The sequence below is a fragment of the Strongylocentrotus purpuratus genome, unplaced genomic scaffold (assembly GCF_000002235.5).
Source record: "Strongylocentrotus purpuratus isolate Spur 01 unplaced genomic scaffold, Spur_5.0 spur5_scaffold_21, whole genome shotgun sequence".
Taxonomy (NCBI): Eukaryota; Metazoa; Echinodermata; class Echinoidea; order Camarodonta; family Strongylocentrotidae; genus Strongylocentrotus; species Strongylocentrotus purpuratus.
In genome coordinates this window covers 19,250,871-19,322,959 of record NW_022145607.1, presented here as the reverse complement: position 1 = coordinate 19,322,959, position 72,089 = coordinate 19,250,871, and the positions used below count along the sequence as shown (strand labels likewise).

The window sequence follows — 72,089 nt, the reverse complement described above, 5'->3', positions numbered from 1 at the left end:
CAGTCAGATCAGCGGTTGAGCTGGACTAGGAGGTGGCGGTGGACTGGACGGACCACTGCAGGGAAGACTCAGCATCACCGCCAATCACGACGGGACAAGTTCCGACGTCGGCGTCGTTCGTCAAAATACAAGCCAGTAGGCTACATCATCGGGGAAAGGGGTGGCCGGCTTCGGTTCACGAATATCGAGGACGACGACGCCAGCACCCAAGCGGTCAGGTCAGCGGTTGAGCTGGACTAGGAGGTGGCGTCAGGTCGACGCGGTCGATCGTCGATATGCAAGCCAGTATCCGGGCCAGTATATCATCGGGGAGAGTGGCGGCCGACTTCGATATGCGAGTATCGTGGTTAGAAATCTCGCCGATGCGGAGTCGGGCGGCGATAGATCGTGGTGGCTTTTCCTGTAATGGTGGACCCTTGTTATTGTCTAAGATTTTACTCATTCAAATTTATGCAGTCCAGATAATTCTATCAGGCTTCCCGACAAGGAAAGATTCTGTCTCCTGTTCGTATATGGATACGCCGCTGGTTATCAGGGAAAGTCCAAGGTATATGGTCACTAAATAAATTTTGTTGTCCCATACGATACTAAGTATTGGTGTTCTGAACCACATTGACCCAACGTGTATAATTTTCCTACATTATGGCCCCATGGCCCGAATTCACGAAGGAGGTTTGTCGACACACCTAGGTTTATGTGCGTCATAAGGACTCGTTTCGACGCGTTTTTACAAAACAAAGATTTAAAACGCGTCATAATGACGCACATAAACCTAGGTTTGTCGACATACCTCCTTTGTGAATTTGAGCCATTAGGTCTGATCTAAGCTCTAATTAGCTATTAATAAAATAGTCAGATATAAACACAATAGCAACTACAATGTACTTTCGAAAAATCAACCTAAGGGGTAATTATAATAACCTAGTGTGTCACCTATTAAATGTGTGAACTTGGCAATGAAGTATTTCAAATCCGAATACTGGTATGATTTCTATGGGAAAAACAAAAGCTTTGTCTGAACCAGAAGAGACTTAATACAGTCATCAGATATAGGTAAATCTTTATGTTTGTTAATGGGACAACAATATGCTTGGACTTGCCCACTATTGATTGACTTATATTCTAGGATAACCATCCAACAGACGGACAAACTTTTAAAAAGTCAAAAATTATACCGGTATTCTGTAATCTGTTTTTTCAACATGCCATTAGTCATCATTAATAATGACAAATTAAACTTTCAGATGATTGAAATTCACAATCAAATAATGCTTAGCACAACGTTGAAAGTGGTAATATGTGTAATGTTTTGTTGTTTAATGTTTTTCAAGCAATGTCAATGGTCATTTGACTTTGACTGTAAGTGTTATATTTATCTGTATACGTTCGAATTTTCAGTGTTGTATGATAACTGCACAGTTTAAATAATGGTAAAGAATCTCAGGTCTCTCGCCCCATATAGAGCCAGGGTTTGCTTTTATCTAGCATGACTGTTGTAGAAAGAGGCCTATATTCTTCAAAATAAGTTTTTGGCTGGCAAGAACGTTTTAATGACTCCTTTAGTATTTTTTCATCCAACTTCTACTTTTCTAACCGGTCCTATAAAAAAATATTTTCAATAGAAGTGGAAAATAAATTCGATTCAAGCCTAACAAGGTCGAGTAAAGTCAGACAACTAATAAGAAACTAACGCACCTTTTAGAGACATGAACATTGATGGACAAAATGAAAATCAGTTGACAAATTGGCAACTGATGCAGTCGTCTGTTCGTGACTTCGTTCCCTCACTATATAGCTTTTTCATAAATTTACCTTTTTTTTCTTTTATCATGCTCATAATTGATGATATAAATTGCCACTGTCTCCCATAAACATGAGCCTTGACTGTTTTATTGACAGTAACACATTTTTGTATACTACTATCAGGTAAATGTTTTCTCTGTTAAATACGTACATTTCTAAAAAGAAGTCATGTAAAAACTATGTAAATGAAATAGGAGGTCATTTCGAAGGGGATACAACTTAATATTGACAATAACGATCTAAACATGCAAGGGAACGGCATCACAAAGTCATAACTAAGTTGCAAATTTTCCGTGAAACTGTCTTAATGAGAAAGTTGAATTCTAATCATGCGATTGCATTGTGAAAGAAACGGCGTGTGGGATCAATCAGAAAAAGTTGATCATCTAGCATATAAGTATTGGTGTGTACTGCAAGGTTTTGGAATTATCAAAATCATAAAAAATTTGGCCCAGTCTTGGTAAAAGTAACAAGCACTGTGCACAGAAAGATTTTTCAATGGGACTACACAAACAAGTGGCATGAAAAACGAGGCCCACATTTTTTAAACTGTTACAAAGCCATGTCAGTTTTAGAATATAAAAGGTATTTGAAAAGCATGCTTTTCAGGGAACATTTTTATCTCTGATGTTCTTCCACACTTGCATGATAACAATGAAAACGCTAACAAATTATTTTCACCTCTCCCCAGAACTCAACCTTCTCTTTAAGTAGAAATTTACCGACATCCATGTCAATGGGACGTTGGTAAACTTTATGTTTTTATGAAACGTTACCCATCCATATGTAATTTGTTCTAATTATCAGTTGTTAGTAAATTTTCTTTGTGTAGCTCCTTTAAGTTTTACGATTAGAATAACTATTTCTTGTAGGTTGATGCACTGAAGCATGCATACATGGCATAGGCTTAAAGGGATCGTTTAACAATGTAAAATCTGAGATTCATGGCCCTACGTGTTATCAATGTCTGTGACATGGTGTAAAATTGAAGCCCTAAAAAAAAGTTGCGCTTCAAAATGATCATGAAGTGCCTCAAAAAAAGAAAAAAATATATGAAAACCATTAGGAAACGCAAAATTCGATTGCGATTTCCAATCATAAATATCTTGATAATCAGACAGGCGATCGGCTTGTGAATTCACGGGGTTCCTGAATGACCTAAAGGTTTATAATTATCATTGTAGCATGAGCTATTAAAATCCAGGATTTTGTTTCAGAATCTGAGACAAAGTTACCCAATCTCTTTAAAAGTGAGATTGATTGCACTTTCAAATCAGTAGATGGACTATTCACTTGAAAATCTAATGAGATTCGAGATTTAAAAAAATATTTTGCAACTATTTCTATCCTTCCCTCTTCGTGGAAGTAAATGCACAACTGTAAAAAAAGGTTCAACCCAAAATTCAAGGAGTAGAGAAAAACAACAATTTTCAGCATTGATTGCAAATATGACGCCGTCCGATTTCTAAAATAATTTGGGCGATGAATAATGTAATTTGTTTAATGTTTTGAAATATTTTTGCAATACAGCATGAACATATAAGTATGTGTATATTTATGTGCATCGCTCTACAAAATTGCTATATGTTTAAATAAGAGTATAACATACATGGTATTATGAATCTTAGCGAACTCATTCATTTTACCTTTGTCACTTTTGTGGATGATAATATGTTTATAAGTCAGGTCCTATACTTGTGAAAAATGATTCTATCCACTATTTTTGTGTCTATGGATTTTAGTCTAGTCAAAATAAGGAATTTAGGCATACCCAAAACTAATTGCAAAAGAATTTATTTTACAGCAACCCACTTTAAAATAATCCTAACAACATAGGGAAATTGGGACAATTTAGGAAATTCTAAGTAGTGGAAAGTAGTCAAACTTGCATGATATGCAAATTAGCTATTATAATTTTTAGAAAATTCACAGCTCGCTGTAAATTTGATGGTATTCATATGTATATTCTGCAAACATTAACGGCAATTAGATTCTTGAATGTGTCCACCTTGTTCAATGACCTTGAAAACCTTGCTTCAATCGGACACTTAGGTCAAATTTCAAGGACAAGTGAAACCTTTATTCATTGATGACCGACATTTATTTGCATATTATTCAAAGTCATTCAAAAAAAAATTCGTCATATTTATCAATATTATTAACATGTGAAATATGTGAATTAATTGTTAGGTACTGAATCAGATATAAAAAATTATGAAAACAAATAAATTTCTTTTCCTGGCGAATGATAATTTACATAACAGGACAATCATATCTATATTATTATGAAAATGTCATTGTGTTTACTGACATTGAAAAAAAAAATCAGTTTAAGCACTAAAATCCCTTAAGTATGATACTCGGGTGGAAGTTTATGGGGAAACTATGGATATTCTAATATGACAATAGCTATATGCATATTATGCAAAATTAAATACTAAAGTCTTTCCTAACTTCTTAGATCTACCGAAGGTTTTAGTGAGTTTAGCGGAATATTTTGAAGTGCACTTCAGTGCAATAAATTCTTTTGCAATTAGTTTACTCCCTAAGATTCATTTTTTTTGACTGGGCTATTTCTATTAAATGACATTGTTTTTTTCCTTTTTTTGGCTACTTGTCTTTATTTTGTTGTTCTTGTTACTTAAAATGTAGCTACCCTCCTTTCCCCCTCTGTTCTCCCCCCTTTTTTTTAACCAACTTCCCCCACTCCATTTATCATTCTCTTGCACCACTTGTTTGCCAATTTGTACCCCACTCTCTCTCTCTCTCTCTCTCTTTCTCCCAAATTTTCATTTATAATCTCTATATTGTTCTTTGTACATTTAGCACCCCCCTTAAAGATAATACAAAGTTTGGGGAAATATTGAAAATTGGGTGGGTATAGTGATTCTATACCATTTTTGATATATTTGGATGCCCCTATTTGGATGCCCCTATGATGTATAAGCACCAGAAAAATTATCCCCTAAAATACTTCTGCGTTTGAGAAAAATTGAATATAAAAAATTACCGGTGCTCCCGGTAAATTTTGATAAATTTCAAATGGCTCCTACAATGGTAGATGCGACCATGAACATCTCGGAATATGTAGTTGTGATATATAATATCCAAACGGTAATAGCTAATCGGTCAATTTTAGTCAAACATCGTTTCATAGCTTAATTAATATCTTGACCTTGAGAGGGAGCTATACAACATCAAGAGTTTATTATTTCAACCGCTTCCAATTAATGTTCATTTGAACCAAATTAATGACCCCATAAAAAAACTTTGTATTACCTTTAAACTCTTGTTAATCATTATATTGTTCGTTATTCATTTAGCAACCCATTCCCCTCATTCTCTCTATCTTACCCCCCCCCCCCCCCCCCCCCCTCCACTCCACTCCATTCAGCATCCTCTTGCATCCTTTCTCGCGTATCTCTCTAGTTTCTTCATTTTTCTTTTTATCTCATTCATTATTAAACCTCCCCTACTCCCTACTCCCTTCCCCCTCTCCCGTTTTTTTAAATTATACATTTAGCATTTCATCACCCCCCCCCCCAATTTCTCTCGATCATTTTTTAAACCTCCCCACTCCGTTTTTTGTCATCTGTTCGCATCCCTTACTTTTTTTTTCTCTCTCTCTCTCTCGTGCATTCTACATTTCGTCCCCTATTTTTCTCTCATTCCTCCTTTCGCAAATCTCCCCCAATCAACTCGTCATCTTTTTGCACCCATTTTCTATCTTTTCGTTATCACGCATTTAGCATTTACCCCCCCCCCCTTCTCTCGTTCATTCTCTCTCTCTCTCTCTCTCTCTCTCGTGCATTGTACATTTCGTCCCCTATTTTTCTCTCATTCCTCCTTTCGCAAACCTCCCCCAATCAACTCGTCATCTTTTTGCACCCATTTTCTCTCTTTTCGTTATCACGCATTTAGCATTTACCCCCCCCCCCCCTCCTTCTCTCGTTCATTCGTTAACGCCCCCCCCCCCCCCACCCCCCCATGGCCATTTGTCATTTCTCCATTTCTCCTCTTTCCTCTTACGCCTCTTTGGTCATGTCATCTAACCACCCCCTCCCCTCCACTCTCTCTGTTCACTGACACTTTAGGCATAAGATGAACTACATAAGATTTTAAAAAGTATGATAAGATTTTATTTTTAAAAAATGCAAAAACCTTGCAGAATGACTTCTTCACAACATAAACCAAAAGATATTAACACTAAAAACTTTGCAGAACTTTATTCTCTTTAGTCTTTTTTTTTTTAAGTGCCAGAACAACCGACCTCTTTGGTCAATGAGGGAGGTCCCTGGGCCTTGCAAAAATGAATTGCTGATCGGTCTGAGCTGTGGTCTTCTTGCTAAAATTACACAACTTGTGACATCACTACCGAAAGACCTATTTTTGATCATGAACAGAGAGGGGCACATGATACCATCAAACATGACATGTCCCCTCCCTAATGGAAGTGTTTGAATTGCGATTTTAATGAAGCTTTGTCTAGCCTAGAGTAAACAAGACGGCACAATGATTTTGCCGGCGATGGTGTCACTAATGAAGACAATATGGCTTTTTTTTGCCTCAGCGACAGATTCAACTATTTGTAATTCTTCTAAATACTTTTTTTTTGCAATTTTAAGCAAGTTGTATCATATATGTAACTTGATACATGTCATATTTATCTCTATCCTTCTCTCTTAATCCATTGATCTCTGTTGCGGTCACTGTGTCCCTCCTCATACTACATCTCTCTCTCTCTCTCTCACTCATTACCCCAACCCCCTCTTTTTGTTGTTACCTATACCCCCCCCCCCCCCCCTCCCCCATGCTCTTTCTCTATATGTCTCAATCCATTTTTGCAATCTCTCTATTCATCCTCGTACTACACTACTCCCTCCTCTTATTACCCTCATCCCCCTCTCATTACCTCATCCCCATTTTCTCTCTATCTCTCTCTCTCTCTATCCATTCTACATGTGTATCTGTTGATCCATTGATTGCAATCTCTCTATACCACTCCTCATTGTCACTCGCTTTATCTGTCTTCCTTTCATACCCTTTGAACATACATCATGACTGATTTCTAATATTACAATGTTCCAAGTAATCAGATTTTTCATTCTACCAAGAGCTTTTTTGTTTTTTTGTTTTCACTTCAAAGCAGTCAATCGGAAGAGTAGTATCAACTATTCTGCTTATTTAATACACTTTATTTCTCTGTACAAATACAATTATGTTTTTTTTTATGAATTTCCAATGAACATTGTGTTTTGGTTAAAATTTGAAATTAAACCAAATAAAACAAAAAATTGTGCTACCGGGTTTTCTTTTGTTGTTGTTCTCAATTAAACATTCGTCATCATAAAGAAAAATGAATGTTTGTGTTTGCGTAACCTTCATTTCACCTCACAACTCTGAAAGATAAGGAAGAAGCATCGGAACAATAATACATTTATGTGAATAGGGTAGGCTCTCAACATAGGCCAGTCCCTGAGCAATTGTTACTTCATATTCCCCAATTGTTATAATGCTTTATCGATCATTACAATACATGTACGAAGAGGTAGAGCGCAATGTCATATTTTGTGGATAGCATGGGATATTTCTTTAGATAATCACTGACAGGACTTTCATGACTCCAAGCGTCTTCTTGATGCTGGAGGTCCCGGGTTCGAAACCAACTTAATGCACTTGTGCCCTTTGGTAAGGCATTAATCCTCATTACCAAGTCCTTTGGAAAGGGCTTAAATCCTCCAGGTCCCCTGGTTGCTTTCTTAGCATTCAGGTAAAACAATTATCGATCATTATCGATCATCCTGTTTCTTTACACAAAGTATGGTCAAGCCGAAAGGATGAAAACCACGGAAGGAACTTTTTGAAAAGAATGTAAAAGAAAAAAGGGACAACCAAATTGAATATGATCTGTTGAGTACCCTCTCATGTCATCATGAAGAGGCCGATACACTCACAGCTTTCCATGCAAGCAAGATTTGAGATAGCAATATCCTTGAAAGGTCAAGTGATACAAATGTTGTCATCATGGTTTGGTTCCGTATGAGGTCAACAGGGATAAAGGATAATGGGTCAGACAATAACGAAATGTAAAAACTTGTGTAACAGAAGCACTGATTGGTCTCTATGCCCAGACTGGGAGTGACTTAATTAGCATCGTTTTCTAGAGGAGTACAATCCAGCTCAAAGAACCACTGGGGTATGGACAAAACGGATGGACATTTCCCAGCTACGACCAACATTAATATGATCTGCTGAGCTCCCTCTCATATCTTCACGATGAGGCCAATACTCTCATAGCGTTTCAGGCAACAACTATTGCCCTAATTTTTGTAAGGTCAAGTGAAAGAGAGGTCTTTATCCTGGTTTGGTTCCTTGGGAGGTCAACAAGGATACCGGTAAACATCCTTAAGGACAATGGCTCATATTCACAAAGGAGGTTTGTCGACGCACCTAGGTTTATGTGCGTCATATGACACGTTCCGATGCGTTTCAGACCAAGGTTTGTCTGAACCTTGGTCTAAAACGTATCAAAACGCGTCATATGACGCACATAAACCTAGGTTTGTCTACAGACCTCCTTTGTGAATTCAGGCCAGTGGGTCTGGCAAAAACAGGAGATACGTTGACGTCTCAGATGTAACTGCCCTTCTAGAAAAGAATTGACTAATGTAACGGATGCACAGGATGGTTTTCATGGCTTCGACTCGCATGGTGAATCCCTTTAGGTCAAGCCAAATGAATTGAGAACAATCGGATGGATAAATAAAAGGGACAATCAACTAGAAGTAGATCTGCAGAGTTCTTTCTGATAACATTACAACAGAATCAGAGACTCTCATAGCAGCATATCATGCCAAGAAGATTGCAGATGACATTATCTTTGTAAAGTCCACAGCATGGAAACCACAGCGACACACATTGAAGTGCTCTAATCAGCAGTGATCACTATCACTAACAAGCATGGAAGTAGATATACCCGCTATCATACCATTCGCCTTGGTTGTGGATGAATAAGCACATTTGTTGAGGTGAGAAGTGCTGTCTCGCAAAATTGAAGCAAATACTGGTAAAGTATCCTCTCTTCCCTCGTTTACAAAGACATGATGGGTAATCAGATGAAATGAGCACACTAAGCTACGTTGCCTAGGTAGAAGAGGGCCGATCAGAAAGACCAAACTAGTGGGGCTAGAGACTATGGCTGGAAATCAACTGACCACTGCCTCGATCCAGAGTGGTACACAGCCAGAGATGCAGTCCCAGAGTCACTCAGAAGTTCACCTATCACAGAGGACTGTGACAGCATCCAGGTTGAAAAGGGATCAGATGATGCTTGGAGTGAAGAAAGTCATGACAGCGATGCCAGAATCAATGATGAAGAAGACTCGTAATATTGCATGCTATCTGCGAATTATGACATTGCGCTTTACTTTCTTGATATTTGCACTGAGATAATCGATTAAGCATTTTTTTTTCACATTAGAGAATAAACCTTTAAGCACACAATGCTCATAAAAACTGGGTAAAAAGTAATAACCGGAATTGATTATACAAATCTTGGCGGACTTGCCCATATATATTGAGCATCGACCCTATACACGAGGAGTATTTATCGTTCCAATGCTTTCAATATTTTCCTTATCCTTACGCATTCTGAAGTTACATGACGGATACGCAATCACAAACGTTAGGTTTCCCATTATGGCGAATGAGTAGAGAACCAAGATTTTTTTAAATTTACCCAAAGTAGCCTGTTCAGTAGGAAATTCATAGAAACATAACCATAATTGTACATAAAACAGAGTATATTGATATAGCAAATCAGTTGATATTGCTCATCCACAAGGCTCTGCATTCAATTTGTAAAATAATCGAAACTCAAAATACTTAGAAGAATATTCATAAAAATCTCTGGTAGAACACAATTTTTGGTGACTTCTTAGAACATTATCATATCAGTCATAATGGAGGTATATTCAACGGGTATGAAAGGAAGATAGAGAAAGTGAGTGACAATGAGGAGTGGTATAGAGAGACCGCACTCAATGGATCAACAGATAAACATGTAGAAAGGATTAAGAGAGAGAGGGAGAGAACATGAGGGAGAGGGGGTGAGGTAAAGAGAGGGGGATGAGGGTAATAAGAGGAGGGGGTGGTGTAGTACGAGGAGGACTAGAAAGACTGCAAAATAGATCAATGGATTGAGACATATGGAGAAAGAGCGTGGGGGGGGGGGGGGGGGGGGGGGGGTTAAGGTTACAAGAAAGAGAGGGGATTGGCGTAATGAGTAAGAGAGAGAGAGATGAAGTATGAGGAGGGAAACAGTGACCGCAAAAGAGATCAATAGAGAAAGAGAGAAGAGGGGGGTACATAAATATGACATATCAATAAGTTACATATATGATATTTCTTACAACTTGCTGAAAATTGCAAATAAAAAGCTATTTAGAAGAATTACCAAATGGTTGAATCTGTCACTGAGGCAAAAAGCCATTAATTGTTTCCATCAGTGACACCATCGCCAGGAAAACTCATTGTGCTGCCTCGTTTACTCTAGGCTAGACAAAGTTTCATTAAAATCGCAATTCAAATACTTCCATTAGGGAGGGGACATGTCATGTGTGATGGTATCATGTGCCCCTCTCCATATATCATCAAAAAACGGTTATTTCGGAAGCGATGCCACAAATTGTGTGATTTTGGCAAGAAGACCACAGCTCAGACCGGGCAGCAATACATTTTTGCAAGGTCCAGGGACCTCCCTCATTGACCATAGTGGTCATTTGTTCTGGCACTTTGCACTTAAATAAATCTTCTGGGCTGGCGGTCTAACAATGTTTAACAAAGAATAAATGGGGTTACAAAATCATGAATACAATACATGTATATCGAGGAGTCAGTGACACAAAGTTACAAAGACGTAACTCCATTTTGGCCATTTTGAGAAAAAGTGGTTTTGTGTCACTGAACACTTGGGCATTTAGTCTATGTTTCACTAGCCATTGACTTCAATGGGGTGTTGGGTGGAGTTTAAACTTTGTGTTTCCCTGAATGCCCACATTTTTCTGAACATTTTGATATCAAATACTCATTTTGGCAATATATGGTTACGTCTTTGTGTCACTGAACCCTCAATATGGTCTTCATATAGTGTACTATGGGGCAGGTCCAAGCTACTTAACATGTGACATACAGGACATATCAGAACTTACACATTATAAGCAATTGTCATGATGTCATAATGAAATATACAAATTATTAAAAAAATGCACTGATAGTATAGCTTTTTGTGAGATTTTCACAAAATTTTGTTTTTAACAAAGACCTTTTTAACAAGGTCTTGAATGCATATGTGGCATGAAGTATATTGACCGGAGAAAAGATAATATTTTCTAAACCGAAATATCAGTTACCATCAAAATGATCTTCTGAAGTTTAAAGGACATATTTGTCTTTAAAAATAAGGATACACTTCATTATTTCATCCAGAAAATTTTGTAATGGCACTCAACATTTATTTTTCTAAGGTATTACAAATCTAACTGCTTTGAAAATTATAAGGGACTATCTGATCTATTCTTAAACAGTATTATTAGTTTTTGGCAGACTGTACATGCCATTACTAGTATCCAACAAAAGTGAGTACATGCACACACCTATCATTATGCTGGATATTTCTATTTCAAAACTTTTTACAAATTGTATTAAAAACCCAAGCCTTAAATCCCCACTGCACTACTTGTTGCTACTTGCACCCTCTATATAGCAAACAATGCCTATTTGGTGACCATTGGTACCCCATGATCCCCTTTTTCTTATGTTAATTGAGAGCTGATTTGATGAGATAACCACCTGTCAGGTACCATGCATGGAGGTCTAATCCCTCCTGGCCAAACGAGTGCAGTGGGGCTTTAACAAAAAGGTTGTGTTCTGGTAAAGGTGAGAAATAAATTGGAAGCTTTCTCATTCTTTTTGTCAGTGCAGAAGAATATCATAGAAGAAATGTCTACTGGAAGGGATTACTATTGATATACCCTCATATAAAAAGGTGATATGTCCCATACATACATTTTTGTGTGCCGTGCATGAGACTGTCAGGATTCAGGAAGATTCAATTTGTTATCATTTCGATTTGCATCAAATCTCATGTCCTACATTATCAACCTTTCCTAAATTGCTTCCAGTTTCTTTTTTAAAAAAATCGCAGAACCAGAACCCAACTTATCTTTAATACTTTCTTGTAATGCAAAAAAACTCACTTAATTAGCATAATCAACAATTTTCAAGCTCAATTTTTCACAATGTTCATATATATTTATACCCACCCCCCCCCCCCCCCCCCCCCAAGCATGAAAGAAATCTAAATTCAACTTGAATAAGTCACACATAAAAAAATACTATGTCCTGTATGTCACACTACAACATTTTCACTATAAATAATAAGCCCAGAATTCAGTAATTACATGTCGTAATTTAGGAACATATATATAATAAAATATTTTCACTTCATAGGTAAAGTCCACCCTGGTGTTAAAACATAAAGATTATAGAAAATGAAAATGAATAAGTGTCCAATTTCTTCGTTATGGTATTTTTTTCATACACATGATACAGGGGTCTTGTAAAAGCATACAGTATATCAGTGGTGCATACTGTATGTTTAGAAACTTTCAGAAAAAAAAAGAATTTATGATTTTATTGGTGCAGAGCAAATGGAATAAGGGTCTATAGGACCTCGTAAAATATTCCACAGATTTGCCAATTTGAGTTTGATTGATTACAATTTTTAAAAATTCAAATCTTTCTTATCTTTTATCAGATTCAGCTCAAACTTTCAATTACATGTATCATTATGTCTCTATTTTTTTCTGCTACTGTTCAAACAAATTTTAAACCAGGGTGGACTTCCCCTTCAAATAGCAAACACTGTCCATTTTTTACATTCAAATAAGTTTGAAATATCGACACTTGAGGAAAATAAAGCTTGGACCCGCCCCTAAGAAATAGGGGTATTTATTACTCCTAAATAACATTTCATATGAAAACACAGGGATAGTTGAGTTTTGTTGCAGAGGGCGATACCTAATGAAAAACTGAGTGTCAAAGTTGAAAGAATGTACAATTTAAATGACAAAATCATCTTTGTTTGATCTAAATCGGTTCAAAGACAGCTGAAATATCCATAAATATAACGATTTCTAATATTTCTGGTGTCCCACAAATATTTGATAATCTAAACCAGCCGTTTTATACGTTTTATTACAGCCAATGCTGATTACGTTGGCTTTTTGTTGGCTTTTTTGTGTTGATATGATTGTATTGGCTAAATTTCACACATTTTGGGGTCTAAATTACTGTCATAGCAAGTTTAGGTCCTACATGTAAAAGGGCAATAGAAATGTCATAAATAAGAATAAGAGCAATAACCATGTACTTTGAAGGCACTTGCAGTCTGAAACAAGAACTCAACTATCCCTATAAACTCCTGAGAATTTGCAATATAAACTCCTAGGTCAGTACTCAATTCAATACTTATGTCTGAAATGGTATAGACCATGCATAAAATATTATATATATATGGATTCTGCTGCAGCAAACACTGATCTTGAACAAGCGTAGGGCTCGTGTTCATATCCTCACCACATGGAGCCAGTTCTGGAGGGCTGTCCTCGAGTCTGATGCTGGGAACTTTGAGAGAGCTTGGAAAGCATGGTCAGAGTACTTACAGAGGCAAAGACAACCATCTTGGTCAGGTGTAGGGCTCTTGTTCATATCATCACTGCATGGACCATATCTTGGAGATCTGTTCTGGAGTCCGGATGCTGGTAATGATGGGAACTTTCAGAGGACACAACTGAAAGAGCTTGGGCGGCTATGGCAAAGACACAGTCCTAACCTTGATCAAGCATAGGGTTCTTGTCCATATCCTCTCTGCATGGACCATGTTCTGGAGGGCTGTCCTCAAGTCTGATGCTGGGAAAGCTGAGAGACCTTGGAGAGCAGTGTGAGAGTAGCTCAAACAGAGACTCTTGTCTTTATCAAGGGTGGGGCTTTGACGAATCTCAGGTATCAGCTGTAAAAAAAAAAAAAGTAGAAAATGGAGGTTAAACGATGGATTTTTAATTTTTCGCCAGCTTTTCAGCAATTAATAGTAAATTGTTCTACTTGATTTGAAGTATACGAATGACCCTAAGAAAACAAGACACAAAAGCAGTGAGCACTTAATAAGCTTCCAAAAGCAATGTGGTAAATAAAAAACGAGCTCTGGTAAAAAACAAAAAAAATTGTTAAAATTGCATTAAAACAACAACAAATCGTGAAACAGTTCTGGCGAACAAAAAAGTATTGTTTAAACTGATACTATCTATATCAGGGTTTCTCAATCTTTTTTGCTGATGTGTTTCCCATGAAAGCTAAAAGCTCCGAAACATGGGATGCCATATTCGCGATAAAATTCTTAGGGTCATTCGTATACTTCAAATCAAGTAGAACAATTGAAGAAAATGATGCTTGTTCTAATATGTCTATGTCTGATCCAAGGGGAACAGTTACAATTTATTTTTAAAAAGCAGAGCCTCACAGGTGGTCCGGATGAAAATGCCTGGCCGTCCAGACTTTGTGAAGACCTGATCTATATGATCTCTACTCTTTAGCAATGAGAGACTAGGGTAATTCCATAACAAGAACAAATAAGATATACCGGTAGTCAAATAGTAGATTTAAGATACATGTACATGTAGATGCGGTAAGCACAAGTCTACATCAAACAAATGTATCACTTCTGTGACATTTAATTTTACGGTACTCTATTTCTTGTAATATGCCAACAACTAAATGAATATATAAGGGTCAATATTGCAAATTGTTTCTTTAGTTTCACACAAAGCACAAATAAACCTTTACAGTTCGAGTTTATAGACAGAGGGAATGAATTAAATTTGCATGATATTTACTGAGCTGCCAAGTTATGTCAAAGCTTTGCAGTAATCTCAAATCTTAAACAAAAATCACTTATTTTTTGACAAAATCAGCCCTGGTTTTTGTTTGACCTACCTCTGAACTGGGTGTGGGTCTCGTTCGGTAGTTTGCTGCCCCCAAACATCCCGGCGGTCATCGTGACCTACATGTAGGCTGAAGGGGGTGGTGGTGACCCCTACAGGATGAAAGGGCAGGTGGTGGCATGGGAGGGGGCACTCATGGGGATGGTATTTGCCTAGGAATACAAAAGATACAACATATTCGATTAGCAAGTGATTATCAAATAAAAAAGCTTCATAATTTAAAATACATGTATTTCAATAAAAATAAACGGTTCATGATTAAAGTGTTTATCTTTATAGTGCACTAATCACCTATTTTGTTTTACTCTGTATGGTTGAGGTTCCATGTCAATATACTGTAGTATTAATTTATGAGCTCCAAATATTAATTTGTACAAAAAGATAATGCAAATTTGAATACACTCTCAGTTAACATGAAAGCAACTTACGATTAGACTATTCACACATACACTGTATATGTGCTCACATAAAATATGACCTAAATGGAACCAAAACCTGACTTGGGTTTCAGGCACAGAGATTAATCTTTATTCTCTTCATGCTCCTTGACCATTAACCCATAGAATGCCAGGTAAAGGGTTTTGTTAAGGTTAATTCTTATGCATTCTTGCTATACATGATTTTTGTAGGTGATTGGCACCTTATGATGAACCTGAAAGAATGATGATAATTTTAATGTACATGTACATGTACCGGATAGGGCAAACTTGATTAACATTTCTATTTGCTGGATCTATTTAACAAATATATACTTAATTGTCCTGCATTATTTCCATGTTACCTTGCATATTTTGGTAATATTTTGTGTAAACATACTTCTAGCGTTCTGGGGCACTTTATGAGATAAAGATAAAAGTTGACACTAGTTGATGTATTCCAGTGAGATCACTTGACTGTGAAGCAGTTCCAATATTAGAGTTATAAGTTTTTACAATTTTGATTCCATACAAGGTAGACTAGTAGATGTATAAAATTGAAAACCAAGCAAGATGGACAAATGGTTTTAAATGTTTACCTTGAGTAGAGGTTTCATGGTACAGTGGTTCATTCACTCGACTCTCAATCCAAGGGTTGTGGGCTCGAATCCCAGCCCAGCACTAATGATGATGATGATGGCTTCTTGTATAGCACCTGTGTCCATCTCTGATTGGTGCTCAAGTCATGGCGCTTAATGTCTTTTGGAAAGACATTAAATCTACATTTGCCACTGTCCATCCCCGTGCAAATGGGCAAATGTCGGAGCAAAAATAAGTGCAGGGCCCTCCGGAAGAAGGACATTGATGCTGATGGGGCTTCCCTGGGTAAAAAAAAAAAAAATTATTATATTCATCAATCCTATAATATGGACACAGGAGGAAATATTGAATTTTATTATAATTATAGCAGAAATAATTTATGTTACTCAAACTAATCAAACACATAAATATTTTTGTTTTCATTAAGAGTGTACTCAAAGCTTGTAATTTGTAAATATCACATAAAATACATGTAAGGCAACCCCTCAGACTGAATTTCAACTTCTATATTCTGGTGGGTCTGTCTGTTACCGGTATGCTAAATATAAGAGGGAAAAAGAATCACAAAGTAGTCATATCTTTAAAACTATTTAACAGAGGTATTGTCTTGTCCCGTTCTACTCTCTGTTGGCATCCCCCTTTTTCCCTATTTTGTAGTTCCTTTTGTAGTTACGGACTTGTTAATTTAATTACTCATTATTCCTAAGTATCATTTGAGGTGTTCACACTTATACAAGCATTGCTTTTTAGTGGACGCCTCTGTTTCCAATATGTATTTCTACATTTGTTGTAAACGTTTATAAGAGACCTGTCATGTTTTCTTGGAAACATGAATAAATTGAAATAGAAATTACAATAGATGTTTAAAACCATTCGACTAAAGATAAAAACAGAAATAAACTAGATGGAATTTTGACTGCGCGCAGTCGAAAATGATGCCTCCGCCATAGAGCAATTTAAACAAGTTTGGAGTTTAAATCTCCAGTGGTTCTTGAGATATCATGATAACAATCTCAATGTATGGAATTTCATAAGTTGACCTCTGTGACCCTTGACCTTTGACCTACGTGCTCCAAAATCTAATCAGATTGTCTTCCTATGGTGATACACACTATCATTAAGTTTGAAGTTTAAATCTCCAGTGGTTCTTGAGATATTATGATATGGTGATACATACTATCATTAAGTTTGAAGTGAAAATTCTCCAGTGGTTCTTGAGATATTGCGATAACGATCTCAATGTATGGAATTTCATAAGTTGACCTCTGTGACCCTTGACCTTTGACCTACGTGCTCCAAAATCTAATCAGATTGTCTTCCTATGGTGATACACACTATCATTAAGTTTGAAGTTTAAATCTCCAGTGGTTCTTAAGATATTATGATAACAATCTCAATGTATGGAATTTCATAAGTTGACCTCTGTGACCCTTGACCTTTGACCTACGTGCTCCAAAATCTAATCAGATCGTCTTCCTATGGTGATACATACTATCCTTAAGTTTGAAGTTTTTACATCTCCAGTGGTTCTTGAGATATCATGATAACAATCTCAATGTATGGAATTTCATAAGTTGACCTCTATGACCCTTGACCTTTGACCTACGTGCTCCAAAATGTAATCAGATTGTTTTCCTATAGTGATACACACTATCACTAAGTTTGAAGTTTAAATCTCCAGTGGTTCTTGAGATATCATGATAACAATCTCAATGTATGGAATTTCATAAGTTGACCTCTGTGACCCTTGACCTTTGACATACGTGCTCCAAAATCTAATCAGATCGTCTTCTTATGGTGATACATACTATCCTTAAGTTTGAAGTTTAAATCTCAAATGGTTCTTGAGATATCGCGCTAACAAACTCAATACAAGGAATTTCATAAGTTGACCTCTGTGACCTGTGACCTACGTACTCCAAAATCTAATCAGATCGTCTTCCTATGGTGATAAATACTATTCCCGAGTCTTAAGTTTAAATCTTAAATGGTTCTTGAGATATTGTGATAACGGTCAAATGGGACGGACGTACGGACGTACGGATGGACAACCCGAAAACATGATGCCTCCGGCACCACCTTCGGTGGCGGAGGCATAAAAATGTTGTTGTTGAAACTTTCAATGTTTTGGTTTGCTTCACTCTACTCAGTGTCTCACTACATACCTCTTGTTGTATTGGAATTGACGTGAGTTATCTCTTGCGTTGGACCAGGTACCTGCCGATTCTGAAGACTCTTCTTGGAGATGTCTTTGAGGAAGGTGGAGCCAAGGCTTAAGTCTTCCGGGTTAGGAGTGCCTCCAGCCCAGTGGTATCACTTCATGTTGACATTGTGTACGCATGATAGTTTTTTTAATGTGTAATACTTTGGGGAAGTTTGTGAAGATATTCACAAATTTAAAAGAAAAACTTTTTTTTTAATTTGTCATTTTGAAGAGTAAGGAATTTCATGAAAAGGGTCATATATTGCCAAGAGGAAACTGTGACTCAAATATCACTTTATAAATCAAATTATGTGAAATTAATATACTAATTTGTACTTAAAAATACAAAACGGATATGTTTTATGCAAAAAGGGTCCATATTTTGATGGAAACTTTTCTTGAAATTTCATAAACAGAAGGACATTTTAAACTCGCTAACAATCATGCCGTACCCCTTTCAATATGAAGTGACACCATTCATTGGGATCTCCAGCTACTGGCAAAAAATATCTGGGTTCTTGGTCGGCATGGTTGAGCTGTAAATTGATGGGAAAAAAGAAAATATTGGTATAGTTTTGTCATATGTACAGTAGAATGGCACAACGATTCATAATCGACAGATGTATTTTCCCAAAATATGGATACCGCTATTAAAAAGTTTCAACTTTCTTTGCCTACATAAATATAAACAGTGTATTTCAGTCTGCATACATTTGTACAATGTTTAACATCGACAATTGCAGTGACAACTCTTATACATGATTCCTCTATACCTTAATTACAAAGATTTTAGAATTACTAAAAAAGGAACCCTGGCAGCTGTATGCTTGCCAAAGGTTGATAGCTACATGTAGGCCTAAAACCTAATTTTCATGAAATGTGCGTTTAGTGCAGTAAGTAGTACAAGAAGCCGAAAATTTGCATCTTCAAATGATCATGAGATGTACACCTGTACATGTATATAACAAAACTTTTTAATAGAAGTAAATATTTTTCTAAGCTCTACATGACAGATACTAATTTTTTACTCATTGAGTGCATCACTCCGCCATGGACGGACGTGTATGATTTTAGCTCTGATTGTTAAATATCAGGTTTTGAGTAGAAATACAGCAGTAAGTCAATTTACTCATCAATAACTTTATCTTCCATGGTCTTTGTGGATAGCATTCTTAACAGGATATTGATCTTCCTCAGAGATATTTAATTGATGATCAGTGTTCGACCTTGTGATCATATGAAAAACTTTCGTTCATCTGCTCCGCACGCATCGCACCGTGAGCTACAACACGTGAAATTCCTTACCATTTCATGCATTACCTATGCTAAATCACAGCAACAGCCTAACTGAATCCACTTTTAATACCATCTTGGCCGGTGTTTTAAAATTCAATATATTCTCTTTAAGATGATATAAATTTGGAATAATTTCATTCATGGGAAAAGGTTGCACTTTTTGCTTAAAAATGTTCCAAAAAACCCTTTCACGACACTTTCTCTATGGAGGTCAACCGATTTTCGCCCCAAATTCGTCAACTCTCCATACTCATCTTGGCTGTAGAACTGATTAGATGGCCGAATTGCACCGTCTCGCATATCAAATTAAAGCAGAGTGTTCAACGATTCCAGTCATGTATCATTCATTTTGATTGGATAAGAGGAAAAGGTTGCACTTTTGCATCCAATGATTTGCTGTCTCTCATGTATGCTCCTTTTTGCGCAAGAGCATGAAATATGCCACACTACACGAGTTCCATAGACGTACACATTAGCGTGCGAACTCTTGCGTTGCATGTGAATTGAAACAGCACGCCTCCTCTCGGAATGTTCTTCGAACCTGTCCATTTTGTGTAGTTATTTCTATCAATATGTGAGTTTCAACCTAAAATGTGGAAAGAAGAAGACATGTAGACTGTAATAATGATAATTAAATGGTGATACATCATGGATTTCTTGTGTAATTTGCCAGTGACAAAGAGGAAACACAAAGGATTTTGTAAAATTGTTTGTCGTAAACCTCAGACCCTGAGAGAGGAATATTCCATTTGATTGTGAGGTTAGATATACAATTAGTGAACTCTTTGATATTGAATTATCAATATGAATTCAATCTTCAACAGTTTTAAAGTCTTGTTATTGTTTTTGTGTCGTCTTAGAATTTCATTAAAAGACATAAACATGCAAATGAAATCGTCTTTGTTTTATGTTTATGTTATGAACAAGACCCATTCTCCCTATTTTGGCATAATGGACGCACCCAGTGAACGGTCGCCTCTCTGTGTTACGCGCCAGTGCACACTGCGGTACTTGGTGCGAAGCTCTGTGCAGAGTTGACCGGTTCGGTGAGCAATCCATTTTATGAACGAATTCGCCCAAAACTTTTCCATATGATTGCCTTGAGAAAAGCCCACCATGATGAGGAGCAAACGTGGTACTGACGATCTCGCAAGAGACAATTCCAAATGGACAAGAAGAAGTGCAGAAAGCTCTTGAGGCAAGTGAAGTCATTGACATGCTTGTAAGTAAAATAAAAACTCTTCTCATTGAGGAGCTAACCACCGTTACCACTCAGAAAGTCAGTGAAAACTTAAGAGAGACTTTAGAGTTTGAGTTGACAACAAGAGATGAGAGGATTACAAGAATGGAAAAGGAAATTGAGTAAATGAGAGAGTATCAAGATGAAGCAGAACAATATTCGAGGAGGAATTGCCTTGTTTTTCATGATCTGAATGAGAATGAAGATGAAAATACAAATGAAAGTGTGAAAGGAGTCTGTGAGGAAAAACTTAGCGTAAATCTACAAAATGGCGACATCGACAGGGCGCATCGACTCGGCGCGAAAAAGGGCAGGTCAGTGGTCACGTGGTACAATCATACGGTTCACCAACTATGACCCCATAAACCATGTGTGTCGAACCCGGAACCTACTGAGAGATCTACCAGGAGTTCCCATCTTCATTCAGGAGAGTTTGACTAGGTCAAGATCCGAACTTTTCAAGGAAATTGAGTCAAACCACAAAAGCAAAGTCAAAAGCATCTGGACCCAAGATGGTCGCATACGTGTGTTAACCAACAAAGGCCATCGCCTTACGTTGACAAACTGTCTCATAAAGTCAAACTTCAGTCTGCGGATTAACATTACAATTGGTACAAATAAAGCCATGGACCATCCCTCCATCTTCTTTTTGTTAGTGTGTCTTTATGATTGTCAATGCATATTTGTTGATGTTTTTTTAATTGACAGAAAATAATTATAATACAATACAATGGCACGGCGAGTGTTTATCAAAGAAACCCCCAGAACGTGAATCAACTCAACCTGTCTGCCAGCCAAAGACCAGACGTAGGTCTATCAAACCAATTGAAGAATCAATCAACCGTGCAACATAAGTAGAAAGACCGACCCTCCACACTTCCGTGATCCTGCCGAGCAACTAGTGACATAGTGACCCAATTATTGACGAAAAGGCAAGGGATGCTGACTTTACGTGGAAGCTAGTCCGTATGGATGCAAATTTACATGACAATATGAAACCTGAGGAACAAGAAGTGCCTGGATGGAAAGGCTTCAATGGCAAGATTCAGAGAGCCCGTTCTCCATCTCAGACACGAGATGTGAAGCCACACAGAGCTATTCACAGGCCTCCAGGTAATGATGTTATCTACACATTTCTATGCAGATCTGTTGAGTTGACCATGGCGGAGGCCCATGCTCTGTCTAATCTAATTTTATCAGTTAATTGGCTCTGCCAGATACATACATGTACATGACCCCAGTTTGGCAGGAATCAATCGGTCTGTTCTTGGGATAACGCGATCATGAGAACGGGTTATACGGATGTACGGACGGACGGACAACCCGAAAACATTATGCCTACGGCTACTTGGTAACGGAGGCATACAAAATGAGAGATAACATATACACATTGGAACTTATACTAGGTATCACTAAAACCCAGAAACAACAAGCATGCCAATGCCATTCTACTGACTAAAGACATCACATTCACCTTGTTAATTCTAGGACTAATTGAGTCAGAACTTACTTTAGTGAGGCCACGGCTTTTAGTTGAGGCTTCCTTGTCATCTCATGAGGCTCTTTGTGGCTCAGTGCTTGTTCCTTCACATCTGTGCGAAGAGGCCACTGCTCAATTCAAAATCTTCCAGTCTGGTGGTTCCCTCTTTCCAAGATGACCCCAGGTCAGGCTTGCTGGTAGGGGTTGTCAGTGTAGCAGTACAAGAAGGCTCCTTGTTCCAGGTTCCGAAAAGCCACTGCTCAATCCAAAATCTTCCAGTCTGAGGGTTCCTCCTTTCCATGATGACCCCAGGTCAGGCTTGTTCGTAGGGGTCGTCAGTCTAGCAGGTCCTATAAAAGAAGACTATACAAATGATTCATGTTTGCAAACTTGTGTTCTAGTGAATATGCACTTCCAACAAGTAAAGTCACAATCGGATAATGAACGATTTGTTGAGTTCAGTTGGTGACATAAAGGAAATAAAGGAACAGAACAATTTTAATAATTTGTAAGTCCGAAGATTTGGGAGATAACCGATTGTAAAACCAGGAACTTACGAGACATGAAACTGCCGCAAATTGTCAAGGATCGCTATTTGCACGGAAGGACACTTTTGGAAAATTGCAACAATTTAGTGTTGTGTCTGTTATGATTCAATTATTTTACAGCATGAAAATTTTGTTAACTTGAAAACACTTACAAAATCCACTAACATTTGATGCAAGTGACAGTCTCAGGTTCTACAGTAATCAGAAAGGATAATTCCATATAACCTGCTTTTAGGAAACCTGAATGTCTCACAAACTTTTTTTCATTTCCTCACCATCATGTGTTGATGCATCAGGCTCTTCTTCAACGTTGTGTGTTCCCTTGGTCATCACGGCTTCTTTCTTCAAGATAACACTGTAAGGAACTCCTGAAAAGTAAATTACAATTACACTCCTAACAATTTACAATCATATAGCATTCTTACAAACTAACTGTTGTTTCAGCTATAATGTACAGTACATGTAGGTCACCAAGCTGTGAAATGCATGCAAACATGGTTTCTTGATAATAAACCACTTTGGTAATGCATTTAAATGAATGGACATTCTCTTACAACATACTAAGCTGTGACAAGCTACTTGGTTCAGCTGTTTCAAACAGTTGAGCAGTTTCTTTTGTTAAGCAGCATTTGGTATGCATACATTGTTGTTTGGTCAGATGAAGCTTGACTTATTATTCAAAAGAGTGACAATGACATAGAACTGCTTGCAAAAATCACCCATTTGAGATACTGGAGTGACAAGACTTTCTGTTATAGTAGATATTCATTGATTTTAAAAACTAACTTTATTTTCATTATTGCAAAGTTGAAACTTTGATTCGACAAGGTTATCAAAATTTAATGCTTGGAAACATTTAAAGTAATGATTATTATAAATTACAAAACGCTTAAATAAAGCCCCGGCATAGCACCTGAAGAGCTCTCCGAATGCTGCTGAGATGTGTGAGATCACAGTATAGACATGATTTGCACAAGCAGACGATGTCCCATGACATCTCACACATTTTCATCTTCTCTTGAGTTCTTTCTCTTACTTCCCTACCGTCAGGCTAAATGTACATGAATAATCTATTGCCTCACTCTAAACCCCGCGCATCGTTTAATTTTGATGACAAATGCAACGATACAAAAATAAAGGAATCTGTCGCTTGTAAACGCCATTGTATATTCAGCTGCACACACCGTGGTATGTTCGACGTTTCAAGAGGGAACAAATGCCGTCCTTAATATCATTCCGGGGGTATTTCAATTTGAAAGTCTGGTTTCTTTGATTGTTAATTAACTCCTACATGTATCTTGTGTATTTACAAGCAAATAATTTTAGTTATCAGAATCAGGTCATATCCCCTTTTGAATGGTTTGACATTTATATACACTACACTAAACTCATTATAATTGACAAATAATAGTTTTGCAATTGGGCAGGTCCAAGCTATTTGGATTGTGACGTACGGGACATTCAGAGACTTTAAACAAGAAATAACAACAGATGAAATTATTTATATGGCTATCTTTTGGTATGAGTCTGTGGCTGTTATGGGCTAGTTCATTTAAGTTTTAGTTCTGACCAACTCTTTAATTAATTTTTAATGTAATTAATGTGCCGCGTGATGTATGGGATGCTGCGAACCCCCACGTCACGCAGCACATTAATTACATTAAAAATTAATTAAAGAGTTGGTCAGAACTAAAACTTTCCACAAATGAACTAGCCCATAATAGCCACAGATTCATACCAAAAGATAGCCATATAAATAATTTCATCTGTTGTTATTTCTTATTTAAAGTCTCTGAATGTCCCGTACGTCACAATCCAAATAGCTTGGACCTGCCCAATTATGTTCATTCTTTATGGGATGTCGTCTGCTTGGGCAGTATTGGTCCATATTGTGACGTCATTAAAACATCGTTATTTTTCTGGCGAATCTCTCGTATATCCCAGCTGCTATGGAGGTGGTTGTATTTGTATTTTTATAAATCACCCGATATGTACATGTAGTTGACCTAAAACTTGTACGATGGCCATCTGTTAGCTTACCAGTTTCTAGTGATACATTACCGTAGTTGACATATTTGTGATTTTCTTTAAATTTCAACTTTAAGCAACTGTTGGCATTATACATGTATGTATTGTGAAAGACAAATATAAAGGCTTGCCCTATTATAACATGTACAGCTATACAGTGCATCTACGTGTACATACATGCATTCTGACTGCTGAAATACAATTATTTTAACAGGTGAATTAAATATTTTGTATAGAGGCACTCAACAAAGCGTATTAGGCCTACAGTACATGTGTAGATTAAATTTGGTTACATTACAAAATGGCCTACATACTTTCCCTTTCTCTCCTTTTCTTTTTTGACACTGTTGAGCATGACTGCCACTTTAATAGTGACAGTGGTTTTTGCCTGCAAACTAGAATGCTAGTGCTGTCCGAGTCTAAATTGTAAATGAATATTTTTCTGTTAGTGTAATAATTTAACTTCTTGATCCCGTCGCTTTCTCCTTTTTCCTTTTCTAATAACATTATCATTCTTCTAATTTTTTCCTAGAGTCTAGATCTTTTTAATCCTTCTCATTTCATGTACATGTACGTCTCTCTAATTCCTCTTTCTTTCTTGGCTACTTGTCTTTCCGTCCAATTTAGTTCAAGCAGGCTTCATTCACTTTTCTCTCTCTCTTCGCCATATGGCATTATCTTTCAACTTTCAAGTGACATTGGCCACTGGCACTATAGGCCTAGGCCTACTGTTTTTTCTTTCCTTTCTCTTCTCTCAGGACTTGCCCTTTTCCCTTCTCGTTTCTTCCTCTCCTTCCCTTCTATGTTGTCCTCCCTCCTATTTCCTCGTTCTATCCTTCCCTTTTATGCCAACAGAGTTGACACATTTGCAGACAAAAATGTTTAGTGGGACTGGGTCACGTACGTCCTAGACAGAAAGAACCGTCTGATATGGGTCATTTCTTTAATAAAACTTGACATTTGTTGACATTCTATAATCGGAGGTCTAGTGGAGCCAGCAAACTGCAAAGTCTCAGTGGAACAACCGACGATATAGAGAGACTGAAGCTTTAGTTTTGGTCTACGTACATGTACGTCCCTGTTAAAGTTGAAGTATTATTAATAATCTAGGCCTATTAACAACAATGATTAAAAATGAAAAAGAGACAAGTTAAAACAATTTCAGAATACGTTGTGGAAAAACTAAAAATCAAATCATCCAAATATGTGTACGCACCTTCGAATGGACATGGTGTGATGGGCTGCATGATGTGCATCGGCCAGCAGTCTTCGCAGCTCGGCTCAGCTCAGCTAGCGGGCAGAGTCCCCGCTGGCACGGAGATCTCCCGGCCCACGCCACGGCCTAGGCCTACTCCTAAACAAGACAAGCGCAGCGCACTCTCAAGTATCATTTTTTAACGTTCTTTGCAATCCGTCTAAGTTCAATTATGATTGCTCAAAAACGTTTTCTCCGTCAATTCTTCTGAATCTGCGATCTAAAGCTGCTAAGATACTTTTTATCAATCAATGGAAACTTCTAAAATAGGAGTCGGCGGCCAATTTTCAGTCCACTTTTGCACTCCCCGCGATATCATCTGTATATTTTATAGCCTCATTTCAAGACCTCATAGTGCGGTGTGCAGTGGGCAAAAAGATAGGCCATGTGAAAACAGAAATCTTTGATATTATTTAAATTGAGTAAACCAGGATTAATGGATCATTACCAAAATGGCTCGTCATAATTATATGTGAGATATCTTGGGGAAAAGGTGTAATAATCTTTCTTTCTATAAATTCCACCTCTCTCTCTCTCAATCTCTATTCCCTCTCTCCCGGCCTCCTTCGCTCTTTTTCTCTCTTCCTCAATCCCCCTCCTTATTATCATTCTTTTGTCTGCTTTCATCCAGTTTTTGAATGCCGGTGTTTAAAAATATCTCTTACTCATTATCTTGACATACAAGTCCAAGGCCTTTTAATTATTCTCAATCAGATTCTGCAAGCATTTGTGCACAAATTAATATTTACAAATAGTCATGAACAAAATCAAACATATCAAACAGAAAGAAAATCAACTATTTTCTTCAAATAAGCATTTTATTGTGTTGTGTAACAGAGATGTAAAAGATATAAATTGAATAAGGTTAATTAATAATTGATGTCATAGTACACAGTTAAGGACACAATGGTTCAGGAAATCATTAAAGAAGTTGGCCCACGATAAAACAGTATGTATCGAGTAGGAATTACAGGAATGTATTCTACTACAAATCTACAATGCTGGTAACTAAAATATAGCAAAACTGTTAAGTACTAAATCTAACTTGAAGTTAACATATCAACAAATTTTTCAAGTTGGATAATTTGATACAAATCCAGTGCTTCTAAATCACAAGCTTCTTTCAACTTGGCAGTGCATATAGCACAAAGTATTTAAAGCCGGTCTACTATATAAATCAGGTTCTGATTTGAAACCAACATGAACAACAGACTAAATGCCTTGACTGCTGAACATACACATTGAGAATTCACACAAAAAGTCTTGAGATTAAAAGATAAAGAATGGACCACTTCATATCTTTCATTAATTTAAAGAATAATGACATATTCTTTAGAAAAAGAACAATAAAATATCCATGCTATTTGGATATGTACAATGTACAATTATCAATAGGGATACAATGTAGAATACAGACATAGTAGTAATATTGATAAATATCAGGAACAAAAATATATATGCACAAATATTCAACAACAGGCCTCCTGAAATCATTTATGATACATGTCGATGAAATTGAATAAACAGTATTGTCACCATTTATGGTAGTTGCACATAGACACAAAAGAAAGAGCAGCTTTCAGTTTTCAAACTTAATGAGAAGAACATGTACAAGAAGAATATGATAAGTTGTAGTATAATGTACAGGTTAAAATATAACTATACAAAAATCATAACTGTGCAACCTCCGTTTGTTTGGCACAGTATTTAATTCTTTTACACAAAATCAAAGCTTTGGCTTCACCTAATCATCAAAATCACTAGAAATACGCTGAATTGTACATAATCTGGTTGCTTTAATACTTATAAGCATTGATGCTTTCTCAATATTAATCAGGTAAAACAAACAATCAATCAACAAAATATTACAACCCTGTATCCAAATTTCCAAGATTGTTCACCATGCAAAAAAATCATAGCGAAAAGTTAGAATACATTTTAGCTTGTGATCTATAATCATTGTTTTTAGAAATTCTTAATCGGCGCTTTTTCATTGTTATTGTAGATTTCGATAGATATATGTGAAAGACAATAAATTTGTGACATGATAATAATTGTAACTTGCACTACACCCGAGGATTGGGGCTAACATTGCGCTATATTACACGGCTACTCCATCAGATATCCACACACACACAAAAAAAAAGTTCTAAACTACAACAGGCCTGAAAGAACGACTAAAGACATATACAATTAGATAATTATGTATGTACAGCTAAATGTGCTTACAATAGACCTTATAGCTCTTACAGACATTTTTCATGATTGAGAATATATACAGTTTAGAGTGAAGCAAACAGACAAGACATAGTATCACAATGAAAGCTTGTTTGAATATATTATTTGAAAGTGATCTCTTTTTTTTACATAATATAATAAAAACATCTTTTATTTTACAGAAATACAAATACAAATCTTAAGTAAATTTGAGATGATAAATGTACATAGATACAAAATGGTGTAATCAATAGAAAGTACAACGTAAACCCCACAATTTCTTTTGGAAACTCAGGTTTGATCGATCTTTGAAGAGGGTACGACTGCTGTGTTAGTGTAGTGCACTGCATAACAATATCAGATGATAAACTTTTACCTACAAAGTACATAAAACAGGGACTATTCTTCACTCGGCTTTAATAATAAATCCTCCCACAGTTTTAATCTATTTATTACTCATGATATTTATTCACACAACCGGTATATAATGGGTATTATATCATACCTTAGATATCTATCATACTAAATTTTGTTAACATAGAATCATAATACATGATACATAGATATATAAAGTTTCACTGTTCATAATTGACAATTTTACCCAAAAAATTTGCATCAGGACGTCCAAAAATATGACAAACACATACAAATATAAAAAGACTAAATACTATGGTAATATAAATCTTCTTAATAAAACTTTCCTTTTTTTGCCCTAGCTCTGCATATGACATATAAAGGACATAAGGTTTTCATAGTTACAACATCGCTTGAGACTATTTATACAATCTTTAGAGTGTAGGAAAAAGAATAGAACTATAAGGAAGAAACTGATAGAGAATTTGTTCAAGAATTAGAAAGAAAAAATACTGGAAATGGAAGGGAAAAGGGGGGAAAAGTTTACAAAATGAACAAGGAGAAGAGGTGTTAACTCTGTATTAAAGAAAGTGAGTGCTCTTTTGGCTTCAAACTGACGCTATTATCTTTGAAATACATATGGTTCATTTGTACAGATTGTGCACATATAACCTCTTTCTACCAAACAAGTTTTGTGCAAAATATTTACTTGAACAGTGACTTCTTTACACACATCCTTGAAAATGCAACATGTTTCTTTATCAAGTGTATTTCTGACAATGGTAATGGAAAGATGTATTCAATCTTAGTTTATACATCAGTTACTTTCATAGGAATATATATTTTGTTATAAGTTTTATAATTATCCTTATTAATTCTCTATAATGGATTGTAGTTTTAATATTCCACAACCTGATTACCGTAGAAGTAACACTTTGTTTACATACAGATGACAGGCAGGATTGAAGATAAAGAGTTATCGAAAGATATCAAATTTCTATGTAAAAAATCTGAGTTTCCCGATATTTGCAATTGCTAGAGGCTTGAGGTCAAGACTCTTATCATTTCAAGGTTATCCAATGACAACAAGGCAACAGTGAGATGTAAAGTTGATAGGTTAGAGGAGAATGTTCACATATTATTTTCATTCGATGCATAGAGATTTGTGAATACATGCACAATTCATTTCTTTCTTGGACGATATAAATACTGACAATTAGTTAGCATGATTGTGTTGCATTCACTGAAATATGATATGATACATCCATGATTCTATACATCACACAACTATCTCGATGCATATGATTGAAGAAAAAAAATATACATGGCGAAATATGTTATTACACAAAAATATACATGTACACTATACCAAACATTTAAAAATTATTCTTATTATTCTATTTTTTTACAAATAGTCAAAGAACAACCATATCATTATCATTACAGGGCATCAACTGTTTCACCTCCTATTCAAGGGACATATGTGAACCAAACCACCAGCAACAATCAGTCTGACAGACTATCAACATGTATACACAGGTTTAAATACCATAATTATAAAACATGATCATCTTAATAAATGGCTGACATGATTCAGATAAAGAGATTCAAAATAGACACAGACACTGGTATTTTTGTTATATAAACATTATCTCTGTACATTTGAATTAGTTTAGGACCAATCTAAACTTAACAAAAACAAATATTGGTATAAAACTTTGGCATCTACGAGGATGATATATTTGGAAATGTGCCACTTACAATGGGTATGAAAAGGAAAAAATTACTTTGCAAAAATTAAATCTCAAAACCAAAGTATTTTTTTGGAAGTATTCATATGGAAAGTTGGCAATAACTTGAATGAGATTTGGCCATGTACATGTAAGTATCAGGAATGGCTACATTGGAATACAGGGAAATATTGGCTACCTTCATTTTATCATGCAAGGAATGATGGTGTTAGCACCGGGGTCACGATACCTTAGCACTAGGACAAACTCAGCATGGTGCAGCAATCGGGCAATAAGAATTCAGTGCCAGATGCACATAATTATATGTCTTGTTTACCCAGGGTAGCCTCATCAGTATTCTCCTGTTTTTGTTGTTGTGATGGCCCTGTAATCACAGGACCACTATTAATAGCATTAAAAGTCATATGTTGTAGAATTTCACCTCATGAAATTTCCATCATAACCTTTTTACTATTTAACACATTCCTATCAATTTTTTTTTTTTAATGTGTTTTAAGTACTCAATTTAAAATTTGAAACTAAACATTCACATGTGTGTTGATGATATATTCAGATCTCTGAACTACATGTACATGTAACAAGTTTTTGCAAAGTCTGAGATGTCCCTAGTGCAAAATTGGCCCAGAGCTGTAAGTGCTTCTCTTGGACTTTAGGCATGTTTATATTCAAGCTAGAAACAAATTGCAGGCATATTGATATGATTGAGATAAATGTAAATTGATTATATAAAAAAAACAGAATTCCTGAGCATATCACAGTTTATATTATAATTCAAAGTATCATGTAACATTTGTGCCTCATAAAAATAGGGGTTGGGAAGAAAAACATCACTTAAAGTTTCAAAATTTTGGTTAAACAATAATTCCTGAGTAATATTTCATATACTGGTGCCTCATCTTGAATATTCTAATATTTGTTCATTTGCTGTTCTGGTTACTTTCAATTGGTTTATGCCTATCCCATTAAGTGATACTCGTCTGCATATCGAAACAAGGAGAAAGAAAATGAATGGATGAACGTTTTTGATTCATTATATGACCATCGTACTCTGGTAGCTGGATTAATGTAAATGTTAAACGTAAAATCAATATAAAAATGTTAATCATACAGACCGTTGGCAAAGAATTTGCCCAGGAGCTAATTGTATCTAACAATTGATAGAAAGCCCGCCCCATAGGATCCTTGAATCAACCCAATGCCTGAGAAAAAAGTGGTTCTCATATTAATAATTTGTCAAATCTTAATGATAACAATAAATTGTTACCTAATCCTGACGAGGCACAAGGGCTCCAATCAGGGAAGTCTACACTCACTGATGATTCTCTATTCTCCGATGTTCTCGACAGAGTCTGCCTCACCTAGCGTCAGGTTGCCGTTGTCCAGGATCAGCTGCAGCATCCTCTCCATCTTATCGTTCTGTGACTTGACCTGTTTCATCCTCCACTTGAGGTTCGCTACCGTGTCGCTGATGACCTCCTGCTGCGCGCCAATCTCCGCTAACTCACCCTACGATAGGAAACAAAAGTACATTAGAAGATAGAGTAAAACCTGTCTATAAAGACCATCCAAGGGAGACAAGAAAAGAGGTCTTTATAGGCAGGTGGTTTTTACAGGTTCCTTTAGTACATGTTTCATTGCGAAACTATTTTTAAGTGGGGAAAAAAGTGGTCTTTGTAGACAGGTGGTCACTAAAGCAGGTTTGACTGTATTTTGAATATAAAAAGGATTTGCACTTGCAAAACTCACCCTATGATAACAAACAAAATCATAGTGGAAGGTAATTTGAACGAAAAGAAGGTTTTGCAAGTATTAAACCTTATTTAGTACAAAATCTTCAGAGACAAAAAAAGTTATAACTTTCCCTTTTATTTAGCAATAATTAATTATCACATAGCTACATTTATGTTGGGCACATATCAATCCCAGGGGATTCTCAAGACACCTACCAAGGACTAGTAGTACCCTGGATTTAGCCAAGACACTCAAAGCATTAAAAATATAAATTCCTATCGGGTACCCATTTACTACACCTGGGTGGAGAGTAGCAAGTGTAAATTAATGAAGATTGATTGCGGAATAACTTAGATAAAATATCAGTAATAATAAAATAATTGGATAGCAACTTTTTGCAGATTATATAAAATAAACTATGATAATGGTAATGGCAGCAAGGGTTCTGCTTTAATAGTGACCTACCTTTTCTGGGTTTAGAGCAGTTTCGATAGCTTCAGTGAGAACAAAGTCATAATCTCCCCTCAATGAAGCATAGATCCTGCTGAACATACTGGTAGCAAATCGATTGGGGTAGATTCTCTTTGTCTTGATGATGTAACGCCTCCAGATAAAGGACGGGAGGGCTTCTTGTACATCCATGGCCAGATCAACCTAGGAAGTGAGATTGAAAGGTTTACAATCATAATGTTATCAGGATAAATATCATTAAGTGCATGTATAGTTGTAATTAAAGTTAATACTTTTTTATTGTCTTACCAATTATTTCCAGGTACAATCTTCTAAGAGAAAAAGTATCGCACTCACTTAAAACTTTAGCGATGTAGTAAATGGTTATTTGTCTATGTTAACAGTGTAGTTCGTAATTTACTGGTATATAAATGTCAGAGTCTTTTGTTTCGCAAATGACTTCTGCCACAAAAAAGAAACATAGTCAAAGTAGTACAGTACTGTCTTAATTTATAAGACTTATTTCTAAGTGTGAAGGGTAGTAGTACTACTACTTCTTTCATTTTTTTTCTTTTGAATTCCATTTCAACTACAATATAAATCATAAAATATGAGAGCCTATTTTAAACAATCTAGGCAACACATACAGATATCATCACATGCAAAGACTTTACTGAATAGCTGTATTTGAGCACATCTTCCATATCTGGATTGGTGCGGGTCCTGATATAGCTGGATAAACTAGGTTGAAATTAAAGAACAATAACTGAAATTCAATAATCATTATAACTCTCTTACCTGCATAGCAAGTCTCTGTAATTTGGCTTGTTCCTGAACCTCCTTGATGTCATCTACTGCCAGACCAACCTGGGAGAGAATGAAAAGAAACAACAGAATAATGAAAAGATCCAATATACACTACCCTATGCTGTATCTATATATTCCCACAGGAATATTCATTGTGCAGAAATGAAGTGCATTTCAATAATATCATTTGCATTTTATTTATTTCCCATAAAATAAAATAAAATACATGGGATTACATCATACATAGTGAAACAATGAAACTTAACAATTTGTAATTGTAACTGTAATTGGTCTACAATGTACAACAGGCATTGAAAACAGGTTGATCATGGAGGGGACTGCTGAAAAGCTGGGCTTGTAGATTGCATCCCCCTATCGTGTATCAATAATATTAAGAGAATGCACAAATAATAAATGTGTGTCTCTCTCTCCAGAACCCCTGGTTTAACATACAACCCCATTCACCTGCTATGCATAATAGCATCTCTATAGTTGGAATCCACTTTGCATACACTGACTGTTGCTATGTCTGGCAATTCTCTGACCAGCTTTTGGATTCTTTCAAGAAGCATGCATGATTAGACAACAGGGCCCCGTCTTACAAAGAGTTACGATCGATCCAAATCAATCTTAAGCCCTCCAATCAATCGCAAGTTTGCAGTCTCCTATCTCTTATGTACATAGTTGCGATTGATATCAATCGCAAATACTGTTGCGTTTGATATCAACTCTTTGTAAGACAGGGCCCAGGTCTATTAATTCAAAGTGACTTCATAAATCCCAAATATTTGTGAATCGATTCATAGTAGATTGGGGGAGGGGGTTATATTAAACCTTGCATGCATCTTGATGTGGTGCATAACTAAGTTTTGACTTTTAACTATTTGATTACTGATTTCTCGTATTTCCATAGACTTTATACAGTGGCCATAGACAATGGGTATATGGCCAAGAAAACGTTGACATCAGAATTCCAAATTTTGATCTGTACACAAACATTTAAGCCAATGCTGCTACATGATAATAATAATAATAATAATAATAATATTCCGCTTTTATATAGCGCCCAATATATATATTATTACCCCGGTCATCAGATTCAGGCCTAATGGCACACAATGTATGCACATTCTCCACTCCCTGGGAAGCATACCGGCCAGTCACCATTTTACAAGCGCACACTTGCTCATCCGACCACATTAACTTTCGCAGTTAACCTTGTGATCTGCAGTCCGGTGACTTATCCACTAGACCACACCTCTGCAGATACTCTCTACTAACACAGATCTCTACACGTGGGACTCACCAGTAAGTTCATGATGATGATTGACATGATGACCACGAAGACCACGAAGATGATGTAGGTGATCTCCTGGTAGTAGACGTGGCCAACGAAGTCCTCCTGATCGGTCAGATCAACCTCGGTCAGATAGTCTTGGGTGTGGAAGATAGAATCAAACTCAAACTCACCAATCATCATGACAAAGGTCTTTACCAGGGAGTACTCTACACGGTTGAATGGAGACTGTAAACAAAGAAATCAAACAAAGAGGATATACAGTCAAACCTGAGTGACCACCTGTCTACAAAGACCACATTTTTTTTGTTTCCCTTGAAAATGGGTTTCTCATTGAAACATGTACTAAAGGAACCTGTCTACAAAGACCACTTTCTATGTTTCCCTTGGGTGGTCGCTATAGAAAGGTTTGACTGTATTATCCCAGTAATAGACACCGCTAACACTTCGGTTGCTTTCCTTGCCTCTCTTCATGGTCGCTTATTAGCCGCATGCGCAATAAATTCTACTGATTTGATTTGATTTATTGGTTTCTGCATCTTTTTCCTTTTTTTCATCATACATTTTCATGAACATAATATGGCTTGATACAATATTTCAAGTGTTTATATTTTTATACAGATAATAAACGATATTAAACAAATATATTGAATTTAAACAAATATATTGAATGCATAATTAACATACATTAGATGCAGGAGGGCTACAGAAATAAGCAAAATAGCTTGACGTGCCAGCAGCCCTCATAATGATAGGCAAGTCCAAGCTAGTTTGTCTCATATGCTACTGATGGTGACCCCATTTAAAATTGAAGATTATCTTTTTATTGTATGGAGTATATAAAGTGAAACAACTATATACGGTGTCAATGATAATATAATAATAATAAAAACAATAATCCATGTTTATCTAGGGCTTAATTCATCAACGATGTCTCTAAGCGCTTTACAGATATATTATTAACTCGGTCATCAGATTTAGGCTTGCCCGCACACAATGTATGCACATTCTCCACCCCCGCAACACAGTCTGATGACTTATCCACTAGACCACAACACCTCTATGGAATGACATACCTGATTCATAAGGAGAGCGTAGAAGGCCAGTGCAAAGGCAATGATGAAGAGGATGAATAAAACCACAAAGTTGGCAAAGGTCTTCAAGATATCTGAATTGATCAAGATAAAAATTAGGGTAAAAATTCATTAAAATTAAATAAAAGCTCATATCAAAGTTAATAGTGAACATCTGCATGAATTTCAGTGACAATTTTAATTCCTATCATTATAGAACCATTTGAGTAAAGAGTATACTACACCACATACATGTAGCTTATCGGAATTTGATAATTATTATGTTATTGCTGTGGGAATTCAGTCCATTATTATTTTTGTTCCAAGGGAAATCCCCCTCTATAACATCAATTTTTTTTCTCAAAAAGGAAAAACAATCATTTATTAACCCATCATCTTTATTTCTTTGAATTCAAATTAAGCTGTGGGTAATTTGATTTTTGATCAAAGAAACTATTAAGGGCTAGTCACTATCAATGATAACCATGAGTTCTAGATAGAAATTCACCTGTAAACATGACAACGTAGATGCCGAGCTGAGGAAACTTTCTGATGAAGAGAATAAGGTTGATCCAAGCTAGGAAGATACCTGCAGCACCACACTGCCACTGCCACGCCTGTGTGGTAAAAACATGAAACGATAAAAACAGTTTCAAGATTCAAATCATCTGGGAGAGGGAGAGACTAATATTTCATTGCTATCCCATACTAAATATATCATCATCCTTTCATTGGCTTGTGAATGTATGCAAGCAAGCTTTCAGTTTACAGCAATGACATCTTGATACCCCTGTCACACCAAGAAGACGGACACCAAACCGGCCGCTCTTGGCCATTTGGAGTAATGTTATTTTTTTGTTGTTGTTCCATTGTTCGGTCTATTGTCAGTCTGGTGTCGGCCATTTTGTTGAGGCTAGAGTACATGAATAACCCTTTCTATGCTGTCACATTTTTTTCAATATTTACCATAAGTGAACTTTAAACAGCTAATATCTGACCTGTGATGATTCATTAATTTGTTTTGGTCAATGGGGGAAGAGAAATTTATAACACAGGTATTTATTTCTGTTTCATGAAGAAGCAGTGCGTAGCCAAAAAGACATTGTTGAACAATTTTTTTTTTTTTTTTGGGGGGGGGGGGGCTGGATTTGTTGCCCATTGCATGGAAAAGGTTATGTGAAATGCCTTTGAGATGATTGCTAACTGCATATGCCGGCATTTTAGGTGACAGCGCAAATTTTTGCTCAACAAATCAAATTCAATCCTCACAGTCACTGTCAGTGCATGGTTCTTTAAAGGGATCTGGTAACTTTGTCTCAGATTCTGAAACAAAATCCTGGATTTAGCTCATGCTGCAATCATAATTATAAACCTTTAGGTCAGTCAGGAACCCCATGACTTTTGAAAGCCGATCGCTTGTCTGATTATCAAGATATTTATGATTGGAAATCAAAACCAAATTTTGCGATGTCCTGACGGTTTTCATAACACTACAGTCTATTGGGGAAAACGAGTATGGTAAAAACGGTCACGTAAAGATTTGTACTTTTTTAAGGCACTTCTTGATATTTTGAAGCGCGATTTTTTTTTATGGCTTCAATATTACAACCATATGACAGACACTGATAACACGTAGAGCCATGCATCTCAGATTTAACATTGTTAAACAATGCCTTTAATAGGAGTAGAAGGAAGGATGGGATACTTGCCTCTCTAACCCTTATTTCGCCCGCGCCGTCTCCGTAAGGGTACAAGTATGGACTGACAGGTGCTACGAAGAGAATAGCCAGACCGTAGACGCACCATTCCAGCAGGTTCTCAAAGTCCAGGTAGTTCAATTTCTGATGGTAGATCTGAACAACCTGGAATAAAAACGTCACAACAGGCAAGGACAAGTGTAAGCAAAATAATAACATCCAAATAAGATCACAATTATGTTGAATATTCATCATCATTGTATGTATCTACAATTACTATTTATATGTCTTCTTGAAATATTAGTTATATTGTACAAAAATCATAACAAGTCAATGTAAAGCGTAGCATCCCCTCGCAGGGTACAAATGGCCTCTATACGTCAGAACAAGATGGACTACACTATTATATTACTAGACAAGGAAGTTAACCACATTTTCACATATATAATTAGGTGTTTTTGCATATTTAATGAGCTATGACCTTTCACCTGTGACCTACATACTCAGAAATCAAACTAAGGCTTTACATGTATTTTGATACCATGTACCTTCACATCAAATTTCATTTAAATCCGTCAAACAATACTAAGGTTATGGATCGGAAACCAGATTCGCATATTTCATGAGCTATGACCTTTGACCTACGTACTCCAAAATCGAACTTAGCCTGTATTTTGATATCATGTACCTTCATATCAAATTTCATTAACATCTGTCAAACATTACTAAAGTTATCGATCAGAAACCAAATGTGTATTTTTTCGCATATTTAATGAGCTATGACCTTTGACCATTGACCTACGTACTCCAGAATCAAACTCAGCCTGTATTTTGATATCATGTACCTTCATATCAAATTTCATTAAAATCCGTCAAACATTACTTAAGTTATCGATCGGAAACCAAATTGTTACGGACGGAAGGAAGGAAGGACGGAAGGAAGGAAGGACGGAAGGAAGGAAGGACGGAAGGACGGACGGCAGCGTTTCTGTATCCCCTCCGACTTCTTCGGCGAGGGGATAATTAAAATGTTATGACTGCGAGGATTAAAAAAAAACATTTTAAATTTAATTCAATTCACCATAATTCATCTCTATTCATGTTCACGAGTGAAACCCTGTTCATCTTCCCAGTTTATGGCAAATCTAAACTTAAACCCAACTCTATATTTTTGGCGAGATGAAACCTGTGGCAAATTGTCTCTGGAGCAAATGTGAGATCACCTTGAAGACTTACCTCTCTCAGTAGATTAATCCCAGCAAGCGCTATGATGAGCCAGTGACCGATCTCCGCGAAGACGAAGAACGTTGCATTGCTGTACGCCTCCATCCAGCGCGCATTGCCATCAAAGTTGAAGACGACCTTGTCCTCTCCGTTGGCGTCTGCGGTGATGTTGAAGTAGAATGGTGGAGGGTTGACCACCAGGTAGCCGGTGAAGAAGGTCAGGAAACAGAGGTAGAAGAGGAGGGAGGAGTAGTAGAAGAATCGACCGTAGTTGCTCCACTTGTGGTTAAGGAGACTCGTCACCAGAGGGTGTCCTAGCAGCTGCTCACGTTTTGATCTCACCTAAAAGGGAGAAAAAAATGAAGATACAGTCAAACTTGCTTTAGCGACCACCTGTAGTGAAAGGCCATGGTCTTGTTTCACAAAGCCTTTTTTCAATGACAAATGATAAAAATCAGTGACAAATCTGCTGATAACCAATCAGAAGCAAGGATTTCACAAGCTTTCAACAAATACTGTCCATTTGCACTGATAACAAGCTTGGTGAAATGGGGCCTATGTGTCTATAAAGACCATATTTTCCATTTTCCTTGAATAGTGTTTCTCATTGAAACATGTACCAAAGGAGCCCGTAAATAAACAGCAACTGCCTATAAAGACTGCTTTCCTTGAAGAAGGATCACTGATAGTGCTGTAGCCAAACCGCCGAACCGAACAGAAGTTTGCCGAACATGGCACTTCCAAACCAAACCGAACCGAACCGAACCGAACGCAAAGGCCTGCTTCGGATGTTCGGCAGAAAAATATAAAAGTTTTTGCAAGCTAATAAACTTGTCATTTTGTACCTAATTTTCATGTCGTGACTGCTCATTTTATATTTACTTTTTTCCCATTTTCCGCCTTTGTGATTTATGCCTATCCAGTGGTGGGCGCGACTTCACTGGCGCCATTTAAATCCCAAATCCTGACCACGCTATACGTTGCGATCGCAAGCCATAAACAAGAATACATGTGCATGATCAAAATATGTTCAGCTCAAACCAATTCAACAAAAAATTAATATTTTAATTGTAACAATATCGGACAAATTTTACAATATAAATAATGAAATAAATATATATTATAGTATGGTATTTATTTATTCAGGAAAAATAGGGATTTTATATTTTTCCTATTAAAAATAAAAACTTATACAAAACAGTTATTGACGAACCTGAATTTCTATTCAAGATGGCAGCTTTCATGACTCTAACATTAGACAACAACCGTCTCGGAAAATCTTTAAAAAATATTCAATTTATTGACAAATTGAAAACATGATTCTTTTAAAATTGAAAATAAAACACGATTCAAGACGGAAATACGAATATAAGTAGTATTTTTCTTCACAAATAATTACGTTTAGAGCACTTTTAATGTGAAATTCGTACTGGTCGGAAGCAGTGTACAGAGGTCCTCTGTGCTGGTCGGGCCCGCCAGGCTGGCCGGCCCGCCCGCTAAATTTTTTTTCCTACGAACTTTGAGCTCGCGAGGGGAACCTGCGCATGCGCACTCGCGGAGGAAACCAGCGCATGCGCACATGGAATCCGGTAGGGCGGTCAATAGGGTGATAGTAATTATACAAAGCAATCTTTCGTCAACTCATCGTTAGCTCAATCGGTAAGGACAGCGTGTTACTAATAGAACCTTGGAGTTGCCGTGAGGGTTCAAATCTCAGTTTATTTAGTTTTTTACCTTTATAAATAGTGAGGCAAAGCAATAAATAATCAAAGTCTAATTGTTTGTGACCTCCTTGCATGCATCAAGTATAACAGTTCGTATGTGAGCATGCGCCAGGTATAAAAGTTCGTAGGAAAAAAAGTTCGCGGCCCGCCCAGTGCCGACCGCCGTGGCTATAACGCTGCTTGCTACTATATTACCGAACCGAACCAAGTTCGGGTGAAAAATTGCCGAACTCTGCCGAACCGAACCGAACACGAACATAGCGCCTGACTTACAGCACTAATCACTGAACATGAATTTCATACTTTTCCCAAGTTTTTTGTGGTTTAATGCTCACCACATATAACGTTTGTTAATGAGAAACGAGGAGACTACACACACACACACATGCAACAATCTCTTCACATTTCATCCAATGTGGGTCACTTAAGCATTTTATTTCCTGATTTCTCATATAATCATTAAAGTATATTACTGCTCATATCGAAATCAATGCCCTCTCAGATATTTCCATTTATACCTTCTGGACGATCTTTAAAGATGCATCCTCTTTCAAAATAAACTTGCCCCTTGAGATGGATCCAACCCCTACATCTCCAATGGGAAAACCCAATCTTCTTATTCAAGGTACAATAGGATGGAACTTACCATTATGACAAGAGGGTGGTTTTTCCTTATGGTTTCAGCACGGGTGGTGTATGGTGTTGCACTGTCCCTTAGTTGGCCATTGTCTTGGAATGGCGAGTCTGAACCTTCTGACCCATTATCAGATAAGTTGTCTGTTTGGATTCAAGTCAACGATACAAATAACAATTTTAATATCGATTTAAAGGGATTGGGTATCTTTGTTTCAGATTCTAAACAAAATCATGGATTTACATATAGCTCATGCTGTAATCATGATTATAAACCTTTAGGTCAGTCAGGAATCCCATGACGTTTACAAGCCTATTGCCTGTCTGCTATCAAGATATTTATGATTGGAATTCAAAATTTCAAAAAAAGTTTTCCCAACTGTTTTTATAACACTTAAGTCTAATTAGGGAAAATGGGTATGGTAAAACTAGTCACTCAAAGATTTTTACTTTTTTGAGGCACTTCATGATCATTTTTAGGTCTTCAATATAACACCATATCACAGAAGCTGATAACACATACAATGTATTAAAGTAAAGAAGTGAAAGTTGGAGACTAATATAGCTCTTTGTTTGAAGTTCGTAGCTTTTAAAGTGACTCGGTAACATTGTGGAAGGTTGATGAAAAAAATTGCTTAATTTTTGTATAAAATGTTACTTACTATATTCCTTTTACTATACTAACCCTCTGACATGCAAAAAATCCTGAACAAATTCTCAAACCACAAAGATATCTATGGTTTTCTTTGAAGACGTTGATGTGAGGCACCCTCTAACAGTGATTAACAGTAAATTCTCCCAACCATTTTTGAATTTTTCCAACCGTTTTCCCATGAGAAAAATACATAAAACAGGCTATAAAAATCTGTCAACACTTAACTGTCTAGAATGGAATGTAGAGCCATTTTATTGCTTTGTGACGATTTACATTCTCCTAAAATGTAATTAAATTGTCCTTGTCTTGATGCTGAACAGGCTTTGCAAGTAGCAGAATAGAAGTAGAATAATATAGTTGGGAGAATTAAGGAATCGATCAGATCAGTTTTTCCCAATTTGTACCATGAATAATGATCCGTTTTCACTCAAATTTTCAGATTATCTTTAATTGTACATCTAGCATTGAAGTCACTACCTTAGCACCACTATCTCTCATCTAAACAATGTTACAAAGTCCCTTTAAAGAGAAAAATACCTGGTTCTTGAAGCTTATAAATTGATATAAACCCAATGGTTTGCTATTTTTCAAAATCTATTATGATCCGGATCTTAGATTTAAGGACAGAATTAACATAATTCTAATAGATTTAAATAATTTTATGAATATTCCTTCTTGAATATGATTTCCTTTTTACATTGCTTGCATAATGTACATGGCAGAGGTATAATTATATTGTATTGTATTGGTTTATTGGGATAAAAATCATCGAAAATGCAGCTACATGTAAGAGCTGGAGTTGTTCAATTTACACAGTAAAAAGTACATGGCATGAAATCACATTGAAAATACATTAAAAGATATTTAAACTGAACAAATGTTGTGTCTATATGCAAGTGAGTTAAAAAGATTCATAGTTTATATAAAATTGCCATTTGTTTTAAGTAAAACAGAAATCTTAATAATACTATACATGTTTATTGCAACAATGACAAGTATGTACAGCCCATTAAAGGGACTTTGTAACATTGTTCAGATGAGAGATAGTGGTGCTAAGGTAGTGACTTCAATGCTAGATGTACAATTAAAGATAATCTGAAAATTTGAGCAAAAACGGACCATTATTCATGGTACAAATTGGGAAAAACTGATCCGATCGATTCCTTAACTCTCCCAACTATATTATTACAATTTAATTACATTTTACGTGAAAGGAAATCTCACAAAGCAATAAAATGGCTCTACATTCCATTCCAGACATTTAAGTGTTGACAGATTTTTTATAGCCTGTTTTTATGTCTTTTTTTCATGGAAAAACAGTTGGGAAAATCCAAAAATGGTTGGGAGAATTTAGATTCAGAAGCGCCGCACATCAACGCCCGTTCGAAAACCTGTAGAACTTTGTTTAAAATCTTCATATTGCGTGAATTAATCTCGGATTTGGGGCATCGTAGTTGGATAATCCATACATACACACATGATTTTACGTGCTTTGCATCCTGATTCAACCGATTTGTGAAATCAACCATCACAATGTTACTAAGTATCTTTAAGACTGAGAAAGATTGTGATTGTGATATCACATGTACATCAGAACATTACATAATTGTGCATACATTGTTGTGCACATATAAACATTTTAACTCACTAGGGGTTAATATATGATTATACATGCACATCTATATCTACACAAATCACATTCGAAATAAATTAACATAAATTTACTAAATTTAAGCTTATCTAGACACATTGCACAAGAGACAGTTACAATTAAAAGAACAGTTACTAGTTCACACAGCACTCAGCTAATAAAGATAAAAATGCTCAAATTAACTTGACTAAAAAATTATACCATGCTAATTTCATTATTTATTTAAAAAAAGTTAATGAATAAACATCACAACTTAGTGCCTTGTATGCAGAAGCAACAGGTGAACAGCTAAATGGGAGGGGGGGGGGGTGTAAAGGATGGGATGAAATCTATATTTAAAAATCATATCAAAAGTCATATCAGAACATTCCAAGTTGACTTATAATTGCCAAATAATCAATCTGTTTTGAAATTTAACTTTACATCAAACTTGGTTACTTGGGATAGATTCCGAGTAACAAGATCCTTTGTTTTAATATATCTCTGATATAGTGGAGTTTAAGCAAAAGTCACAGGGTATACTACCGGTATGTCCCATTTGCAGGCCAAAAAAACGAAAAGGTTAAATTCGAACGGCATTTGAAAGATAATACAATTTAGAACTTCCCTCAAAATGAAAGGGCTTGAAAATGTGTTTTAGTGGGAAAATAACAACCATTAGTTGTTGAATCGACTTTAGTGACTGCAATCCATTTTAATAGTACCGAATGGTTGTACTTTTTGTGCTGTGCAAAGATTCAATCTGTTTATTTTGGCCATTATAAGTAGTGGGTTATTGATGTAGACAAATGATCATGTACCTGTTACAGCTCATTTTATGTATGTTGGTAGCAAAGAAAAAAAAGTCAGTCAGTCACTCAATAGTGTCTGACAGTGAAGTCTACGTAAACAGGATTCCTTGCACAATTTGAATAATAGGACACTGCTAAGTCTTACATTTCACAGATAGGACATACGTGACATATTCATAATTCCTGGAAATTTCTACAGAATTTGATGTTGGCTGCAAATGGGACATAGTACCTTTAATAAACAAGTTTCACTGTGTTACAATGACACATAATTAATGGAGTGTAAGTGCACACTGTCTACAAGAAATGATTTAAAGTGACAATACATTATGAGAATGTTAAGCAGATATTAAGATAACATTTAACTCTTCATTATTAAGCAGCACATGTCTTAAACACAAGATCTTACCTTTACCAAAGTGACCTTAATTTTTTGAAAGCATTTAGGTAATTTAGCATTTTTATAGAGAAAAGATTTAATAAAAAATGGATGAAAATATATAGCTTACAAAATTATATCCATTAGCAACACCAATTATGTTCTTGCCTTTATAATCCATCTCCATATTCATGCATAATTATTTTGTGAGCTGTTTAATTTTTTTTTTTTAATCAGCGAAAAAAATAAATGTCAATTTGAACTTTAAATAATGCAAAGGAAGGAAAATACAATAGGTTCAGCTTTTAATGCACAATATATCCTTTTCTTGTTCCCATGCATATCATATTACAAGGTACAGGCAGCATTCCCTTTTCATTGCAGAATAATATAAGAAAAATCATGAAGAGGATAATAAAAGAGAAATCACGAAGAGAATAATTTATACATGCTGCAGACATCATAAGGTGATGCACATAGTATACAACCATTTTGAAATGTTATTGAGAATCAAGCCAATCGGAGCAACATTCAAATTCTCATTTCTGCTTAAACTCTTTGAGTTCAAGGGGCTGGCGACTACAGAGCTAATTTCAATCAAACTAATGTCAAGTTGGACTTCCACTTTAATCTCTCGTTAGGTATTCTTCTGCCTAAAATGATGATAATTTGACCAGTTGGAAGAGAACACTTGTACAAATGACCCCAAGTATCCTCAGATCTTTTCAACAAGGATAAGTCCCACTTTGTGCATTTTAGAATGATCACTTCCAGAGTGATGGTGGTGCTTCACGAATACCTTTTGTTTGCCCTCTTGAAAAGCATACTTTCACCTGTCTATCATAGAATGCACCGTCTATGCATAAATGAATACAAATTAAATACTTAGATGAACAGATACCTAGTATTTGTCTAGTTGGGTTTTTCGGCTTTGCCACAAATAACCTTTCTATGCCCATGCGCAGATAGTATCTCCAAAGTGGCATATTAACCGTGACAGATATATTGTCTGTTCAGGGCCAGAAAGGAATTAACTCTGCATTAAAGTACAGCCAAACCGCCTAAGGGAAACACAAAAAGTGGTCTTTCTAGACAGGTAGTTTTTGTAGACAGGTTCCTTTAGTACATGTTTCAATGAGAAACCATTTTCAAGGGAAACAAAAAATGTGGTCTTTTTAGACAGGTTCCTTTAGTACATGTTTCAACGAGAAACCATTTTCAAGGGAAACAACAAAAAGTGGTCTTTCTAGACAGGTAGTTTTTGTAGACAGGTTCCTTTAGTACATGTTTCAATGAGAAACAATATCAAGGGGGAAAAAAGGTGGTCTTTGTAGACAGGTGGTCACTAAAGCAGGTTTGACAGTCTATGAGTTAATGCCCTACAAACAGAAGATATTGAGGGTTCAGTGACACAAAGTCGTAACTCCATATTTTGCCAAAATGAGTATTTGATATCAAAATGTTCAGAAAAATGTGGGCTTTCCAGGAAACACAAAGACTTAATTCCACCCAACACCCCATTGAAGGCAATGGCTCAAGTGCTCTGTGACACATAAACCACTTTTTCTCAAAATGGCCAAAATGGAATTACGTCTTTGTGTCACTGACCCCTCTATTATGAGAGTAATCTGTCTCACCTGAGGTATCTTCACCCCATCTGGAGAACATATCATCCAGGAGCTCGTAATCAACTGTGATGCAGTAGTCCCTGTGTTCCCGGGGTTTGTCGTTCTCAATCATACAGTTGTTGAATACCTTCGCCGCCACCTCTGAAAAGGTGCAAAAATGTTTCATTATATCAAGGTCAAATATTGAGATACAAACTAGTATATCTATAGAACAATCAATATGTAGCATTGCATTGCTGACAATTACTGGCCCTAGTATTAACAGTGCTTCTTCTATATCATAAACTCCAGATAGCTGCTGACTTTTGTTTTCTAACTCCATCACATGAAAAACAAATCATAATTTATCGCTGTATTAAAGCATTATACCTCTATGTGTCAACATTTTCTATTACTCCTTGGAATTAATATTCCTGTGGAAAAGTAAGACTGTAATCAACAATCATGCCATGAAAATATTTTTCAAGGCCTTTTTTAAAATGATTTTCGAATGGGCGTGGAAGCTACTATACAAAATGTTAAAGTTGTATTCATATAGGAAATACTGTACTCTATTAAATATTCATGCTATATAAGTATCTTACCAGGCATTTTCTTGATGAGTTTTCTCATGGGTGTGGTCCTTTCCATGGTAACGGCGTCAATACTCTCAGAATTCAAAGCATCTTTCCACTTTGAATGAGAGATGATCGCCATAGCAACATCCCTGCAAACAGAAAACAAAAATGTACATCATCCAGTTTAATTCTATTTGATTTTTTTTTTTTATTTTCAACCTTCCAGTGAGAAAAAAAAAACATGCAAAATACAGAATGATGTACATTTCATAAAATAGAAAGGGTTATAGGACACCTTCCCCCTGAACATTCACCCCCAGTCAACTATCCGCCAGGACAACTACCCCCTAGGACAACTACCCCCTAGGACAACCACCCCCCCAGACAACTACCCTCCAGGATAACTACCCCCTAGGACAACTACCCCCTAGGACAACCACCCCCCGGACAACTACCCCCTAGGACAACTACCCCGCAGGACAACTACCCCCGGACAACTACCCCCCAGGACAACTACCCCCTAGGACAACTACCCCCCAAGACAACTACCCCCTAGGACAACTACCCCCTAGGACAACCACCCCCCAGACAACCACCCTCCAGGACAACTACCCCCTAGGACAACTACCCCCCGGACAACTACCCCCCAGGACAACTACCCCCCAGGACAACTACCCCCTAGGACAACTACCCCCCAGGACAACTACCCCCTAGGACAACTTCCCCCCGGACAACTACCCCCTAGGACAACTACCCCCTAGGACAACTACCCCACAGGACAACTACCCCCTAGGACAACTACCCCCTAGGACAACTACCCCCCCGGACAACTACCCCCTAGGACAACTACCCCCAAGGGCAACTACCCCCCAGGACAACTACTCCCGGACAACTACCCCGCAGGACAACTACCGCCCGGAAAACTACCCCCAGTCAACTACCCCCTAAGACAACCATTCTCTAGGACAACTACCCCCCTGGACAACTTTCCTAGGGTAGTTGACTGGGGTGGATATCCGGGGGGTGGATGTTCAGGGGGTAGGTGCCCAGATACGAATAGAAAGAAATACATAAAGAAAAAAAAACATAAACAAAATCAAATAATTGACTAAAAAGGAAACTGACCTGGAAATGTGATGAACATTTGCATTTATTCTGGTTGTTCTTATTGTTTCTTGCACTGTGCACTCCCCCCCCCCCCCCCCCCCCCCTCCCCTCCTCCCACTTTAAAAGTCCTGGATCCACCCTTGGAGAGAGTAGAAGGAACACTTACTCATGGCCACTCTCAATAGCCATGTCCAAGCAGTTCTTCTGGTCAGCGTTGACCAAAGAGAGATCAGCCTTCCATTCTAACAGCAGCTTGACCATGTCAACGTGACCACTGACCGCTGCAAGATGCAGTGGGGTTACCTAGTAAACAGATACGTAAAACAAAGAAAAACACACACAAGAGAGGTTAGCGATCCAGCTCTACAAAACTCTACAAGTGGAAAAAGAGAAAGATAGCTCTGAAAACAAAGAAATAAGAAACATAAATAGCTTTTCTAAAGAAACAAAACATTACGAACCAGAGCAAAATAACACTGCGTTCCTATAGGAAATCTATTTATTTAGATGGTCATATCTCAGCCAATATTTAACATATTCCATTGGTTTTCGACATTTGAAAATTATTTTTGATGCTCTTTTGGAAAATGAAGTAAAAATCAAGAAATTCTAAACATAGATTTTCATTATGTCACAGCGTCGGTACTCTATGACTGGAACTAATATTTTGTCTTTTGTCGCACCACTTCTGTGGAACAAGCTACCCTGTAGTATCACAAACATTAACTGTCAAGAAACATTACAAATGAAAATAAAGAAAATTCTGTTTACCTTGACCTACACTAACTAAGTTTTGTATATGTTGTATTACATGTACATGTATGTGATTCCATTCCTAAAACTATGAATGTAACTGTATTGTATCATCTATAATGTATACATTTTTTGATTTTACAACTGATTATTGAAACGCCTCAAGTGACATATTCTGTCAGAAAGTGCGCTAATGAAATTGATATTATCATCATGAATAATATTTTATGAAATGCAAGATGAGAAGATCATTACCTTGGCTTTATCTGTTGGATCTACAGTACTGTCATTTTCTAGCAGTGCATAGGCAGTTTTCACCCATCCCTTATGGGCTGCACAGTCTAAAGGAGTCCAGAGCTGCTGGTTCCTGTAATGCAATAACAAAACAATCATCTAAGCAAAAGTCTCACTATCGCTAAGTGCGTGCGCAACATGCATCTGTACCTTAACGAATCCAAAATTATGTATGATGAAAAGCACACACTTGTACTTGTACATGTACATGTACATGTAGGCCAAAAACTGAATGTACGGTACATGTATGCCCAATCTGAAGCACATGGAGTGATTTCAAGTTGGGTGTTTAAGGCTAGTGTTAGTGTTTAATAAACACTAACACCAGCCTAAACACCGAAATGGAAATCAGCTGGTGTTAAGGCTTTGACCTCTGAATATCGTCAACTTCCGGTAGCTAGTGTTATCGCTTTTGCAAAATTGTCGTCTGCTGAACCGACCTTTGTGGCTGGTGTTAATATTTTACGTACAAATGTCCTATTCACTAACACTAGCCCCTAGGGATTAAGCAAATGTTGATTTCCAGTTCGGTGTTAGTGTTGTATCCGCACACAGTCAACGCACGAACGACGCCAATTTATTGTCTGACGATCAAATAAAAATATGTGAAACAGGTAATTCATATATTCTTATGTTTAAAATGAGTTATTTTATAAGACCAGAGAAATAGGTGTAAATTTATTCTGTACTTTTCATGATATCTTTAGTTTTGATGTACTATTTTTAAATCATCGTCCTGAAATCAAGTATGTGGTGACGTCACAGCTGGTGTTAAGCTATCGATTTTGATATCAGTATCGGCCTCTTAATTTCATCAGTAAATTTTCCGCTTGATTTAAGAGCTCTTGACTGCTCTAAACACCAACACTGACACTAACACCCAACTTGAAATCACTCACTGTATCTCTTTACGCATTAATCAAATGTTATTTAGTGAACTACATGTACCTCCAATTAAAGCACTAACGGCGAGGCATGAATTGTACACTGATGTACTACCTGCAAGAGGAAAAACGCTACCTGAATTCAATACCAGTGCCTGCATCAATGAGAACCCCTACTGTCTTAATAGCCTGTTCATAATTCCACAATGCAATTCGGTAATACCAATCAAACCTGTCTATAGCGACCGCCCAAGGGAAACATAAAAAGTGGCCTTCGTAGACAGGTGGTCTTTGTAGACAGGTTCCTTTAGTACATGTTTCGATGAGAAACCATTTTCAAAGGAAACAAAAAATGTGGTCCTTGTAGATAGGTGGTCACTAAAGCAGGTTTGACTCTACTTGGTAATGTATAAGACATCACTTTGACTTGCCTACTAATAAATAAAGACCTTGAGAGAGGTAGATCCTACCTGGATTCAATATCAGCACCTGCTTCGATGAGAGCCCTGACTGTCTTAGCATGCCCTGCCATGGCAGCCTGGTGAAGAGGGGTGTTGGAATTCTCATCTTCATCGTTGATAGTCGATTCGTCTCTCTTGACAAACTCCAATACGATCCTGCAATCATAATGGTCAGGGGGAAAATATGATAGCGATGCTAATAAATGATTTTAGAGTTAGAACATTGCACATGATGACACTTGATGACATTTATGTCACTTGTGGTAATAATATACATATAAGGATCATTATTTATTGGTCATATTAACAGTAGAAAAAACATTAACAGATTTTTTTTTTTCCCTACTCTGTTTTTGGGGTGAAGTTCAGTTTGTGGTGACAAATACTCAGTGGTCAACATCCCCATAAAACAACTTCTAACTTCAACACCGGATCGCTCACTATACCTAGCCCTCAACCACTTGACAGCATTGCAAACCAGACCCTAATCCTAATCTCTGGCAAAATAAAGCCAAGAGTAAATGTAGCAGAATCACTAAAATATCAAACAGATACTTGACTATTGTTAAAAAACTCTGTGGCAAAACAGGGTTAATCATTTCTGAAGTGCCGAGCAACTCTTTCTGAAGTACATGTACACTACACACATTGCGGAACTAATTGCTTAATCATAATCATAACTTACGCTGTATGACCATTAGCAGCTGCAACATGGATTGGCGTTTCCTCATCCTCATTCTTCCAATCTAAGGCTGCTCCATTGTTTAACAAAATCTGTAATGGCAAAATCAATCAAAAATAGCACATATATCCTTATTACATTAATAATAGGTTTAGTAAGCAAAACAAAAACAAAACTAACACAAAACTTACAATGGATAACTTAAAATTGACAATGTATCTCGTTTTTGTATCTTTCTGATTGCTGTATCTCATTTTGATATCTGTCTGATTGTATCTGATTTTACTGTATCCGACCTTGTCATTTTGCCCAGTTTTGCTAACTTTTGTATTACATGTGTATCTTGTAATTTATTGATTTTTGTGCGCCTTGGGTGCCATTATACGCTGATATATGCGCTATACAAATCTAAAATTCTAATTCTCATTCTGAAATTATCTTTGAAACATCAAAATTACGAAGGAAAAAAAAGAAACAATACAGATGATGAGTTTCAAAATTACATTTTTTTCTATATGTGAAATTATTTTGAAGCTTTTGTAGAATCGATGAAAGTGTGAGAATTTCTATGTTTCTGGCATCAGAGCTCTTCCTCAGCTCCTGTATAAGATATAATATATTTTTCCATGCAAAGGAAATACAAAAGCTACTAAATGACAAGAGAGAGACAGAGAGAGAGAAAGGGGAGACAGATATCACTATCATGCATATGATATTCAGTTTGTACGAAATGAAACTCTAATTATGAACAGAAGTGAACTTTGACCTACCCTAACAATTCCCAGATATCCATTCTCTGCAGCAATGTGAAGCGCTGTGTTGTCATAGCGATCACTGTATTCAAGAATTTTTGAAGCCATCCGATGTTCCAGCAGAGCCTACAGAAAGGAACATTATAAACAATTATATCGTACTTGCAACTTGGTCAGTCAAAAGGAAAACATAACGTGAAGTAAATATAAAGATTTTAATGTGATAAATACCACCAGGCCTCTTAGCATTGCATGAGAAGGTCTGCTGGTGAATCATTTACTAATGCAACTTTTTCTACCATCACTACACACTCTACATAAATATACTACAACAATAATTATTACTAATTTTGAATGAAATTGCCCAAATGTATGTACTGTTGATATCAATACTACCAATACTGATCTTTTCAACATCATTTTTGATCATTCAGCTTAAAACCTGCAATTCATTGAAAACAAAGCAAGAGCAAATCATGACACATTATTATCATTGAAGTAATCTAATTTTTTGTTCTGGGAATAAATGGGAAATTAGGTCGCTATTTTATCAAATCTTATTATTTTTGAGGTGGTCATTATTCTCCTGATAAATATGCACATGTGAATTGAATTGATATAAATGGCATTTAACTTAACCCTATGTGGCCTGGGGGAGGCCCCCCCCCCCCCCCCTCTATAAGTTTATGGACAATCATATGAACCTAACTTTATTGACTATACCTGGAGCGCCTCAGGCTTGTTTTCCTCGGCAGCCCAGAAGAAGGCTGTCTTGTCATGCTTGTCTATGGCTGCAATGTTAGCTTTCTTGCCCAGCAGGACCTTGATGGTAGCACTGTGCCCGGAGCTGGCTGCGATCAGGAGCGGAGTGAAGTTGTCCTTGTCCTTTGCTTCGATTCTTGCACCTCTGATGTTTTATATCATTAAAAAAGGAGAATTAAAATAGTTAAAACATTAATGATGATAATCACTATCAATCAATTTGTTGGCGACAATAGTAATTTCAAAGAGAGATATTCAATATGAATTGTGTGCAAACAAATTTATATATTATGAAAGAAAATAAACAGAAACAGTCAAAAAGAGAGATATAATTGTACTCACAAATAAATTCATCACAATCAGGTACTGTACATCAATACCACTGAGCTTAAAGCCCTACTGTACTAGTTTGGCCAGGAGGGATTAGACCTCCCTGCATGGTCCCCGACAGACGATTATCTCATCAAATCAGTTCTCAATTAACATCAGTAAAAAGGGGATCATGGGGGACCAATGGTCACTGATTAGGCATTGTTTGCTATATAGAGGGCGCAAGTAGCTATAAGTAGTTCAGAGGGGCTTTAAATTAAAACAAAAGAAGAAATTAAGTAAAAAGTATACAAGACTCACTTTTCCAGAAGATGCTCCACAATCTTATGTCTATTGAAAGAGCATGCCCTGTGTATTGGAGTGGCCCTGTCTGCATTGACGCTATTCACATGAGCTCCTTTCTGCAGCAGCAGCTCTACAATCTTCAGGTTACCGGCCACACAGGCTGCATGGAGTGGGGTGCTCCTGTTGTCACGATGGCAGTTCACGTTGGCACCTACGACGGAAGAGGAGGATGAAGATGATGATGATAATACTAATAGTTTGTTGTTACATGTATATAGCGCTTTTCAGGACCAAAGGCCCTAGGCCCTCTTAAAGCGCTTTAGAGATATATATTATGACCCCGGTCATCAGATTCAGGCTTACTCGCACACAATGTATGCACATTCTCCATTCCCTGGGGAGCATTCCAGCCAGGCGTAATTTTTACAAGGGCACACTTGCTCATCTAACCACAATAACCTTCGCATCCTACCGGGGACCGATTTAACACCTGGGTGGAGAGTGGCAAATGTAGATCAATGATGATGGTGCAAATAATAATTTGATTCCCTGGTCACACCATCAAGACCAACACAAAATTCACACATGAGAGACAATTTCTGTTTAACACCAGGAATGACTAAGGATCGGTTTTTTTGGAGACGGTGTGGAATCAATAAATATAAATAAATATTAGAGTGAATAGGAAAAACATGGAAGGCAGTTTTGACATCATTTTCCCCAAAGAATGTAAATTTCTTGGTGTCAAGATCCTTCCTAGGAAAAAAAAGTAATTTTTTCCACCCCCCCCCCCTCCATTTTTGTTCCTATTCACCCCAGTTCACAGTACATCAAAGGTAAAAGCAGAAAGAAGTTGCACTAGTTTGATGTGAATTACTATGAATGGACTGAGAAAATCAATTATACTAACTTTTAGAAAGACAGAGCTCCACAATTTCAAAATATCCACTGTCTACAGCAAGATGAAGAGGGGTGCTGCGGTCACTGTTTGTGTCGGTCAACATCTAGGTAAAAACAAATGGAATGAAAGCGTTTCTGTGTAATATCATGATTAAAATTGTTTTTAAAATATATTTTCTATCACAAATATCAAAGTGATATTAATTATGTAAACTGCAGTGTAACAGCCTTTTAAAAAGGCAGAAAAGATTTAATTTTCCTTTTTTCCCCCTCTTACTTCTAAACATATTGATCTTTTTCCTACTTTTCTGTTTGGTTTATAAAAAAACACAAAGAAGTAGTCCAAGAACAACATGTAGTTGTACAATGTTTAAAATGTAAAATGGTTATAAAAATAAGAACATCAATAACACAACTACTGTATGTCAATCAAGATCAAGATCAATAACAAATGCCAGACTTCTGTAACAAATTTGCACACAACCAATCAAATGCAAGGATTTCAGTTTGTAACTTTTTCATTGATAACAAATTTTAAGAAAAAGGTTCCCTGGAGCCCCTGAGTGTGTGTGTGTGTGTGTGGGGGGGGGGGGGGACAGTGTAATGCCCAGGGACCCATTTCACAAAGCCTTTCTTCAATGACAAATGACTAAAATCAGTGACAAATCTGCTGATAACCAATCAGAAGCAAGGATTTCAGTAGCTTATAACAAAAACTGTCATTTGTCACTGATGACAAGTTTGTGAAACGCCCCCCTTAGGCCTAAAATAAAAACTTGTTGTATCGCCCTTTGCGACCGACCCAAAAATCTGAAAATCTATGGTCGGCATAAACCATTTTTTTTTGTTAATGAATAAAAAAAAATATGTATTTTGTTTGTTTAAAGATACTTTGTCCCTTTTGCTGCCAACCTCAAATTTTGTAGAACTTTGCAGGAATTGTGAATATGTCATGTATGTCCTATCTGTGAAATTTAAACGTTAGCAGTGTCCTAATATTCAAATTATGCAAGGAAACCTGTTTACTTGCTAGACTTCACTGTCAGACACTATAGTCAGTATTAAGTGTCTGACTGTTTTTTTTTCTTCTTTGGAATAACATACATAAAATGAGCTGTAAAGGATTTGTCTAACAATAACCCACTTCATGTAATGGCCAAAATTAAACTGATTTAGTGAATCTTTATGCAGCATAAAACATACGACCATGCTGTAGATCAGTACAATAGTCTGAAAATCAAGACTATTACTTATTGGCTCTATAGCTCCTAAGTCGATTTGACAACTATAGTCGTTACTTTCCCACTTAAAGATATTTTCAAGCCCCCTTTTTTAAGGGGACTTCTAAATTAGTATTATCTTTCAAATGCCATTGGAATTTAACCTTTTCATTTTTTTGGCCTGCAAATGGGACATACTGTAGTACCTTTAAATGGGATATAAATGCATGAAATCAAATTATTCCAAAATTCTCACTCGTGCAAACCATGGATAATTATGAGGTGAAAAAGATATCAATGGAATGATGACGCTGAAACACATGTATTAATGCATTAAAAACTGAGAAATATCAGCCAAAAGAGGGTGGGAAAAAAACAACAAAAACATTCAAATCTGAAAAATATCGGCCCAAAGAGGGCAACAAAATTTTTTTTTTTTAAAAGCCCATCGACCGACCGACCAATGTTTTGGCACCCAAAGGGCAATACAACAAGCTTTTATTTTAGGCCTTATTTACCTGTTCCAGAAGCCCCTGTCCTTCTCCTGCTTCAAACAAGAGGTTGACGATATCCAAGTGTCCCTCTGTGCAGGCAGCGTGTAAGGGGGTCCCCAACTCTTCGTCAGTGGCCCTGAGCTGTGCATGTTTCTGGATCAGCATGGCCGCGATGGTATCACTGCCGTGGGTACAGGCCATGTGAAGTGGGGTCATCATCTGCCCATCACAAGCCTGTTCACAATGACACAAAAGATGATGATATTATTTATATAAAGTTGGTATATAGTAATTCTAAGCATTACAGAATTACATTTCCAGAGAAAAGACATTTTCATGAAAATCTACTAAATGAATGTTATGATATACAGACTGAATATCCTAAAACATCAGATTTTTTATAGAAAAATCAGATTTTCACGCAGACACAACACTATTTTTACCACTAGCCCTATTTCCTTCAATAGTACATTACATGATCATGCTACATGTATCTAGTCATATTAGATTTCGAAATGTGATATGCGTTGAACTAGACCTCCTGGTACACTAAATATCATGATTGCCTTTGGTGATACAAAATCAAATGATAAAATGTAATTGAAAAAAAGATTGAAACAAACATGTGGGAAGAAATCAGAAAAAATGTGTTAGAAGTGGTGGGGTTTCCTTTTCAAATCTATAGATTTTAACTCACATCAACTTGTATGGTCTTGATACTTAGGAGTTCGCTGGCCGCTATGTCGTTGTCTCTGATAGCTGCCATGTGGAGCGGAGTGACGCCGTAGATGTCCTTCGTGTTCACGTCCGCTCCTTTGGATTCCAGGTAGAGGATAACACTCTCCTGCTGCTCCTCCGTCCCATTGGCAACGGTCTGTTTGAGATGAGGGAGAGAAGGGGGAGAGAAAGTTAGAGAGTTATGTACATGTATATGTACGTGTAGTTATCATAGGGAAGATCAAGTCTTGATGAGGGTGAAAATGCATGTTTAAATGATTAGCTTTCTCACTGTTTTTTCATTCATAAATGAAAATATTATACAAGTACATTATGTTGTAAAGACAGTTGGACAGGGTTGCTTTTGAAAATCCCTCATACTGTATACAATATATGGCTACAATCGCATGGGTCTGTTTTCTATAAATTCATTATAAAACCCAACCCTTGGTCTAAAATCACATTTAACAGAAGGGAGACTTTAAGTATTATACACCATGTCACTTCCTTTCTTCAACCCACTACCGGGTTTAGTAGAAAACAAGCCAAATAGATAAGTTTGGAGCTTTACGCTAGATTTGGGATAGGAGGGGGAGGGGGTGGGGCTACATGTAGTTACAAATAGAGAGAAGGTAAAGTTTGGGTAATAATTTAATAATATAAGATGAGTAGATTGTGAGTTTTCTCATTTTTTTTAATTCTTCTCATACAGTGGGAGCATTTTAGCCATGCCAGATGAAAAGGATACACCAAGCAAATACCAATAGTTCTTGGACCAGATTTGGGGTGGAGGGGTAGGAGGTGGATGGAGAGATGGAGAGAAGTTAAGAAGTTGGAAGCAGGCTAGAGGGTACAGTACTTCTGGCCCGGCTACATACATGTACAGTTTTTGAGCTTTCTCAATTTTTTATTCCAGGTGAACGAATACAAGTATAATACTAGAAATGTGAGATGTTAGAACCCGCACCAAAATTGTCTTCTTAATTTTGGTGTAGTCCCATACAATATATCCAAATCTAAATGTACTGTATGTTCAGTGCTTTTCACTGTTTGTAGATTTAATTACATTGTACTACATTCAGACTGACTATGGTATACTTGGCATTTTACCCTGTAAATGGTTCTAAATGTAAAGGACAGGATACTGTATGATGAAAATATGCAGTAAAAGATCTAAACTAGCTATTTTCTTCTTTTTTTCTTTCTTTTCGTGCACAGGAAATGATGCGGTTAGAGTGTGGGTGAGCTTTTAGGAAGTACATGTAGTTACAGGTGCCATATATTGCTCAATTGATGATAAAGTTTCTTTCTACAAGTACCCATAGACTACACATCTACATCTACATTTGTGTAGGTCTACATGAGTGTTAATTTTATTTTTTTAATGACTGCCATCTACTTTAGTGATGACAAATCTCTTTTCATAACTACGATGTACATGTATAAAATTACACATGAAAAAAAATATATGTTCCGGTATATTAAAGAAAGTGTTGACATGCAATGCACATTGAGTAGAATTGGAATTACTTGTGATTGTCTGTGAAATTAACTGCTGTTCCAACATACCCAGTACATGTTTGTTCTGTTTTTGTGCTGAAGACGTGCACCAGACTGACAACCGGCAGAACAAAAATTGTATCTCCCATATAATGGAAAAGATTTGGTCGGTCTGGAATCAATTTGGAGTCCGTTTACCATGGTGACTAAAGTACAATAACTCAGGCTTGTCAAAACATAACAAGGCCTCCATGTGCTTTAACTATTTCCTGTATATTTCCTGTTGTCAGATTTAGATTGACAGTGACTTTATGTCATTTTCCTCATTCTTCTTTGGCTCAATTGGTTGAAAGATGTGAATAATGGTTTGTTATGGACTGCATTTTGACATTCCTCACATATTTTAATTGGTGTCTTTCTTCAATCATACATGTACACTGTATGTATCTTTCAGCTCTAAATTACATATATTGACTATTCTTCAGTTTAACTTTATAGATACAGCAAATGTCCCATTATAACCTAAAACGTTTATACAACCTAATACATGTAGTTACACATTTCTGGAATTCCAAAGTAGTCAATAATTGTAATGCAATTTGTTAAACATTCCACTATGGAAGAACTAGTTTACAAAGGTACATGTTGTAAGTAGGGATAAATGTATTTTTTGTCTGCTGGAAACTTTAAAAAATAAATTTCCAGTTTGTTCTCTTTTTAAAGCAGAACTCTCTTTGAAATTGCCAAAGCAATTTCAGAGCTGGTAATATCCTCTTCGAGAGGGAAGAAAATACATTTTTATTGAGATAGTGGGAAAGGGGCAGGATAAGATTTCAGAAATGGGAGATGGGGAGAAAAGTAAATGAGGTTGAAGATTTAAATCGATGTCATCAGAAAGACAATGTAATCTCTTTGAGATACTTTGGAACATGGTGAACTCTCTGAGATTAACAGAGCTACAATGTAAATTACTTGAAGCTCTCATGCACCCCCCCCCCCCTTTGGCAAGGGTACCGATGCACTATTCAACATTATGAACATGACATACTGTACAGACATGTATGCAATCAAACTCAAGTAGAGAGCATTGAATGAGTAGCACATCATGGTATTCCAATCACTGATTTATCTGAGCAATCGTCCCTATCAAAGCCTGATTGATCGAGGTAGTCTGCTTGATGCGAAATTTGTCAGGCTCTTTGTATACACTGATTGATCGAGGTAGTCTGCTTGATGCGAAATTTGTCAGGCTCTTTGTATACACTGTACATGTAGCTGTAGCTGTACAAATACATGTTTGAAAAACAGCCAGTAAATGCTCTATATCTACAGGACTACACGGACAGTCAATGTACATGTTTATAATGTCAGCAGGCCTTTATGATTTATCATTCTGTTTGTCTTTCCTACATGTACATGTACCTGCACATGTCATATTCCTAAACTTCACTGAATATTCTCCTGCTTCTCCTGTTTTTGAATATACTGGACTCTTTCCCTCTTTATTTGTCCTAGCTCACTAAACTCTCGATTCTTTTATACCATTGTAAGTTTAATAAAAGTTGTTGAAAAGGTAAGACTACATGTTGTATACATTGTGTTTGTTAAGCCAGTTTTTCCTCTGTATACTGAAAAGCATGAATTGCATATGAAGTAACGACCTAACTGAGCATTTCTTAGTATTTTATCCAAGTAGGCCTAATCTTCAGGAGACCGATTTCATGGCTATTATCAATATCACTTCATGTACAATGGGACCAGCCCCTAAATCTAGAGCCATGGCCGTATAGTTTAGGCTATCATATGTACAAGCATAAATGTACATGTACTGTAGGACCTACATGTACTGTACATGTAAATTGGAAAGTGAAAACCATGAGAATGAGTCTTTTTTTGTTCTCTTTCTTTCTTTTTCCTTCTGTATGCTGAATAAATAGCTGATTAATTGCAAATAGAGTACAATGTAAATTTACTTTACAAGGAAGAACAGACCACACCTTTTTTGTGTGTAGATTGTCTTCATTGTTATGCATAGTATGGACTTTATTTGCACCTGAAAAACTCACACGCAGACAAAAGGCACCATACCAAAGTCCTTCAGAAAGTCCTTCAGAAAGTATAAGTTATTTATCTGTTTCATGGATTGTTAGTCATGGATGATTGCATCATTTCCTAAACTGAAATAAGCAATTTATGCAAAATGAAAGTAATAAGGTCCTACAAGTACAAATGTATGTACATGTTGTTTACATATTAAAAAAAAAAACATCATTTGGGCTGTCCGCACAGCTGCACTATCATAATAAATTGAATACCATTTATATTATATTGAAAGACTTACTGCTACGAACGCCGTACAAACGATTTTCAGACTATGGAAATTCGGGAAGACAATGGAAAAAAAGGGAGATTTGTACGAAATTATCGTTCGTACGAACCTTTGACCAAAGCATTGTACATGTACAGTGTATACCTGTACATGTTAAGAGAATCCTACTTCTAAGTATGAAAAAAACTATTAAAAAAATTAGTTATAACAATAATATTAATAACTAGAAATTTAATTCGTCACGAAGACGAATAAGGTGGTCTGTCTAAGTCTTATGATAGAATTGAGAATGGGAGAAGTTATATAGACATGTAAACAATGATGATCATGATGACCATGATGATGATCATGATAGTAAAGGTGATGATGATGATAATGATAATGTTATATGATGATAAAAACGATAATGTTAATGATGATGATGAGCACAAGCATGATCCTGACATCTGATTGATAAAATAAGGAAATATTTAAATAGCAAATAGTCTCAGCTACAACATACTAAAATTTGGGAGAAAACTGTTGAATAACAACCGAGATACTGGTCAAAGCACCTTGTCATGCAGATTCATGTTTTGAAAAAAGTGACCTCTCATAGACATAACACGCAAATATGACAAATTATGCATTGTCGCCTTTAATGGAATATTTAACTATGATGACGTCAGATAAATGAAAAATAAATGGCATATTTCTGATAGAGAATTATCTCAGCTACAACATATCAAAATCTGGGAGAAAATCGATCACCGATAAGTGAGATAATCTCAAATAAACAAATACAAAAATGACGTCATCAACAAAATACATTTATTTGAGTTTAGATGCCAATATGATGACTTTATTTCACTTTGTACGAGTCAGGGTGGTATGAAATCATATCTCCAACTCATGCTTTCTCCAACCATGATATAAAAATTGGGGGTCAATGGACTATCTGAAGAGCTATTTCGATTTTTAAAATGGCATGTTTTTGATCAAATTTGCACTATATTGCCCACAGCAGTAAGCGCGGATTTTGAACTTTGACGCGCGCTCACGGCCTTATGAAATATGAAGAGTGACTGAAATTAATGTAAATTGTCAATTACGTTAAGAGGAATCCAAATCATGTAAACATTTTGAATTTGACCTTTTCCGCGCGCTGTGAGCGCGCACACCGCGCGCGGGGACACTTACGGACGGAAAATTTTGAAATGCTTAAAATGACCTGATTCGTACTCTCGTTTAATAGTTTAGTGATTTTGAGCAATTTTAAATTTTGACGCGCACATACGCGCGCGTCATGACCTTTATGTGACCTTTGATGACATGACCTGTTGACCCTTGACCTAAAGTATATGTGATATGAATATGAATGACCTTTGCTGATGCATCATGAAGATATGAAGGATAACTTGATTTCACAAAATGGCGCCTGGATGACGTCACGATAACCTAATGACCTTAAAAATGTTCCTGTCACGTCTCATGATAATGACCTATGACTGTGCCAAAATTGAATCAAATTGACATAACCAATCTTACGTTATCCGACACACAAAAAAGTGAAGAAATAAATAAAAATAAAGAAATAATAATAATAAAGAAGAAAGAAAATTCTGACGAAATCAATAGGTGGTCTGTTGATAACAGACCACCTAATAATGCTAATAACAATAATATAATAAATTACAGGTACAGGTTTATCAATTTATATTGCCAGGAGTTACATGTACATGTATACTGTACACATACTCAAACAGTCATCCAAATACATTGTATTTACTCTTTCAATTGAAGAGATTCACACCACTTGGCTACCGGTATTTACAATACAGATGCTTGCATAACCTTGGCACAATTGTAACCCAAGATATTTTGTGATGTAATCTAGAATTAAAAAAACTTATATAGTAACTACACCCTGTATTCGGTCAATATGAGAATTATTTGCTTTCAGTTTCATTTTTGTTTGTTGACTTGTAATTTCAAAGCATTGCATTGATCTGGAAGGAAAGAAAGAAAAAAGGATTGTTGAAGGTTGCCAATATAAATACAAGGTACAGTGGTTGAATTTTCTTTATTTTAAAGGCCCACTGCACTACTTGTAGCTACTTGCGCCCTCTATATAACAAACAATGCCTAATCGGTGACCATTGGTCCCCCATGATCCTCTTTTTCTAATGTTAACTGAGAGCTGAGTTAATGAGATAACCACCTGTCCAGTGACCTTGCAGGGCAGTCTAATCCCTCCTGTAAACTACGGCAGATAAGCTTTAAGAAGTGCTTTGAGGAAGAGATGGAGCTGTTTCACATGTACTGAAAATTCATTCTGAATCGAAGAATCTGAGAAGTCAAAATGTAATGACATTAATGCTTTTATACAGATTTATACACATGTACATGTATTTTTGACTTTTTTAAAAGTTAATGTGTTGAATTTGAAAGAGGATTTAAATGTGCTTTCTGATTACGTATCTAAAAATCAAGTCTACATAGTTTGAAGAAAAAAAAGGATTAAACCATAACATACATGTATCCATGGCTGACCACAATAAATACCTTTCTACCTTGAGGATTCTAAAGACAGGACATGATGAATTTGTTTGGAATGACAGAAAATACAAATTTCCTTAGCAACAAGCCACTAAAGAGGATTGTAAATATGCTCTCTAAGAATCAAGGGCACACATTTTGCAAATAAGGATTTAACCAGAGAATATCCATTGAGTTTGTTTGGAATTAAGACAAATTCCCATAGCAACAAGCCACAAAGAGGATTTTAAATGTGCAATCTGATTTTTAATTTTTGATATTTTAAATAGTATTTGGAGGTTTGAAGATGTTCATGTGCATGAAGGCCTATTCACAATTGTCCAAAAATAAAACCACAGCCAAGTCTGAACGTCTATAACAAGATGCACTTTTGAGCATTGTTTCAAATGAAAACGCAATACAGAATCTGCATCCCGTTTTAGTCTGAATGGCATATCGTAGGAAAAGTGTATGGGTAGGGCTTACTGTGAGGGTGCACTAATAATTGGCCAGATTTTTTTATTCATTGACCTTTTCAAATATACAATGTAATTTAATGTGATGTTTCTCTATGATGTTGTTTTCTAGTCTGTAGTCTGTACCATTCTTTCATTGTAAGTTGATTCTTTATATATGACATTTCTTTTAACACAAGTTTCATATAAATATCAATAATAATCTGAACAGGATATGAAACATACAGTAAAGTTCTGTATACCGGTACCCTCATTATAAATAACACCTTCACCTCCACCATAATAAAAAAATAAACAGCAAATGCACACTTCCACCAAATCACTTCTGTCTGTTTTGATGTGCCAATAAAATGCTCTTCATGATAGTATTTGCAAAGTGCATGAACCTTTCCTGTGCCAAGGTGATCTACAAAATGTATATAACGGTACATGTAATGGTTTCTACATGTAGTTGAACTGAATCAGAGACCTAAAACAATGAGCTGTAAAAAAAAATTCTACAATTCTATTCTAAGTTTGTGGACACCTACAGTACATGGAAAACACATACACCTGTAAATGTAAATCTCTTAAACCAGTGTTTATTTGAGGTGTCCACAAACTATGATTCATCACTTTATTGCAAAAGGCCCAATATTTCTATGAAGAATTATGTGGACAGTACACCTCAAACTCCATACACCTGTACGTACATGTACATATCCCAACATGAAATACAGACTAAATGTACACTTTTCAAAATAAACTCCTAATCCCATAAACTACATTTGTACATTCTGTGCACACCACTACAATGTGAACACAAAATGCAGGAAAAATGCTACATGTACAATGTACCAAAGTACAAATTTAAGATTAAGAATTTGAATTGCCTGGAAACTGAGAATGTCCATTAACTTTAAACATCTCTACAGTGAACATTTACATGCTGCACTAAATAATTGGAAATTTATACAAAATCTACCTTTCTAGCTACATGTAGCTTGATGAACAGATTTTATGTACATAATGAATATAGTTTGTAATGATTTGTAATCTACTTTTAATATGCAGCAGGTCTTGCAGGATGATCAATTCTAATTCTATCAACATATTGCTGTTATTTAGTATTTATTTCTGTTTGCGAAAGGATGATCCAATGGTACAACTTTTAGAAAGAGACTTGCATGCATTTACAATTTAGACTGTAACTAGTCTGTGAAGGAATTTTATTTTTTAGCACATTGTCTTCTGAGAGCCAGTAGGGTGTTTTTTAAAGCACTTCACACATAAAACCACTGAACACAATGGTAGCTTTAGCGAATGGAGTGGCACAAAGAGACGCATCCAGAACCAGATACCAATATATTTAAAGCTGCTGTCTGTGTCTGAAAGACAGTTTATGAGGTGATAATGATATCACATGTAATGATGAAATCCAATGACTCCTGAATTATCTCATTTATATGGGCTTTCATACAGGAGCCACCTACTCCCCATAGGCAATGGGTTAAAGGGCAAGTCCACTCCAAAAAAAAACAACACATAAATAGAAGCAGAAAAATAAAATTTTGATTGGTTTATCTGATTTTTCTGCTTCTATTGAAAGTACAGTGTACATTGTACATGTACACTGTAAATTATTTTGGGAGTGGACTTGACTTTAACCATAATCGAGGTAATTAATGAGTAGGTATTGAGTAATGAGTAGATTCATGTCCTGGCAATGTATTTCTATGCAACAACTTTCAAAATTACTCTTTTTCTTGCATTCCGGATGCATCTTATCGCGCCACTAAATTTTGCCGAGCTACCATGCAGGGACCCATTTCACAAAGCCTTCTTTCAATGACAAATGACAAAAGTCAGTGACAAATCTGCTGTAAACCAATCAAAAGCAAGGATTTCAGTAGCTTATAACAAAATCTGTCATTTGTCACTGATGACAAGTTTTGAGAAACGCCCCCCCCCCCCTAGATGTTCACAATCTTCAGGCTCTCATCAGACAGTGTGCTTTATATTGCAATGGAGAGAGGTTGGAGAGACACCAGGTTGTGTGCACAATACATTTGGGAGACAGATTATCAAATTGTTTGGCATTATTACCTCATCATGACCATTTGGAACATCACCTGTCTGCTAAAATGATAAGAAACAAAATATCACACAAGCACAAATACATTTTGTACATGTACAGTGAATGTAGCACATGTATGTACAGGGTAGGGTAAAATGCAACAAAACATTATTAATGAATAATGATATAGAGCAGGCAAGCACAAAACTTAAAAGAGAATAAATGTACACAATACTGCTTGGGCAGGGTATCAACTATCAACTATTCTATAAAACATCCAAAGTTAATTTTTGAAAGTTAAAACAAGCAGACAATAGGAAAAGTAAACATGCCCATTATTTGTTCTCTCTTCGGACATAAAATATGTAATTGAGTATAATCCCAAAGAGCATACATGTAAGTTTAAAACCCACATTGTATGACTTCATATACATTTATCTTAATAATCTACATGTACACTGTACATGTATGTACACTGTACGTAAAGCAGGTCCTCTGTGCAACTCAAAACACTAGGCCATACGCAAATTCAAAATTCCACTTATTCTTTTCTGTTTATCTAACAAATATTCTATTGTCGTAAAAATATGCTTTTGTATTTTATATAAGCCGCCCACAGATTCATACATGTACATGTCTTCATACGTGACACAGGTAAGATACAGGTTGCAGTTCACAGGTATTGAGATATTGCCTGCAGTGCCACACCTACTTGTATACCCTCTTGTACCTTGTACCTAAACACAAATTATGCATTGCAAGAATATTTATGAGATAAGGGATTTCACTGTACACATGATGTACACTTGCACAGTGTATATCTGATGTTATAGTCCTACATGGCTTTAAGTATTAATTTGTTCAGCATTTCTTCTTTCTAAAAACTGTTCTCCAATAGAACTAATTTTATATTTGTTAGTGATTTACAAATAGGCAAGGGATATACTGTACAGTAGTAGTCTTATCTCATGGATTACTAGTGCGCATAGTAAACAATGTGCATAATGGAAGATACAAGCAATGCATCATTGCTATTAATAGCTCACTTAGTATCTAGAGCCTCCCACACTATGCAATACTCACTGGTAATAATGTGTCATGTTGATTTTTGGGCAGAACATACAACAGGGACCTGTAAACACACATACATGTACTAGTATACTACACATTGCAAAAACCTAGCCTTTACTTTTCTTTGCATTTTCTTCTTTCTTTTTTTTTTTGGGGGGGGGGGGGGGAAGAGTTAAACTTAATCATCAAACATTTGCTTATTTTTTTATTTTTTTTATAGAGAAGATACTCTGTATACTAAAGAAGCAATTCCCTACACTGTGGTTTTCTAAATCCATCCTACATCTATTCTCCTCGTAATGTTTGCATATTTTGGATCCTAGAGTTGCTGAATTTTCATTTTCTTTCTATATTTAATATAGGTTTTTACACCTGTCTCCATTGATTAAAAGACATGTAAAGCACAAAGAGCAAAATAAAAACAAATTTTCAAAGGCAGTTCTTATCTCTAGACTGAAGATAAAATCAAAGCACATTCAATGTACATGTAAACACAAACAAATACATCGTACATTACAATTTACAAACGATTAAAAAAGGAATTTACTGGCATAATAAAATGTATTTGTCCATGAATGTACAGGTATATGCATGCAAAGTTGCAAACTTACCGCATCTTCACCGTCCAATGAGCCAGCATATTTGGAATGTTTGTACTTGCAAGCAAAATGAAGAGGGACCATCCCTCCTTCTCCTTTCCAGTTAACATCTGCAAGAATATGGGCAATAAATAAAACTCAAGTATTAAAGAAAAAACAACATCAGTGACCTTTAAAGCCCCATAGCTACATGTACTTGCTCTCTCTACTTCCCCAATTGGTGCCTGTTGGTCCCCCATGATCCTCTTTTTCTTATGTTAGTTAAGAGCTGAGTTTAATGAGATAGCCACCTGTCAGTGACCTCGCTGTGTGGTCTAATCCCTTCTGGCCCAGTAGTATTGACGGTCTTTAAATCCACTGAAGATATACATTGTAAATGTACATCCAATATGCATCCATTAAATACAAAAAATATATACATTTACAGCTCACATGATAGCATACAAATATCCCCACATTGTGAGAAAATAAGACTTTTCATGCTTAGAAATACTTTTCAGAAATAGTCATTATTTAAGCATACTGTGTACATGTACACATGTAGTAGTATTTGTAGCTACATGTACATGTATACAGGAACAATGTACACCTGTACACAGTACATGTATGTACATGTACATGTATGAGTAAACAAATCTAACCGCAAAGATGCGGTTGAGGTAAATTTCTACATGTACATGTATATCTCATGGAAGGAAGAACATAAAATTCGAAAATAGTTGCATATTATTTCTTGATTAGTATTTTTCGGCCTCCTGGCTCCACCAATGAAGAGACCTGAGGCATTATGTTTTGGGGTTGTCCGTCTAGTGTCTCTGACTCATTTTTAATTTTTTAGAACCGACAGATCATTTTGAAACTTTGTTTGAAAAAAGGGGGAAAATTACCCGATTGAAGGTGATTTTCAAGTTCCTTTTTTAAGTTGTATAATATTTTGTATATATACTGTACATGTATACGCCAACATTTAGTAAGACTTCATTACACTACAACCTCGTGATATATTTAGTAATATTATTTTAGGCCTCAACATTAACTTTTTTGCTGTTTCCTGACTTTGACTTGAGGTTATTAAACAAATTATGTTTTTGTTTCTTTTACGTTTAAATTTTTATTGAAATATCCTACCTGCTCCATTGTCGACCAGCATCTTGACCACAGGGAGATGGTTATATCTGGCAGCATAATGTAATGGACTGATTCCATTCTCATCAAGGGCGTTTAAGGCTTTCTTCTTACGCTTTATGATCTGATTTATCAGTCTCTTTAGAGTTATGGCGTCTCCATCACGAGCAAGCTGTAGAAGAAAAAGAAAAGTAATAGTAAAGATTAAACAAATAAAACAAATGTGGGGGAAAAAGTTTGTGGAAGATTTACAAGACACAATTAAGCATATTTTTTAAATTTAATTTGGAGATAAACACAATGTGCTAATTATCAAAACTAACTTAATTAATATAGGGTGGACTTCCCCTTTCACAGGTTACATTTGTAATTTTGTATAGTGATCATAAGGAAATGTTATTGGGAATTTCATCTGTAAAGTGTGAGTTTTATATCTGTATGTATGTGTAGTGAACATGTGAAATCTGAGCTGTCAACTTCATATGCATCACTGCATACTGCACATGTACTGTACACTGTACCATGTAATTGTACACACGTGCAGTACCAGTGTATTGTATGTGTTGAGCCAAATCAATCAGATTTCCTCTGAGCCACACCAAATATCCTGTAATTACCCGCAATTACTTGTACCGGTATTACAAATGAATCCTTCAATATCTTGTACACAAGCTGACATTGGATTCCAAAGGCAAATTTATGACCCTATGAAGTGTACATGTATGATCACTCCAGATTGTAACCTAATACTAATGTACATTTTGTACCAGTACATTGTACATGATGTACAAAATACCACATTGAATTAAATAATAGAGATGTTTAACAATAATGAGTTCTAATAATATTTCATATTAAATGGTGCATTTCATAATTCTCCGATTGTACATGGAAGGTGCTGGGAACTGACAAATACAATGTAATTTGCATTTTATAATCTGATTGGCCCTCTTTACTGTTTGTACTTACATGTAAACAAAGCGTTTGTTTACAATGTACTTTTATAGCAGATACCAAAGGACAACACAGATAATACAGCCTGAAGCATACACTGTGCCTACAGTATGTGTATGTGTTCAGGGTATACTTTTAGTACTTGAAGGGCATGGTGCACAGTGCACTCTATCCATTAAGGACACACCCTCTGAAAGCTATACATGTGCTGTACATGTACATTATTTATGTCCATGGTTACAGTTACAATTTACGTCTCCAAGAGATGTTAAGGGTGCAGCAGATAAAGGGATGTAATTCCCCTAAAGTAGATATTCTTTGATTTTTAAAACTAACTTTATTTTCATTATTGCAAAGGTGAAACTTTGATTGGACAAGGTTAGTAATGATTATTATCAATTACAAAACGTTTATTATAAATATAGCCTGGCATAGCACCTGAAGAGCTCTCCGAACGCTGCTGAGATGTGTGACATCACAGGTTGGACATGATTTGCACAAGCAGACGATGTCCCATCACATCTCACACATTTTCAGTGCCTGTTAAATCATCTTCTCTTGAGTTCTTTCTCTTACTTCGATCACTACCGTCAGGCTAAATGTTATCTACCTTTCCTAAACCCACACATGGTACAGTTGTATCCTTTTGATGAAAAATGCAGCGACAAAAAAATGAAGGAATCTGTCGCTTGTAAACAAAATAACACGCCATTGTATTTTCAGCTTCATACACGGTATGTTTAGCGTGACAAGACGGATCAAATGCCGTCCATGCTATCTTTCATCGTCGTCTGCTTGGGCAGTATTGGTGCATTATTTGACGTCATTAAAACATCATTTTCTTTTGGCGAATTTCTGGTTTATCGCTGATCTATGCTTTGGAGGTGGTTTTATTTGTATTTTAAAAAATCACCCAATTTGTAGTTGACCTAAAACTTGAACGAAGCCATCTGTTAGCTTTAATACTAGTTTCTAGTGATATTTGTGATTTTCTTTGAATGTCATGATGTACATTTGTACATGTACACCTGGGCATCGTTTCACAAGACCGTTATAAGTACAAGTTCGAAGGTATTGCATTGAAATGTTCATTAACTTTTATCACACATTTCAATAGGATGTCAGCGATTTTTGTACTTGTATATGATGTAGGCCTACTGTATGTGGTTTCGTGAAATGCTGATAAGCTGAACAAATACATGGTAGTGCCACTTTAACTCTTTCCTCCATGTAAAATGTACATGTAGGAGAAGTCTATATAATTCAGCCCAATATTTAAATAAACAAACACGTTTATAGCACGTAACTTAGTAGGGAGGCCAATACCAAAATCAATCAGCCAAGCATGAAGTCTTTCATCTACGGCCCAAGTATAAAAATACTTTTAAAATGTTGGGGGCTACTTTTCAAGCTTGCTTGCATAAAAATAACACTCTTTAATTTGTTTTGCATTGAACTGTAGACAGTCTATGCAAAATTTGGGGGCTCTTTTGGGCATTTCGGGGGCTAATTCGCCTCGAGCCCCCATGTATTTTTTTCCCTGCTACGGCCGATCGTTAACGAAACGGAGTTAAGTCTTTTGTCAATTCTGTTTATTGCTACGGCAGGCAGCCAGTGAAAACGAATTTGTTGGATAAGTTATGAAAATGCAAGCATTACTTTAAACAAACAGAACTTTTTTATTCCTAGCACATTTTTCCTGATTGATGTGTCATATGAAAAGGCAGGAAACAAACTTTCTAGAAATGCAATTTTCTCTTTGCAATTCAGATGCACTGTCCGCCAAATGAATTTTTGGTAATGGTAGGCCTAGATCTACCCTTTCTTCAAATTGATTTTAACCACTCATGCGTGAAATATGCATCATATGAGTTGCCTCAAATGAAAGAGGATCTAAGCTAAGCTTTACAAATATGTGTCATTATATTAATTATAAAAATTATAAAACATCGATAATTCTCAGTTTCCTTTTTTCTGGGACGCATTGTAATAGGTCTAGACCTAGTCTATAGACTAATCCCAATTTATGTTTGTATTTATTTGTAAAGTGGTCAGAAAAAGTGGTCTTGCATTAGTCGCAATCAATGCCAAGTAGATCTATTACAGACCTGATGAAGCGTCACTCCAAGATCTTCTGAGCTTTCCCAATGCCGGAGCACTGTTGCAGTAGGTTGAAACTCTTCTTGACCAGTACCAGCAGGCCTGTAATCGGGCATCGTAACTGAACGTCTGTTATGGTCGCTGCCCGTTCTGTACTTTAGCTCGTACGTTGTATCCTTTCGCTCCAACTCCGACATTGTGCCTTCTTCGTTTCCACTCTTCTGCTGATCAGGGGCAACTTTTGAGGACCGCAGTGTAAATGGCGGTATAACAACACGACTGGCACTCGCAACACTAGCTTCACTTGGAATCCGGCATATATTTTCAGGTTCTCCGGAAACAGATTTATCAGAAATCTGTTCTTGGGCTTGTTCTTCCAGTCTAGTTCCTCGACGAACTTTCCTTAACTTCCGAGACTCTCGCAGCGGTGGCAATGCTGAGGTCGAGACGTAGACGTGTGCCAAATCTTTCCCTTCACCTTCACGCACAACCGCAGGCAGTGCAACTGAGGGCTTGATTAGTATAGCAGACTCCACTGTCTCGTCTGTATCGACACAGTCCAAATAGTCGAAAGAATTACGCTTCTCCAGGGTGATTATTTTGCGTCACAAACTGTATACAAAAGTTTCACGTCACAGCTGAGTAGTTAGTAGGAATGGGTTAAAGGTCCCCCTTTTTACGATAACACTGGCACTGTCGCTCCTTCACGTGCGTGCACACACAGTATCCAAGCTAGCTAGCCATATCTAGTAGTTATCTTGGTAATCCGATTGCGCATGCGTAAAGTGCGATAATGCACGCTTGATTAATTAATTTAAATGACAAATTCGGAAACACCTGTCACGCAGCAGAACGAGGTTCATAAGCTCGCGATTACGCAAAGGGCGGCGATTTCTTTCCATGATGACCGGGGAGCGGGGGGGGGGGGGGGGGGGGGCGAAATGTGATCGAGAGGGGGGGGGGGGGAGGTGACGGAGGTGACTATTATCAGGGATATGTGAGTTAAAACCCCTCAGAGGTTTCTGAAGTTTTGGTGTATTAAAAAATTACATTCCTTAGCAAAACTATAGTATAAAAAAACAAGCAATATACTTTTTTCACAATTCACTTTTACTTTGCCGGTAATTAGTGTGCTGTCGGCAGGGTTGTAAATAAATATAGGTAAATTTTAGTAA

The 72,089-nt window shown here is 36.4% G+C and overlaps 3 protein-coding genes across 4 annotated transcripts in view; 1 reads left to right on the top strand and 2 right to left on the bottom strand.

Moving 5' to 3' along the window:
* Positions 1 to 715, top strand: part of LOC115928329 — an 11,216-nt gene extending 10,501 nt beyond the window's left edge. The window contains exon 3 of the mRNA XM_030995475.1: positions 1 to 715. This exon is cut by the window's left edge and continues 273 nt beyond it. Within this exon, the coding sequence (XP_030851335.1) occupies positions 1 to 240 (240 nt within the window). The 3' untranslated portion in view covers positions 241 to 715.
* A 26,004-nt stretch (positions 716 to 26,719) lies between these two features.
* On the bottom strand, positions 26,720 to 50,813 carry LOC105447082 (transient receptor potential cation channel subfamily A member 1 homolog). Of its 2 annotated transcripts, XM_030995258.1 has the most exons (16): positions 50,731 to 50,813; positions 50,055 to 50,201; positions 48,662 to 48,773; positions 47,820 to 47,956; positions 46,574 to 46,695; positions 45,999 to 46,130; positions 44,392 to 44,406; positions 40,899 to 41,029; positions 38,541 to 38,870; positions 37,317 to 37,469; positions 36,116 to 36,224; positions 35,611 to 35,702; positions 34,544 to 34,762; positions 33,229 to 33,297; positions 32,446 to 32,634; positions 26,720 to 31,755 (listed from the first exon to the last, which is right to left on the bottom strand). In XM_030995258.1, exons 2-16 carry the CDS (start codon positions 50,114 to 50,116, stop codon positions 31,573 to 31,575), a joined length of 2,055 nt encoding a protein of 684 aa, XP_030851118.1. In that variant the 5' UTR covers positions 50,117 to 50,201; positions 50,731 to 50,813; the 3' UTR covers positions 26,720 to 31,572. The 2 variants fall into 2 exon arrangements, with proteins under 2 accessions (XP_030851118.1, XP_030851119.1); XM_030995259.1 differs by lacking the exon at positions 44,392 to 44,406.
* On the bottom strand, positions 50,727 to 71,620 carry LOC765070 (transient receptor potential cation channel subfamily A member 1 homolog). Its single transcript, XM_030994221.1, has 11 exons — positions 70,923 to 71,620; positions 67,864 to 68,032; positions 66,748 to 66,845; positions 65,095 to 65,127; positions 56,168 to 56,344; positions 55,495 to 55,704; positions 53,767 to 53,860; positions 52,872 to 53,067; positions 52,203 to 52,386; positions 51,498 to 51,605; positions 50,727 to 50,819 (listed from the first exon to the last, which is right to left on the bottom strand). The coding sequence occupies exons 1-11, from the start codon at positions 71,109 to 71,111 to the stop codon at positions 50,727 to 50,729; spliced, it is 1,551 nt and encodes a 516-aa protein (XP_030850081.1). The 5' UTR covers positions 71,112 to 71,620.
* Positions 71,621 to 72,089: the final 469 nt, after the last annotated feature.

Coding starts and splice junctions, on each gene's coding strand:
- LOC105447082 (XM_030995258.1), bottom strand. CDS start 50,116: ATGGCAGGGCATGCTAAGACAGTCAGGGCTCTCATCGAAGCAGGTGCT. Junction 46,131..46,573: donor ACTCATCAAGAAAATGCCTG/GTAAGATACTTA, acceptor GCACCTTTTCAG/AGGTGGCGGCGAAGGTATTC. Junction 36,225..37,316: donor GCGAAATAAGGGTTAGAGAG/GCAAGTATCCCA, acceptor TTTACCACACAG/GCGTGGCAGTGGCAGTGTGG.
- LOC765070 (XM_030994221.1), bottom strand. CDS start 71,111: ATGTCGGAGTTGGAGCGAAAGGATACAACGTACGAGCTAAAGTACAGA. Junction 56,345..65,094: donor TTCCAAATGGTCATGATGAG/GTAATAATGCCA, acceptor CATCTCAAACAG/ACCGTTGCCAATGGGACGGA. Junction 53,861..55,494: donor GACAGGGGCTTCTGGAACAG/GTAAATAAGGCC, acceptor GTTTTTACCTAG/ATGTTGACCGACACAAACAG.